This window comes from Nelusetta ayraudi, unplaced genomic scaffold, assembly GCF_046127955.1.
Source record: "Nelusetta ayraudi isolate G7.1 ecotype Tasmania unplaced genomic scaffold, CSIRO-AGI_Nayr_v1 ptg000089l, whole genome shotgun sequence".
In the NCBI taxonomy this organism is placed as follows: domain Eukaryota; kingdom Metazoa; phylum Chordata; class Actinopteri; order Tetraodontiformes; family Monacanthidae; genus Nelusetta; species Nelusetta ayraudi.
The window spans coordinates 1,470,724-1,538,589 of record NW_027466139.1 but is presented as its reverse complement, the minus strand read 5'-3'; the positions used below and the strand labels follow the sequence as shown (position 1 = coordinate 1,538,589).

General features: G+C 46.0%; 7 protein-coding genes across 9 annotated transcripts in view; 4 read left to right on the top strand and 3 right to left on the bottom strand.

Moving 5' to 3' along the window:
* mrps5 (mitochondrial ribosomal protein S5) overlaps positions 1–8,450 on the top strand; it is a 13,925-nt gene extending 5,475 nt beyond the window's left edge. Inside the window, exons 7-12 of the mRNA XM_076046137.1 lie at positions 3,636–3,726; positions 4,343–4,389; positions 4,724–4,781; positions 6,966–7,028; positions 7,207–7,343; positions 7,961–8,450. Coding sequence (XP_075902252.1) covers positions 3,636–3,726; positions 4,343–4,389; positions 4,724–4,781; positions 6,966–7,028; positions 7,207–7,343; positions 7,961–8,185 — 621 coding nt within the window. The 3' untranslated portion in view covers positions 8,186–8,450. The remainder of the gene's footprint in view (positions 1–3,635; positions 3,727–4,342; positions 4,390–4,723; positions 4,782–6,965; positions 7,029–7,206; positions 7,344–7,960) is intronic.
* Positions 8,451–9,139: 689 nt separating this feature from the next.
* LOC142901596 (myelin and lymphocyte protein-like) lies at positions 9,140–13,724 on the bottom strand. The gene is made up of 4 exons (XM_076046166.1): positions 13,381–13,724; positions 10,135–10,302; positions 9,911–10,036; positions 9,140–9,652 (listed from the first exon to the last, which is right to left on the bottom strand). Exons 1-4 carry the CDS (start codon positions 13,462–13,464, stop codon positions 9,578–9,580), a joined length of 453 nt encoding a protein of 150 aa, XP_075902281.1. The 5' UTR covers positions 13,465–13,724; the 3' UTR covers positions 9,140–9,577.
* A 361-nt stretch (positions 13,725–14,085) lies between these two features.
* LOC142901595 (myelin and lymphocyte protein-like) lies at positions 14,086–18,771 on the bottom strand. Its single transcript, XM_076046165.1, has 5 exons — positions 18,638–18,771; positions 16,388–16,552; positions 16,072–16,242; positions 14,634–15,941; positions 14,086–14,232 (listed from the first exon to the last, which is right to left on the bottom strand). The coding sequence occupies exons 1-4, from the start codon at positions 18,722–18,724 to the stop codon at positions 15,858–15,860; spliced, it is 507 nt and encodes a 168-aa protein (XP_075902280.1). The 5' UTR covers positions 18,725–18,771; the 3' UTR covers positions 14,086–14,232; positions 14,634–15,857.
* Positions 18,772–25,165: 6,394 nt separating this feature from the next.
* nphp1 (nephronophthisis 1) lies at positions 25,166–30,589 on the bottom strand. The gene is made up of 20 exons (XM_076045989.1): positions 30,372–30,589; positions 30,115–30,176; positions 29,841–29,901; positions 29,506–29,639; positions 29,192–29,426; positions 28,979–29,080; positions 28,771–28,883; positions 28,576–28,615; positions 28,219–28,306; positions 28,009–28,103; positions 27,788–27,916; positions 27,610–27,684; positions 27,408–27,518; positions 27,237–27,319; positions 26,910–26,986; positions 26,682–26,781; positions 26,436–26,548; positions 26,275–26,348; positions 26,123–26,167; positions 25,166–25,989 (listed from the first exon to the last, which is right to left on the bottom strand). Exons 1-20 carry the CDS (start codon positions 30,435–30,437, stop codon positions 25,711–25,713), a joined length of 2,082 nt encoding a protein of 693 aa, XP_075902104.1. The 5' UTR covers positions 30,438–30,589; the 3' UTR covers positions 25,166–25,710.
* A 673-nt stretch (positions 30,590–31,262) lies between these two features.
* Positions 31,263–33,107, top strand: LOC142901469 (C-signal). Its single transcript, XM_076045992.1, has 4 exons — positions 31,263–31,745; positions 32,053–32,230; positions 32,346–32,440; positions 32,559–33,107. Exons 1-4 carry the CDS (start codon positions 31,419–31,421, stop codon positions 32,748–32,750), a joined length of 792 nt encoding a protein of 263 aa, XP_075902107.1. The 5' UTR covers positions 31,263–31,418; the 3' UTR covers positions 32,751–33,107.
* Positions 33,108–34,486: 1,379 nt separating this feature from the next.
* On the top strand, positions 34,487–51,409 carry LOC142901468 (pantothenate kinase 1-like). 3 transcript variants are annotated; one of them, XR_012928986.1, is made up of 9 exons: positions 34,487–35,329; positions 41,366–41,512; positions 42,326–42,531; positions 42,655–42,908; positions 43,914–44,090; positions 44,576–44,699; positions 46,311–46,436; positions 46,642–47,627; positions 47,684–51,409. XR_012928986.1 is itself a non-coding variant. In XM_076045990.1 (8 exons), the coding sequence occupies exons 1-8, from the start codon at positions 35,035–35,037 to the stop codon at positions 46,699–46,701; spliced, it is 1,389 nt and encodes a 462-aa protein (XP_075902105.1). In that variant the 5' UTR covers positions 34,487–35,034; the 3' UTR covers positions 46,702–51,409. The 3 variants fall into 3 exon arrangements, 2 of the variants coding, with proteins under 2 accessions (XP_075902105.1, XP_075902106.1); XM_076045990.1 differs by having other exon boundaries at positions 46,642–51,409; XM_076045991.1 differs by lacking the exon at positions 34,487–35,329 and adding an exon at positions 35,897–36,115 and having other exon boundaries at positions 46,642–51,409.
* A 2,358-nt stretch (positions 51,410–53,767) lies between these two features.
* On the top strand, positions 53,768–59,770 carry LOC142901625 (monocarboxylate transporter 12-B-like). Its single transcript, XM_076046203.1, has 8 exons — positions 53,768–54,003; positions 55,505–55,608; positions 56,040–56,183; positions 56,347–56,442; positions 56,582–56,738; positions 56,865–57,491; positions 58,090–58,349; positions 59,248–59,770. Exons 1-8 carry the CDS (start codon positions 53,843–53,845, stop codon positions 59,442–59,444), a joined length of 1,746 nt encoding a protein of 581 aa, XP_075902318.1. The 5' UTR covers positions 53,768–53,842; the 3' UTR covers positions 59,445–59,770.
* Positions 59,771–67,866: the final 8,096 nt, after the last annotated feature.

Below are 67,866 nucleotides of genomic sequence, written 5' to 3'. Positions count from 1 at the left end.
GGACGAGGTCGAGGCTTCCGCCACAAAATGATTTGGTCAGTTCCATTATTTTCAGTGCTGTGTGGTTATGACTTCTTTTTTTTTGGCAAAGTTTGTGTGTGTGTGTGTGTGTGTGTGTGTGTGTGCGGGAGAGAGAGAGAGAGAGACATTAATAGCTGTGCCCGTCCCTCTCCCCTGCATAATTTCAAACGGTGCCACAGACATTAGGCTTCCCCCCTGGAAACTGACAAAGATTTTTATGGTGCCATCACACACTATAAATACATCCCGTGTGTGTGTGTGTGTGTGTGTGTGTGTGTGTGTGTGTGTGTGTGTGTGTGTGTGTGTGTGTGTGTGTGTGTGTGTGTGTGTGGCACACACAAACCCAGATACCTACACACTCAGACTATAAATCCAGGCCTAATGAAATGAAAAAGCCTTACTGGAATAAAAGGCTTGTCTCCCAAGGACGATGACGCCGGCATGCCATTAGTGAGCACATCTGAGGGCGGGGTGGAAGGGGGGGGGGGGTGGTGTGCGAGCAGGAGGAAGAGTGGAGGAGATGGTGAGAGACGCGCGGGAAAAGTTTGAGGCGAGAGTTGCAAAGTTTGGAGGTGAGAGGAAGAGTAGCGGGACGGTGGGAAATCCAAGAGGAGAGCGGCTCTGATCACATCTGTGCTTGTGGTGTCGACTGTGTCGCTTGTTTCATTATCGCAGATGGAGCTTGTCAGTGTCGGGGAAGGGCTGTTGTGTTCTCTTTTTCTTCGCCTCACCCCCCCCACCCCCCCTCTCCGTCTCTCTGAAAGTCAACGTCCTTGAAAGTTTTAACTAAAATGTAAACAGACTTGGAGCCGGATGCAAGAACTTTCAATTGGATTAAATTTTGGACACTGTTAGCAGTGGCCACACACACACACTCACACACACACACACACACACACATACAAAACTTAATATCTAAAGTGAAATTGAGATAAAAAGACATTAGCTGAATTTGTTTGGTGAGGTAACGCAGGTCCTGATATTAGATCTTGAGTGGATGAGAAACGTTTTGGTTTTTCATTTCGGGTTTTTACAATTTCAGTGGCCTGAAACCTGAAATAAAAGACGTCCAACTGCCCTGTAAACGTTACAACCTCCAACTTATCCAAGTATTGCATTTTGGGTTCAAAAGAAAATCCAAATTGAAAAATTTGTAAACAAGTCCTGAATGATTGTGCTCGCCTGTCAAACCAACCCACGATGGTGAAGAAGTACTATTTTGCTAATTGAAGATACGCGTGTACACATAGCCGATTAATAAAGACGTCTGATACATTCATAATGATAGTAAAGTGTCTACTAACTAGAAACTAACGGCACAGTGCTGTGGTTAAAGCATCACGGTGGGTTCAGACAAAGTGGATCTCTTGTGTGCACTCAGAGGAGAAATTCCACAACTTTTGATCCTCCGTCGCAACTTGCAGGCTGAAATAATGAATAAATTCCTCTTAACACCATTTCGGTGCCAACAGTGAGCGCGCGGAGACAAGATGTCGACTTAAATCAGAGCCAGAGTCGGGAAAAATGTAGCGCTGGAGAAGGTTTGTGCTCTCCCTCCCTCGCCGTCTGCTTCCACACGGCCAAAAACTCCGCCCCTCGACGGCGGCACGCGAACGCAGAACGGCGGCGCGGCGGCGACCACTCGGCAACAGATTGAGAAAATAAGATACGACGCAGACGAGAGAGAGAGAGAGAGAGAGAGAGAGAGAGAGAGAGAGAGAGAGAGAGAGAGAGAGAGAGAGAGAGAGAGAGAGAGAGAGAGAGAGAGAGAGAGAGAGAGAGAGAGAGAGAGAGAGAGAGAGAGAGAGAGAGAGAGAGAGAGAGAGAGAGAGAGAGAGAGCTCAGATCGTCGTCCTCCCACCGCCATGCTGTCGTTCATCCGGCGCAGGAAAAAAATATCTGGCCCATCTGTTGGGGCGGCAAGTGGCTGGCTGGCGACAACGACACTGCTGCTGCTGCTGCTGCTGCTGCATGTTTCACCTAAAATGGAAACTTCACTGATCGACAGACATGAACTGAACTGCGGCGCAGCGCGAGAATTGAAAACTTGTTGAATCTTGAGTTGCAAAAAAAAAAAAAGCCCAGTGTGTGAGATCCCATCTGGTGCGGCTCCCTTCATCCTACACACAGCAGGAACCTCAGCTGAATGCTGCCCTCCTGCACAGTGGACTGGAATTTAGAAACGTTGACCGTTGTGCCGGTCTTTCAAGTTGAAAATTCACTTTGCTCATTTTTACCAATATTACCAGTTAATTTTCCCGTCAGTGAACAGATAAAAAAAAAAAAAAGAAGTAATTTTCTTGTTGAAAATCCACCCTTTGTGATGTCACAAACTGCCCCTTCTAGTCGTCTGAATGATGATCGGTGTTGGGCTGCTCCACTGTGACTTCACTGATGAATAAGTCCTGAATCGCTTTGAAACAAATATATTTCATCAGATTATTACAGGGAGTTTGGAACATCATTTGCAGGACTTTTATTTGAAGCGTTTTGTTTCCCCTCTGAAACTAAGAATTCTAAAAATGCCACGACTTAACCTCCGGCAGTGAGCGCCTTGTTCTTGTGTCCTCCAAGACCAAACAGTGTTGAACTTCAGCGGAGTGGAGCTCCGCTGCCTTCAGCCTCCTGCAGCCGTTGCATAACAAACATTTCAGCAACGGATTTCTGATTTGACTGTGGGGCCGCAGCAGAAGGATTGAGGTCAGGGTCGCCTCCAACACCAAAACAGAGGGAACACACAACACAGCTGCGGACACACACACACACACACACACACACACACACACACACACACACACACACAATGGGATCAGCTGAGGGCTCAGAAATCCTTGAAGGAATAAAAAGATGCACTTCCTCATTTTGCAGCGAATCGAAAAGCTGCACTACGCGGTGATCAGGCGAGAACGACGCCTCATCACAAACCCACTGCGCACTTCTGTCCTTTATATCGCCACAAATAAAGCATTGAAGTCCATGCACTACATTTTACACTACAGCAAATTCATTCACTCAAAGTTCACGAGCTGGAGCAGCTCCTGAGGTCCACACACCAGGCCTTTATAATTGATCCTTCAACTACAAATATATATATATTTTTTCATTTTTTTAAATGTAGCTTGCGCCAATGTTAACTCTGCATTCTTATAATGAATTAACCTTTTTCTTTATTTGGAAGATATTAAAGCAAAGAACAGGTAATCAGCGCTTTAATTATCTTAATTAACTCGGTCTAATTGGCTCATCAGTTCATCCGCTGGGTGGCTTATTGATTGCAGTGACATTTCGCAGCTGCAGAGGCTGATTCACCCTCTGCCACCATCCATTTCTCTTCCTCTCTTCTCCCTTCTTCTCCCTTCTTCTCCTCCTTCACTTCCGTCCTGGAACTTCTTCTCTGACTGAGCTGGCCTCGTGTTGCCGCTGTCGGCGTCCTTTATTTGCAGTGTGTCACTGCTGCCCCCTGGAGTTTTGGCAACGTTATTGCATCCCTCCGTCTCAGCCGCGTCGACCCGGGTTTCGCTGCAGCTTTTCCCCCCTGTAGAATCCTCCAAAGCTGATGGAGGCACTTGCTCGGGGTTGATGGTTGTGTTGATGTCGTTGTTGTTGCTTTGCAGGTGAAGAGTGTGTTCAACATGACGGCCAAAGAGGGCAGGAAGAGGTCCATCAGCTGCCTGGTGGCCGTGGGAAACGGCAACGGAGCCGCAGGTCTGCCACTTGTCTGCACGCATCCAAGTTTAACATTTGGCCAAAGACGTTCTTGGCTGCCTGGCTTGCATCACTTGGAGTTGAACATTTTAAATGTGCTGCTCTAACCAGAGGACACACACACACACACACACACACACACACACACACACGCACACACACACACTTCATCATCACACACCTCTATATGACGATGGCTGTCTCTTTAAGTTTGGACAAACTGCCCGTTGCACAACTGCAGTGTATGTTATATAAATATATTCTGGAAGCATCAGATTTGATTTTTTTTTATGTTATTTTTATTTTATACTAACTTTTATCTCCCTTCATTCTGTTTAGTAGTTTAGCACTGCATGCCTTTCATTACTTTAGTTCCCTTGTCAAGCTGCTGGAAAGACAAGTTTCTCCTGGAGATCAGTAACTTATCTCCTTCCCCCTCTCTCTCTCTCTCTCTCGCTCTCTCTCTCTCTCTCTCTCTCTCTCTCCCTCTCTCTCTCTCTCTCTCTCCCTCCCTCCCTCCCTCCCTCTCTCTCTCTCTCTCTCCCTCCCTCCCTCTCTCTCTCTTTCTCTCTCTCTCTCTCTCTCTCTCTCTCTCTCCCTCTCTCTCCATGGCCAGGCTTCGCGCTGGGTAAAGCAGCAGACAGAAACACGGCTCTGAGGAAGGCGAGTTCTCTTTTGTCCTTCAGCCTCCTTAACAATCACTTCTGGTGTCCAGGTGGTCTGGCCACGCCCCCTCCCTGTTATTGGTGCAGAGGGTTTGTGTTTATTGATGTCTGGAGGCTTTTACACGACTATTTACCGTGATGTTTACGGTCCATTTGCGACGCTAAAACGACTTAATGAGTTTGCAGCAAGTGCATCAAGTGTGCCAAACTACTTGTGCTACGGACAGACACCTGATATAATAAATATCAAAGGACAAACTGTTTTGAAAAGCATATCTAAAACTTTCAGGATTTAATGCTTCTGTTGTTGTTGTTGTCTTTGTGCCCTGCAGGCCAAGAACAGAGCCATGCACTACCTCTACTGCATAGATCGCTACAATGACCACAGCAGTAAGTTATTGCCTCTTTGCTTTTGTATTAAATAGCTTCTTTTTAGCCTTTGAAGGTCCTGCAACAATGTCCTGATTTGAAAAGGCATTTAAAACAGCACAGTTAACCCTCTGTTTGCGGCGTTCTCCAAAAAAAAACAAACAACTGGTTTTCGGGTTTTCCTGCAAAAACTGAAACTTTGTTGGACCTGCCATGCGTTGAAGGTGCAACTGAGTGGAGCCACCACCCAGCTGGGAGAGGAGAGTTGGTACCCTGTGTGACATCACAGAGGAACAATTTCCACAAAGTGTAGCAAGAGAAAGGCGAACATTTTGTTCACGTGTGAAAGTTCTGGATAATAAAAAAAAATATGAGCGGCTTCCGTCCTGAATTAATTTACCTTTTTAATAAATCTCCTCCTTCCGTTCGGCATTTTTACAGCTTTGACTCGCCGGCAGCTTTAGAAGCGCCTCCGTCCAGATTCAACTCACAACTGGGCAGTGAACCAGCAGCGGCGCCAACCCAATTCATTTTGTAACGGCTTTGAAAGTGTATATTGAATGTTTCCTTGGCAGGGGAGGCGGGTGGGATAAACCCAATAGTGGAAGTCCGACGCTGCGTCCCATCTTTTCCTCCTCCCTGTTTATGAAAGAACAACGTGTTTTTGTCAGACAGCTGGTTAGTGTCGATTCAGCCTGAGGACTTTTTTTTTTTTTTCTTCTTCTGCTGATCCGATGTGTTGCAGAACTCCCAGCTGAGTCTGATAAATGGGCTTTTACTTTGAGGAGCAGATGCGCCCACCAAAAAAACAAAAAACAAAGCAAAAAGCCCAAATCCTCTCCTACCTCCACTTCTCTCCTCCTCCTCCTCCTCCTCCTCCTCCTCCACCTTCATCGCCTCGACCCTTGGACGCCTCTGTTCCTGTCACAGGTGCTGCTTAATGTTGCAAATGGACCAGTGACAAAAGGTGTCGCAGTTAAAATGCACCACTTGTTCTTCCTTTTTTCGGATAAAATGCTGCTTGGCTGCTTCGGCCTTTTGAAGAGTTTGGAAGATTAATGTGTGTGTGAGTCATCGGCTCCTGTCGCTGCCACAGGTGGACAAACTTATCATCTGCCAGGAGTGTGTGTGCATACGTTTGTGCGTGTTTGTTTGTGTGTGTGTGTGAGGGATTCTGTATTTTTTCACGTTTTTAAGGTTACAACTAAAGCAGGAAACCAGTTGAATCCATCCACGCGTGTAAAAGACCGTGCATCATCTAGTAACACTATAGCTTTGTTATTTATTATACACATTATTACACTAAATATTACACATCTACTTTCTTACTTTAGTATTTCTTTGGCTTCCCATGTGTGAGCTGTGGATTTTTACACTTTGCTTTTGCTTTGTTTTTGTTTGTTTTTGTTTGTCACTCCTCTGACCTTTGACCTGTTGTTGGCACTGATGCTTTCGACCAGGAGGGGTTTGTGTTGCTGGGCTTCGATTCGGGCGAAACAAATGGCAAAAAGTGCAGCGGCGAAGTGGATTTGAATACATTTGAACGTTGCCAGCAGAGATTTTAGTTGGAGCTTTGCCACTTGTGATGGAAGAGCCTGAAGCCCTGTGGAATGAAAAATGACATTTTTAGCCCTGTGTGTGTGTGTGTGTGTGTGTGTGTGTGTGTGTGTGTGTGTGTGTGTGTGTGTGTGTGTGTGTGTGTGTGTGTGTGTGTGTGTGTGTGTGTGTGTGTAAGCGAGCGTGAGAACAGTCTGACACACTCACACGCTTCCAAATGAACCTGGACCTCCTGCAGCCTCAGCAAATGTTCCGTCATTGTGTGTCTGTGTGTTGTGTGCGTACGTGTGCATGTTTGACATTTAGTTGAGCAGATTAGTTTTTTTCACGCAGCAGGAGGCGTCCTGTGAGAAGCGAATGTTCCACCGGAACTCCTCCATCATCCCGACACTCGACGCCGCTCACCAAGTGGGTCCGAGTCCAACTGGAAAGTGGAAGAGCGAAGTGACGCCGCCACAAACTTTATTTATTCACTTCCTCTCCCCGTGGAGTTGTACACTTGCCACACTGCCTCCCACACTGCAGGCCACTGCCGTGTGTCTGTAGGGGAAGGGAGGGGCGGGGACACCTGGTGGACAGGTGGAGAAACAACACCTGTAGGAGAGCAACACAAAACACAATGATCTGTTTGTTTCTTTCTCCCAACAGTTTACCACAACATCGAGTCCAAGTTTAAAAGGACAACGCTCCGCATGAAGAAACAAAGCGAAGGTGCAAATGAATTTCTAAACTGTTCCGTCTACTTACTTCCTTGTTGCAGCGAATTCAGCACTTTCATTTCAATATGCCAGCCAGTGTGTTGTATTCAAACCGCAGCTTCCTTCTGATTAATCGGTCGGTTGACACTGACTGACTCGATTGCTGTGACGCCAACGCGCTGCTCTTCCAGGTTACGGCCTCCACTGCCACCGAGCTGTCATCACACTGTGCAAGCTGATCGGCGTCCGCGACATGTACTGCAAAGTGGAAGGATCTGTCAACCTGCTCAACATCACCCGGGCCCTCTTCAACGGATTAGCCAATCAGGTGAGGGCTTACAGGTGACGCGTGTGATATTTGGAGATTTTGAAAAGAAACGGCGACATCAAGTGGTTACATTTTAGATTGCAGCGTCTTTCACGCTCCCTCTCCCTCTCCTGAGTTTGCCAGCGAGCTACGGTGGCGGTTTGTTTACTTGAGGACGCGAGCAGTCACCCCAAATACGAAACGCACTGTCAACTGGCAGCCGGACTGGCCACACCAGGCTTCCTTAGACGTGTTGTTGTGCAAGATGGGAGCTAACTGGGAGCAAGACCCTTGTTTGATGTATATTCTTATATATACCAAATTAAACCAAATTACTTGTATTGTACTGCAAGTATATACTTTTATGAATGTATACATGGGCAGTATGTTAAGCTTTTACCAATATTAAAATTGTAAATCAGGTCAAATTTTACACACTATAGCTTTAAAACCTTTAAATCACATGACTTTTGTTTTTATCATTTTATTGTAGGTCCTATATTTAGGACTATGAAAACAACCAGATGAAAATCCATCCAAGAAAGCTGGAGATTTTAGAAAGTTGAGAATCAGTTGCATTGCATGCGAGTCTCTGGTTGGGTTTATAATTAGACCTCCTTCCTCCCTCCGTCCTTCAGGAGACCAACCAGATGCTGGCTGACAAGAAGCAGCTCCACGTGGTGGAGTTCCAGTCGCACCGGGGCCCCCTGCCCATGGTGGTGGCCAGTCCTAAGAGCGGGGTGCGTCCAGAGCCGGAGCCGGAGGACGAGATTCCCAACACGCGGCTGCACTGGGACGACGTGCGGGCCACGCAGGGACTGAAGCGGTCCATCTGGGCTGGCGTGAAGCGCACCGTCTGGTAGCGTCCAGGTGGCCTCGAGGACCATGGACCGACTCCAGCTGGAGGGTGTGGCTTGGTGTGTGGGACTGTCTGACAAGATAACTTTTTATTTTATTTTATCATCATCATTATCATTATTATTTTGCAGTTATTAAATGCTGTTCAACTGGAGATACATTATTCCAAATAGTAGAGAAAAGAAAGTACTGCAAACAGACGTCATCCGTTGTCAGATGTTCCTAAACATTGTGTGTTCTAATGAAATAAAGTATGAATCTGGAAAAGCATCTTGCCTCTTTGGTCTTTACACTTTTTGTTTTTCACAGACTGAGCACCTTTGTCTGTATGGTCCAGTTCATTTTGGCCACTGAGTCAACACCTCCTCTTTTACTTTTTATTCATTTTCTTTTGGGTCGGCTGACTGCTATATTGAGGCAGGAAACCTAAATGACAAAAATGTTAGCACGACTAGCACGACTCCCAGGCAACCTTAACATGGACCTTTTAGAGGCTTTGTGTTCTAAAGTAATTCGAAGCGGAAGTTCAACTCTGTCGTTTATCCACGCCGTCTTTTCAGCAGCGATCTCTCTTCCTGTTCGCAGTGGTGCTAATGCTAATGCTGTTACCGAACTAGCTTCTATGAACACGGCGTGCTGCAGGTGTTCTTCTTCTTCCGCCTTCAGGAAGTAAACTTGCGGCGCCACACCAGGCCTGGCATAGGTACTACATCATTTTGGGTCGTTTACAGTGTTCCTGTGTAAACGGGAACTTTTTTGAAGACAACTTCATTTTCGAAAGTGTGTGGGTGGTTCACACACCTGTTAGCTCAGAGGGTTTGAACTGGAGAGGTTGAATGAGAAGGTTGATCATGTGCCATGTACACAGCTGTGTTTCATGCTAGCGTCCTGCAATAAAACCTGCTTTCACTGCACTGAAACTCGGCAGGAAGTGGCAGAAATGAAACACAAAATCATACTTGTGTTTATATTCTCTTTTAATGTTGATTATAAAAAAAAACAACAAAAACAACAAAAAATGTCAGCCAGAGACCTCATGCCATTAAAATAAAAAAAACAGGATTCTGTAGAGTAGGAACACAGAACATTGTTGTTGCCTGTCGTGCCCAGTGTCGCCGCCACGCTAAGCTAAACCTGCTGCTTCTTGGAGCTCCTAAAGATGAACTTAAAGGACCAGTGTGTAACATTGAAATGATCTACTGGAATAATTTGGAAGTGAATATAGATTTTATTTCTTACTCATGTAAAATCCTTATTTTCTGTCTTACCCTGAAATTATTTTTGGTACTCGTGCTAGAGCATAACTAGAGGCTAACACTTTTTTTTTTTTTCTTCAGTACTCATTATTTGATCCCTTCTTCTCCTTATTTTTGCTTGGTGCACATGAGCGCTGCTCCTCAGAAATGTTTCCACCGGATGGCGGAGAGGATGGTGTGGATGAAGTAGAGGACAGTGGCGACGTGGGCAAACACCTGACAGAGATGCAAAAAAAAAAAAAAAACATTCTTTAATCAGAAGGATATTAAGATGTAATTTACTTTGATTCTGCAAAAAATATGAGGACCTGTGTGCATTTGTCGTATATTTTGGTGCATTTTCGGTAATTCAGGAATATATTTATGGTAAGTTGGAAAAACAAAACAAACTTTAGCACTACTTTCATTGTACATAACCACAATTTTAGGTTTTGTTGGTGATTTTTTTTTTTTTAACCTGAAACGAGTTCTTACCGTAGCAGAAACGTAGGTCTTGTAGATTTGGGATGTTGGGCTGAAGCTGATAATGATGGTGATGTAAGACAATATCACAGCTGCACTGAGGTAGAAGAACGCTGCCAGCCCATGATAAGCAAAATCCTGGGCACACACACACACACACACATACATGCAGATCAGGAAACATATCAAAACTCTGGTGTGTGGTGACTCGACTGCGTCCTCCTGTGAGCTCTCACCGCGGCAGCCCAGCTGGACCTGTCCCTGTGACAGCCGAACCCAAAGATGATCATCCACACCAGGGTCATGACGAAGCAGAAGAGGGAGACGAACATCACCCAGGCCATTGGGTTATTTGGAAGAATGTATTGGGAAGCCACCAGGACCCACACCAGGCCACCAAACACCTGCAGGGGGCAGAGTGGAAGGAGTCATTTGTCACGCGGAGGAAACACCGTCATAGAAATACAAAACTAAAGTGTATGTAAATCTAGTCACCCATTAATTTTCATTCTTTCATTAAAAAAAAAAAACTCTTTAGATCTCCAGAGAACAGCGTACTTAGCCCTGTGTTTACAGCCTCCTGCCAAAACCCCAGGTTTTTAGTTTTTAGTCTTTTTTTTTTTTTTTTTTTTTGTACTTGTTTAGAACCCGATTCTGCTCCTCGGGTTCCTCTGCAAAATCTGACAGTTTGGCCTAATATGGCACGATTAATATACTCTTGAAACGCGTCTCAATCCAGAACTCAGGCTCGGAGTGTGTGCTCCACATCCACTCGATGTGGACCAGCTCCCTGAAGCCATGAAATCCGAGCAGCGGCTGACAGTTGTGGTGATGTTCCTGCTTTCTGCACCTCAGGTCACGTTTTCCTGCCAAATAATGACCCATTACTTCCTCTCGGGCTGCATTTTTCCTGCTTTGATAGACACACACAACACACAACACACATATATACTACCAGTCTAAAGTTTGGACACACCTTCTCATGCATTGCTTTTTATCTGTCCAACTTTCTACACTGCAGATTGTGATCTGAGGACGTCAATATATATATATGTGCAGGATACATTTGATTATGCAGCAAAGAAAAACAAATTTGTACGTAGTTTTGATTGTCAATAATCATGAGAATGAAAGAAAAGACTTAGGGTGAGTCCGAACTGTTGACTGCTGGTGTATGTGGCGCAGCAGAATAGTGTGCCATCTTATTTTGCTGCACACGTTTCATCCACTACCACTATTTCGACTGGCGCTCCCTGTGGTTGGCTGCCTCTGTCATTGATTAAACATCGTCTTAACGCCTGTTTACAAAACCGCTGATCAGCCTCTGCCAAAAATAATTGTAAACAAAGTTTGGCCAACATGATTTGAACAACAACAACAACAACAACAACAACAACAACAACAACAACAACAACAACCACTACAACCTGTTGAAAGTGTGGATCTAAAGAGGCTTCAAAAGGCGTCTCAGAGCTGGTGAGGTGTCGTGCTTGCTTTACAAAGTGGTGAACCTCGCCCAGCAGTGTTTTGTGAAAGTCTGAAGCTGGGTAATCACAGCGGGTCATGAGAGTGGAATCAACTCGCCGCTTCACCTGTGGAGAGTTCTGCAAAAGCACAGCCTCTTGTACAGGTGGTGTTTGCCCACTGCCCCTCCCCGTCTCCCTCCTCCAAACTCATAACTCATGTGGACAATTCAGTGCAAACGCAATAAAAAATTCGGTGAGTGAAAAGCAAACATGCTGTTTGAACTTTATAAAGAACACGTTGAAACAGTTCTGACGTCCATGTCATTGTTACGTACGTATCATTGTGAAGCTAGAACTTATGAGTCAACGCATGCCTTTTTCAAAATGCATATACATTCCCCATGGAAATTCAGATTGTAGTCATCAGGAACTGAGAAGACTTTTAAAGAAGGAGTGGCATCAAACTCTTCGTATATATATTTCTTTTCACTAATGTATAATAAGCGCAGTAGTCCAATCTTGTATCAATAAATGATTGACAACCAAAATCATATCGAAAACCGATAAAAACATAAATCATTAAAAGCAGATAACATATCGCCGGCCGCGCCCTTTTTACTTTTACAGGAAATGACATGACATGTGTTGGAAGTTCCTCCTCAGCCACAAGCCTTGCCTAATATTACAACCCAGTTTTAGTATTGATGGAAACCTAGTTTCTGTTTTAAGTTTGTTTAACGCACCCAAAGCCTAGTAAAGCAACTTTTATTGCACCGGCGAGCGATGACATTCTTCAGGGAAACACCCTTCTGTCTGTTCTTGCGAGGTAACCATTGACACTATAAAGCCGTCCCCGCCCTGAACACCAGTAGCCGTAGAGGACGAACCCCACCGACGAATCGCTGTGTCCCAACATTTATGACAAGTATGAATTTGCACAGAGTCCTGATGAGTCATAACCTGTTGCAACTGTCCTCCTCAAAAAGCCAGGCAGCTCCGAGTCAACTCATTCTCTGCCATTGAGAGCCTTGAACTCTGACCAACATCACTGTTGACGTTGGAAACACTCCAATAAAACGTTTAATTGCGTATAATGAAACTTCCTTTGTTGGCTTAAAGCTGCGCAATCACCAGGCAGCACAAGAAGACAAAAGACAAAAGACAAAAGTCAAGCCACTGCTTAGATCATCCAGTCACACAGCGTCAAATAAATACACACAAAGAAATGTTCAGTTTTTCCCAGAGGAGAGGATTATGTTGATTTACATTGCGAAATATTCAGTGGATAAAAGCTAAGTCCACCTGACAGATTAAGGTGAGAAGTCCGAGTGGCAGGAGGGCAAGTTTGAATCTGAATTTTGGCTTCAATTGACCAAATATTTTCACCAAAATTGCCGATAACCAATTTTGAAGTTTGATCATTTCCACAAAGAACTACAAAAGCCACACACTGGACCACATATGCAACATTTTCTTTTGCCACTTTGTCTTTGGCCTTGTAGGTTTTGAAAGTCACGTGCAGGGAGGAAACCGGATTTTCCGTGTCGCAGGGCAGGGCAACTCTCGCCCGGATCAATATTAGCTCAAAGAAAACTCAGCAAAAACAAATGCCAACATCGCTCATAACAAAAAACCATGACACCTCAAAGCAGTTCCCCCCTCCCTCTCCCCCTTTGTCCAGTGTTGGCTGCATTCTTCCATCTCGCACACGTACAATATGAGTGAAACGTGACACGTGAGAAGATGCAAGTGCTCCTGTTTCATCTTCTCCCCTTTCACTATAAAACGCTCATTTTTGCCTCGCGCCTTTGTCGTTGCGTGTGTTGAAAAATCACACCTCTTTTCCAGCGACCTTGAAATGAGTTCAATTTAAATGATAAAACTCACTTTTTAAATTAAAAAAAAAAAAGGCCTAAAGTCGTAGCAAAAGAAAGAAAGAAACGGTAACTTTCTGTTCCCCTGCTGATGCACCTCAAGGTCGGCTGCTTGGCCCTCTGCACGTGTCCCACCACTCACCAGCTCTGGCAGGTAAAGTATATCCGGCGCCGTGGTGCAGATCCCAAAGCCGCTGGGCATCGACGAAGTTGTAGTTGCAGCCATCTCTGCCAATTGCCTGGTTCTGCTCTGCTCACTCTGCTCACTCTGCTCGCGCTGCTCTGGAGTGTCAGCGCAGCAGCAGGTGTCAGTGACTTTTATATGGAGCCTAGATAGCAGAAAAACCCGTTCCGCTATTGTGGGCGAGAGATGCGCCGCCCTTCGTCATGCAGCAAACAGGGCCACCCTGGATTACTTAACTTGGGCCTTTGGCTCCAGTCTGACCCAACCCAAAGAGGAATTTAGTGCCTCTCGCTCCGGTCAGTATGTGCATTGCTGCTGCGGCTGACTAACTTTTGCTGTTTGAACGCTGTGATCTTTACATTTAGCCTGCAGCCCTGTATTTGTCCTGTGTACAGGGGCTATAAAGAGAGTTGATTTTCAAAATAAAGAAGTGTGTGATTGACTTGAACGATAACATAACAGATAGCGCATAACCTTTGTGCTGTTACCAGTAAAATGTGCTGTGACTATTCAGGAGTGATGTACGGTTTATGAGGAGAGGAGAAAATTCCCTCTGCTCTCAGAGTTTCTGTCATGGCTTTGTGGGTGCGATGGAAAACTGGGGTGGAAAACAGGGCTTCGCTTGTCCAATAGTGTAGAAATGTTGAAAAAGAAGGAAAGCAAAAGTGTGCAATTGTTTTGTATATTGTTTATTATTTTATATTTATACAGTTTGAATTATAAAAAAAAACAACAACACAAAAACATAATTTTGTGTAATTTGAATTGTTCTTATTTCTTCTCTGTGATGAGCTCTCCAGCATCTCTCCACTAGAGGGTGTAGTATCTGAACTTATGTATATGGCCTGATGTGAACTCAGCAGTGACCCTGCTGCTCTTCTTCCCTAAGGGCGTCTCAGTATCCATATATGGCCTTGTTGTTGCTCACTGCCATCAAATTATAACCAGATGGCCATTGGGGGTGCAACTAGGGAATGTACATTCTCCCCCACTCCTAGTATCTTCCTCCCTGGTTGCTGGGGGTATAAGAGGTGATGTGAACAAAGGATCATTGGAGTTGCTCACATCTGGCCAAGAGACATCCCCAGGCTTCCATGGTGCCTGTTTGATTTCTCACTTCTTTGCAATAAACCAGTTTTTATACAACTAAGTCTGTGTCAGCGAAGACTCCTTCAACATCTACACCACTCGAAGCCACCTGAAGAATTCACCACAAGGGCAATCAAATGTGTTGGCATCACTTGACAGCAAGACTCAACACGTGCGAGGAGCTTCATGAGTTTCGCACTTGGAAAAAAAAAAGAATGATATTGAAGTCAATTATATGTTTGTACTTTGGATATGATGATGTTTGATGTGTTTTCATTCGTTCTTTTAGATTCAGATCTTTGTTTTTACAGTTTCAAATCTTACTTTTTTACAGTTTCAGATCTTTTTTTGATCTTTTTGAACTTACTTTTTCAGTTCAGTTTTTTTTCTCCTCAGCAGATACAAACTCCTGGCAGAACGTTGAACGTTAATATGTGACTTTTTGCTGCAATGTTGGTTGGAAACACAGTTTAATGCAATCATGGCCTGAGGGAATGAAGGATTGTGCAAGAGAACACAGAGACAAGCATCGCGAACGTGGCTGCCTTGTTGAAGTTCCACACGACTGACCTGTAATGAGCAGCTTTGGTATTGTAATGCCGGCGTCAGTAGACTGCATCTCTGGGACAACCTGGTAATAACTTTATTTCACATCATAGATTCACAAAATGGCTGTCAAGTACAAGATTGTCTATAGTTTCTAGTCTCTAGTTGTCTTTATATGTGCATAACAACAAATTCAGTGAAAAAAAATCTGGTATATAAAATCACATCTTAAAAAAAACAAAACAAAAGCAAAACAAAGACGGAAAAATTGCAAATTTCAAAATTATTTTTGAAACTTAATGAATTTAGATTGTATCAGCGAAAATTTTAGTTATTTTCTTTAAATATGGAGCCAATTGGTTCAATGCAGTTAAAAGGTTACACAGCTGAAATTTACTTAGATGTGCTTGACTCCTAGCACAGTTCATTGCTAGCTAGGTTTTTGTTATTCATTTCATCATTTTACTCAAAAAAAAAAAGTTCTTAAGGCGTTTTCTGTTAAAATGATCCTAAAATCACCGTCATTATGTGGTTACATGTCTAAATGTTCAATCATATCTGTGCTCTAATTACGTCTTGTACATTTAATTGCTCTCCTCATTTCATTTGTATTTGCTAAATCACATTCTGCACCTGTTCCGCCCCATCCAGTCCTTTCACAAACTCTCAGGACAAACAAAGGAAAAATACACTTGAAGAAAAATGAAAAATGGTCCACTGAACGAGTCGACTGTAGTTTGACTCTCATGTTGGTCTTGTTCATGTTTTTGCTTTTGTTTTCCCGTTGGATTGGCTGCCTCTCAGTTGACTTTGGACCTGGACCATCGGTAGGCAGAGAAGATGGCGTGCAGGAAGTAGAGAAGAGTGGCGGTGTAGGACATCACCTGGTGGAAACCACGGGCAGAACCACAGGACGTCACAAAACCTGGAGACCAAAATTCAACTCCAGCAGAACAGGTGTGTGTGTGTGTGTGTGTGTGTGTGTGTGTGTGCGTGTGTGTGTGTGTGACATACCACTGCAGCAATGTCCAGACGGTAGACTTTGAGGAGCTCAGAGTTGAGCAGCGTCACAACCAGGTTCCCTGATGCGACCGTCACCCCCCATCCTTTCAGAATGGTGATGTAGGCCAAAATCACAGACGCGCTGAGGTAGAAAACTACGGCCAAGAAGTGGTAGGCCACGTCCTGCAGGGGCGAAGGAAGACGAGGTGAGCAGCAGCAGCAGCAAAGTGTGAAATCAATCATGATGATTGCCTACGTTGGTTTTTTTTCACAGTTTCCTTTCAAAAAAGGGGGCGGGGGGGTCTGAACCAATCATCAGTAGTCCTACCAGGGCGGGCCAGACTTTGCTCCTGTTGCCGCCGCAGAGGAAGATGAAGAACCAGAGCGTGGTCCCCACGAAGCAGAAGACGGACACGAACATGACCCAGCCCAGCGGGTTGTCTGGGAAAATCAGCGTGGAGGCCACCAGGATCCACACCAGACCTCCGAATACCTGCAGGGCCACCAGGAGACCAGGCACAGTCACACGCAGCAGCAGCAGCAGCAGCAGCAGCAGCAGCACAGGTAACATTTGTCATCACCATTCCTTCCATTCATTCATTCAGCCATTGATTATCATATAATTACATGTCTAAATAACTCTGAATGTTTTTGTGAACAAAATACTGAGACACTTTGACCTGAAATACTTGCAATGATTCTAAAAACACTTTTCTCTCTTTTTTTTCTCAATCGGTTTCGCTCAACTCAACCCCCATCTGAGGCTTATGAGGCTCTTTTGACGTGAAATTTGTGCAGCGCCTCTTTCAATTGAGGACTGTGCAGAAGTTCTCCCTTCCCAGGAACACACGTGGACATCCTTGGTGTATTTTTGGCTCCACTTCTCTCTCCTCCTCCTCACCTGGAACCGCAAACCTCCAGCTGTTGTTCCCTCTGACCACAACCACCTCAGCAGTTCGGAGGAAGTCCTCACGATGCCCAGTGTGTTCTTCTCTTCCTTTTTGCTCACTTCCTGACTGCAGGCAGAATAATTAGTTGCGTTTCTCCAGCGAGAGACACCGCAGGCCCCCGGCTGTCACGCTCGTCAAAGCTCAAACATAAGAATTAAGATTATTTGCTGCGCAGCTCCTGCTCGTTTTCACGCTTCTCGGCGACGTCGTCCCGCGCCGCCTGTGGCAACCTCGCAACGCTGCAGCGTGTGCGCGCACCGCTGAAAGCCTGCAGCCTCCTGTGTGCCGTTTTGTTGTTGTTTCCTTGCTTCTCCTGCCGCTGAAGAGCCCAGAAATAGAGGAGCAGAGCTCAGATTCCGTGTTATCAATTCCATGCAAGTTCCATGCAAGAAGCGGCTCTGACGGGCAACACAGCCTGATACAAACACATACATTGGCTTCTGTTCACTGTTTCCGCAGCACATCGGCGGTTGGCAACAATTGTGCGGTAAACATCAAGCCAGGACAACACCTGCCTAAACACTCCATAGCCGTCAACCCACTGCAAACAACGACGGCGCCTGAGGCCCCTCAAGGCAGAGCCGAAGCAACTCAGACAGGACCGCTAAACTGTAACGCCACACAACATTCACGATAAACCCCACATTTCCATCATTTCAGTGTCGTTCCCAGTGATTCCCCCTCCTGATAGAGGATCAGAATTAACTTCCCACTGTCATGAGTCGACTGGGTGGTATCACGTGTCGGCCGGCGCCCAGCAACACGGGCCCCCTGGTTACCAACAAACAGCCAACAGCTCCTTAAATTCGCTCTCGAATTCACGCTGGCACTTTGACCCCTGTGCTTGTTTGAAGGTCAAACAATTCCACATTTACACGTATTGTCCCGGTATTTACCGTCCAGCCCATCGCCATGATTCTTCTGTCTGTGACGCCGTGAAGAGAGAAAACTGTCCCTGATTTGCGTTGAAAGCCTCGTTGAGACCTGAACTCATTTCTATTGGAAATAAATACTCTATCTATCTATCTATCATTGTTATTAACCACGGTCATTATTTACAGACTTTCATCATTTTTGATTGATTATGGCGCCATAAAAAGTCATTTTCCCATCATCTCTTAAAATGGATTCAGTCAACGTTGGGTGTTTGCCGGTCGTCGGTTCTTGCTGAAGGCTGCGTTTCTTCACCAACCTTAGCAACCGATGCTTCCCCACCAGGATCAAGAACTTTAGAAACTGTCACCTCAGATTCAAAACAGGTTTCCAATGTTTCAAGATTCAGTTCCTGCATTCGTGGAGGACTAGGCACAGCTGGCAGGGCTGCAAAGCCACACTTTGACCAATCGTCTAGTCTCATTTCTTTATTTTTTATTTCATTTTATTTTATTTTTTGGGGGGGGAGGGGCGTGGGGGGTTGTTGTCATACGATTTAAAAATACTCTGTCTGCCAAGTACAAGAACAAATAGAAAGCAGGAAAGGCAGAAAAAGAGACAAGTGAGAAACACGGGTTTGGTTCTGATCACTGATGGACATGAAGGGAATAAATCACATTCATCAAAACCAGAAAGGAAAAGCAGGAGCGCAGGGTTTTGCAAAAAGAGGCGAGAAAACGTAAAATCAAACTCACAAACTCTGGTATGAAGAAGAGCTCAGGGACGGTGGTGAAGATCCGGTGGCCTGTAGGAAGGATGTCGGCCGACGTTGTCGAAGCCATAGTCCCAAAACCCTGAGTGTGTGTGTGTGTGTGTGTGTGTGTGTGTGTGTGTGTGTTTGTCAGATTTCAGCCCCTCGACTGACGAGTGTTACCTTTAAAAGGTGCTTTTTAAAGGCCTTTCTCTCCACCTCATCCTCTCCCCCCTCCACTCCTCCTCCTCCTCCTCCTCCTCCCCCTCCTTCTCCTCGTCCTCTTCCTCCTCCTCCTCCTCCTCCAGCCAGTCCTCTGGCCTCAGCAACCTGTCTAGCAGGTGCTCTTCACCTCTGTTTGTACAGCAAGAAGATGCATCTGCATGTGTGTGTGTGTGTGTGTGTGTGTGTGTGTGTGTGCGTTCCCTTCTTTTTTAATCCACTTTCCTCTTGTTCTCACACATGCGCCCACGGTGTCTGTTGTCTACGGAGCCGCCGCCGCCTGCTTGTTGACATGCACACACTAAAAAGTGATTGTGCTGCGACTTTTGCTGTTTGCCATGCAGGCTCGGCAGAAGCAGTAAACACACCAGCGAGTCTGGCTGCTGACCCGGACCAGGTCTTTATTCATAGCTGGAATCCAAAACGTTTGGATGTTTGGAGCTCCGCAAAGAATCTCATTGTTCAGTCAGTCTAGTGGCACCGTAGCTGCGTTCCCGTGACCCCGAGAAATGCGCAAAACCCTTAATAAAAAGGTACACAATGTAAAGTTCCTTTTGTTCCCATAGCTTTTTATCTTTTTAACCCAAGTCCAAAAAATGGTGAAAATGACCCGTTTCCATGCATGAGGCGACGGGGCTCGGAAGCAGGACAGGGAGAAGTCACGGTGGGAAGCCAGCGGACCGAAAACCTTCATCGAGTGCCGTGAACGAGACAAACCAGTCACCGAAACATGACGACGTTGTCTTTGTGTAAATTTGTTTAACTTCATTTCGTGGCTGATTAGAGAAATGCAATATTTACACCCTTTAATCATCGTACACATGCAAAGAGCAGCAAGAGAGACGCTTGTTTTTCACCCAGCAAACTGGGCACATGTGAGGTGCGGGCGGAGAGTGAAAAGATGGAAACCAATCTCTTCAGGTTGGTGTGAAGTTCACATCTCAGATCAGTTCAGAAGCTCAGATGGCAGCGATGAATAGAATAGAATAGAATAGAATAGAATAGAATAGGTGTACTTTATTGTTCGCGAAATTAGGAATCTACGCTGTAGCAACACTAAAAACAACACAAAAAAATAAACTACACAGCAATTACTGTCATTCCAAGACACATTCAAGTCAATCGGGATACAACAGACAATAGAGCAGACGTGGGAAAGCCAGTTGGTTGTGCAGAGGCAGGAACAGGCAAAGTTTCATAAACCATTAGTGCAATTATTTGCCACTGAGTCCAGAATAAAGCTGAACTGGTGGCGAACCGACGCAAAAAAGGCTCCGCAGTTCGGAGCTCCGCAGGCTTTTAGTTTGGAGCAGGAGTCTGTTTGCTGAGCTGAAGCACTAAGGTGAAGTCCTGCTGCCATGAAGTGCATCCGTTGGCTTATTTTGTTGTTTGTCTGTCTTTTGTCTTTTGAAGGCAACGGGTGGGGGTGGGGGGGAGCGAGATCGGGAGGAACAAACAAGGAAGAAGGCGTGAGGGAGGTAGTTTGGACCGAAGCTGGAGAGCAGGCAGTGGGAGAGGCCAGGGAGCGGCCACGGTCTCCTCTTTATCACTCATTCCAGGAAACCCGTCGAGCTGAGAGAAACAGGCGAGGGGGAGAAATGACAACCGCAAATCAAAGCAAAGTATAAAGTTAGTCGATAATTAACATTTGTAAAAAGGAGACTCTGACTTGCTGTTGAAGACAGTTGGTGTAGTTTTTCCACCCATTGAAACAATAATGATGTTAAGCAAATGACACCATATCATCTCATCATTATGTTTGATATGAACTTGGATGGAAAGACACTATCTGTTCTTTCTTTGTACACCTTAAAGCAACATTGTTGCCATGACTCACTGACCTGTAACAGGCAGATTGAAACAGCACCCCCCAGCTGGCCAGGCATGGGACTATTTGATTCTGGCTGCCTGCCCAGCACCTTCTCATGAGGTCAGGCACTGGTTATACAGACCAGCAACAGACTGGTCTGATGTGCACTGTGTCAAATGCAGGCGTTACATTTTTTTTTTTAATGAGAATTGATTTTGAAATTTGCCATTTCAATGTCGAAACGCCGGAAGATTTTTTTTTTTTTTTTTTTCAGTCAGGAAAAGAGCTCAAGTTTAATTTCAGAACAAAAGCTCGTAGTTCATTGTGTGCAGGCCGGGTTCTGTTGTGTTACACGTCGTTCAGCTGCCAACGGTGTAATTTAAGCTGCGCATTATGAGTCGGCGTTTCCCCCGATTGAACTGTCAAACCCGGTGTGAGCAGGCGTCCGTCTCCAGGCTCGGGGATTAGAAGCTGACCCGAGGACACAGAGTGCGTTGTCTTAACGTCGCATCTTTGCTTTTTTATATCTGCCATAAAACATGTTGGCATATCCATCTGATCCTATCAAACAGTTTTTGAGAAGAACTTTGAATTGCTTGTGCACCGTTAACATTCAGGAAGATGATCTTGTGTGTAAATGACAAAAATCTAGCCAAGAACAATAATAATAATAGTAATAATAATAATAATAATAATAATAATAATAATAATAATGATAATAATAATGATAATAATAATGTCTTAAATTTTCTCTGACTGTACTGACCTCTTAAAATCTGCCATGTTTTGCTGTTCAGTGCACATGGGTACATTTATTTTAATGCGGCTCCCCTCAGACAGTGTGCACAACATGTCCTATAATAAAAACCAGGGTTGGTTTGTGATAAAATGCTTTGAATCGTACCAGCTGCCCCACCTGTCTTTCTGGAAATAGTCCCATAAACTGAGCATGCAGTGCAGTGAGTCATCCTGCCGGAGCAGCTTTCATGTGTCACGCCCTCACTCACCTTGACAATTTCTCCAGATACTGGAAGATGGGAGGGTGAATTAAAGCGTTAGCGTTAGTCAGCAGGGTTAGAGAGGATCACCAGGGCCTGGGGCCTTTCTGTGTGGAGTTTGCATGTTCTCCCTGTGTCTGCTGGGTTCTCTCCTGGTTCTCTCCTTGTCTGCTGGGTTCTCTCTTGGTTCTCCCCTTGTCTGCTGGGTTCTCTCCTGGTTCTCTCCTTGTCTGCTGGGTTCTCTCCTGGTTCTCTCCTGGTTCTCCCTGTGTCTGCTGGGTTCTCTCCTGGTTCTCCCCTTGTCTGCTGGGTTCTCTCCTGGTTCGCTCCATGTCTGCTGGGTTCTCTCCAGGTTCTCCCCTTGTCTGCTGGGTTCTCTCCAGGTTCTCTCCTTGTCTGCTGGGTTCTCTCCAGGTTCTCCAGCTTCCGCCAAAAACATGCATGTGAAGTGAATTGGAAACTCTGGATTGACCATTGGTGTGTGTGTGAGTGTGAATGGTTGTTTCTCTCTTTGTGGCTGTGTGATGACTTGTCCTGGTTGCCACCCTGCCTTCACTCAATGACAGCTGGAAGAGGCTCCAGCAGACCCCCCAAGACAGGGTCTTGAAAATGGATGGATGGAAGCTGTGCAATTCAGTTCCAATTCATGATTCCAACTGTTTATTGACTTAACATGACAGAAGGTGGGATAGCATTTTTATTTTTGTGGAATAAAGTTGGGTCTCTCGTCTTCATGATGATGAAATAAATGTGGGTCCTGAGACCACCAGCTGAGAACCACTGCTCCAGAGAATTCCACTTTTTTTTCCAGTGAAACCCGCGGCAGCGTTGCCAAGAATCATTGGGCCGAGTTCAGTTCCCCTCTGAGTCAACAGGCCTTGTTTGGCCAGTGTGAGAGAGACACACCTTCAACCAACCAACTCCCTGCTGTGGATCTGGTTACAGGCCTGAACTCTCTCTCTCTCTCTCTCTCTCTCTCTCTCTCTCTCTCTCTCCCTCTCTCTCTCTCTCTCTCTCCCTCTGTCTCTCTCTCTCACACACACACACACACACACTTCAAAGAACAAATAAAAGAAACACTTTCCTGGACAAGCAGGTACACAGACTCCTAATTCTTTTTTCTTATTGTTGTTGTGTTTTGGGTTTTTGTGGGTTTTCGTCCCCATTCAAAATGAATGAGAAAAGACGGAGAGTGCGAGTGTCTCAGGACCTCATCAAACAGCCTCCTGAACTCCGACCACAGGTTAGCCGACGTGCACTTAGACTTGACAGGGCAGCCATGTGTTTGTTTGCCCTCCCTGGGAGATGTGCTTTGTAGCTGCGGCTGACCTCTGACCTCTGACCTCAGTAAAAACAAACATCTCAATTGACTTTTAAATCTTGTCACAGAAACAATTTTCTCTCTCTCTCCCTCTCTCTCTCTCTCTCCCTCTCTCTCTCTCTCTCTCTCTCTCTCTCTCTCTCCTCAGTGGTGCACGACTTGGATTCGGGCAAGTTCAGAATTTTACTGGATAATAAAATATCTATGTATCCTCCAAGACATGGCTGATGTGCTGCATGACAGCACAGCAATGCCATGGTGGATGGAGGCATATTTAATGAGCCGTCTGCTCGGTTTCTGATCAGCACAATGTAAGTCGGTGAGACGATGATCACAGCTCGGTATTCATCACTTTGTGTCAGATTTTGTGAAAACCGACCAGATTTGATGGCTAAGTTAGACTGTTCACTGCGTATTTTGCACATCTGGTTCGAATGTACAATCCAAAGTTCATTATTTTCATGCAAATCCAAGCAATCCAACAACCCAAACCCTAAAGTCTGTCAACGACGTTGCAATGGTTTTCCGACGATAGTTTGAAAGTTTGAAACACGGTTGCCTTCTCTGTTTGTCCACCACCCAAAAAGCACCTTGTCATGGTCGTTCACTGAAAGCTCTGCCTGGATTATCTTTCCATCGCCATCCTCACAACCTGGAAACTCCCCCTTTTCCAGCTCGACTGGTCCGTCCTGGCCTCCTCCTTCCGCCCCCCAAAACAATGCTCGTCTCGGAGCACAAAGGAGAGTCGGTGAGAAGGTCTCAGCTTCTCCAGCTTGATAAACAGCAGCAGCAGCAGCGTCATGTTTACATCCTCCACAGTGAAACCAAACACAGTGGTGGTGATTCAATCGGATGAAGAAATATTGACTGGAGTTGAACATTTTATTGATATTGTAGTTATTAAAGAATCTTACATCCTGTAGTTACTTTTGTGTCTATAAAACAATAGACTCAATAATTAAATCAAATCAATAATGTTATAACTTGTGTCCACCACCGTGGATAAAATAGGTTTAGTTTAACCAGTGTGACTAAAGTATCATAAATAAAATGTTGTTGTTGTGAGGCCATTTATTTTAAATAAGAACCTGCCATTAGATTGTCTGGTCTTTGATGTTGACGTTGCATCAGAAATCATTGCAAATATCAATCTTACTCTATATATATACATATATACTGTGCATATATGTGTATATATACATACATACTTACAAGCACACATAATTGTTTTTGGAAATCAGAGTGTTATTCCAGTTGAATTTTGCACTATATTGCCATTTGCGGAACCAACAGTTCCTTGACTTCATCCCGGCCTGCAGTTATTCCCACTCCACTCCTCTGATTACCAACAATAAACAAGGCTCTCCGGTCGCCACAGGCGCCATCGCCATGGCAGCGCACGCTGGAATGTGGAACTACAGGATTGTGATTATTCACGGACAAACAGTGCGACCCAGACTGCACAAACACGCTTGGAACAAGCAGTGGGCATTTCGACGCCGAGGCGTTGAAGTCAGCAGGGTTCTTTTGTCTCAGGTTCACGTGTAAACGTTGATATTATGGAGGATGTGAAAAGTCACTCTTAAAGTTAAAGAGGGAACGCTAGCGTTGACGCTCACGGGCTAGTCTTCTTTACCTTGAACAATCAATGCCTTGGTGTATTTCCATTGAGACTGACACTATTTTATCTCTATGTGGTGAATTGGAACCTTCTGAGAGAGAAGACCTGCGTCTATTTAATTATTTTTTTTAATTAAACATATCCAGAATCTATATTAGCCTCTCGTCACGCTTATTTATTATCATATTAATTAGATTGTCTAATTTTATTTCTGTGAAATTAACTGGCTGAGTTCCTTTAATCTTATGTTCCCACTGCTCAGAATGCCTCCACTCACAACATGCAGCTTGGAGTTTGTCACCTGCAGTGATGCAGCGTCTCAGCACACAGACTGAGTCACAGTCCCGCTGCTCTCCTTTTATAGCCGGCTAAAAAAAAAAAAGAAAGACTGCAGTGGCCTAATTATTAACTCCGCAGTCCTGTAACCTTACACTACACACACACACGGACACACACAGACACACACAGAACCAGTGTTGAACTAACAGGTGGGGACATGTGGGACGGCTCAGTGACCAGTCACATTCAGGAGAGCAAACAAACAACAATAGATGTGAATACATGATAAAAGCATCTTTATTTTTTCATTATTTTGATTTTTTTTTTTTTTTTTTTTTTTTTTCAAAAATACAGCAGAAACATTTGGCAACAGACAGCTAAGCTAACAGCGCTGCTCAAACACCAGAGAGGCCACATGATATCATGATGGTGGATAAATGTTTTTTAAGAGTGAGTTCAGTGATTCCAGTGCTCAACTACACTGGGCATCTACTGCATCTACTGCATTCAGGGTGTTGGTGTTGCGTTGGCATCTCTTTGACTTTAACTTTATTTCCTGTCACATTACTTTCTTCTTCTTTTTTTTCCTTTTTAAACAGCATCTTTGTTTCCAAAACCAGGAGAATGTGTCCCATCGGTGAAGATAAGTGACAGATGCCACAATTTAGCTTTGACTACGATTATTTGTTGTTTTCTAACAATGCAAACTATTACAAGTGTAGATAAATAGATGTGTAGTTTCTTCTCTTTCCTGGAGCCATGTCTCCATCCTTTAAAGTTTACTAAACATTGCACTCGTCCTCCTCCTCTCCCTCCTCTACGCGTGTCACCGTGCCACTCCGAGGAGGTCAAAGGTCAACTCTGAGACGTCGAAGGCGAGATGCTGATGCGTGGGCTCCACGAAGACCTCCGGCCCAGCAGACTGGCCGCCGGCGCTCTGAGCCTGCTTGAGAGAGCTGAGGGTGGCGAAGATGACTCGGCCCCGCTGCTCCTCGGCGGAGGGGTCGGCCCAGCGGTGGCCCGGCAGCGAGGGCGAGTGCAGCAGGAAGTAGACGGACGACATGTAGACTTTGATGAACTCCTGCTTCAGGTGGGTAAAGTCCTTCTGCAGACACACAGGGAGAAGGGAAACACTGATGGAGGTGACCTTCACTGCGCTGAGGAGGGCAGACGGCAGGGTTCACTGGGCCGCCAGCACCCCCTATTGTTCCAATCTCATACTGCACGTGCACGCCCACCTTCTGCGCTTTGCTCATGCTGATCTCTGCATCCAGCCAGGCAGTCTGAAAGAGGGAGGGGATCAAGGGATCATTATTTAGGCTTCAGAGCAACAATGCAGCGTTATCTATATAACGGTCCATTATTGGGAGCTTAAGGCAGCGACGCAGACCCTGAGAGCATCCAGCAGGTCCGGCTGGTCCAGCAGCAGCGGGAAGGTGGAGAGGACGGGGTGACATATCAGATCTGAAATATCAGAGAGACGTCTCATTTACAGTGCCACTGACCAATGAAGGCCCCCAGTTTGTGTGTGTGTGTGTGTGTGTGTGTGACCTGCGCTCTGCATGGTGGGCCTGTCCATCAGCAGTGAGTCTGCCAGCAGCTGCCTGTGCAGCGCCAGCAGGTGGACGCAGCTCAGCGAGTGCAGCAGAGTGTCTGGGAGGAGGCTGAGGAGGAGGAAACAAGCTGAGCCACTGCTGGATTTCTGTGTATTTTCTATCGGCAAAATAATCTCCATCCCGCTGAGTTCCTTTAGCGTTTGAATTACGGGGATGGGATGAATATGAGAAACGCTCCCACCTCAGCTGTGTTCTGGTGCGGTTGCTGGTCGACCTTAATTTGACGACGAGTTTGGGCTGCCGCCTGGCGTGGAGCATCTGCTGGAAAACGCCAGTCGGAGCTGAATAGCAATAAAACAGAAAACCAGGTCACATTCAATTAAATCCATCCCGTAATTGAAAATGTTTCAAAAAATGGTTGAAATAATTTTTTTTCTTGTTTGTTTGTTTGCTACTGTCTGCTTCATACATTCTCTTGTGACTGATGCCTCCACTGCCACGTCCTTCTCATAGGGAGTTCCACCATTGACCAGCAGCTCGTAGGTTCTACACACACACACACACACACACACACACACACACACACACACACACACACACACACACACACACACACACACACACACACACACATTAATTTGACTGCAGTTTGAACTAATTAATGCAGATTTACACAATCCAAATAAATCTTATGATCACCTCTTATAAAATGAGTCTTCACTAGTTTTGGGAATTAAAAAAAAACAAAAATATGGGTGCACATTCTGTTTGTCTGTGTGTGTTTGTGTGCGTGCACCTGTTGGGTAGAGGATTTCCAGAGTCATCAGTCAGCCTGAGGAAAGCCCAGCCGCAGCTCAGGTCTCCTTTCTCACCTGTGGACTAATAAGAACACACTTTGTTTGCTTTTTGACTGTAAATCTCTCACTTCCATCTCTCGCTTTGCCTGCATGCAGGCGTTTGTCATTACATTTCGTATGAACGTGACTCCCAGTTCGAAGAGGATGCCAAGATTGGGAGATGCGGAGTTGCAGCGCAGGAAACAGTCCCCGTCCAGGAGGGCAGGCAGGATGCCCGTCATCTGGAGACAACACACAGAAAAAGACGCTGAGTTCAATATTTTTTCTTCTATTTTTCAGGTTTCAGAGACAACTAGAAATGTGCTGAGATACCTTTGGGGAGAAGCTCCAGGTCTTGGAGTTCTTGGAGTTATAGGTTGCCCTCACTGTGTGGATGTTGCTCAAAACCTGGAATAAAACTACAGCTTATTTAATAAAACAAGACACAAATATAGACCAAAAAAAATCCTCTAAACTGAATAAAAGAAGAAGTGGGAATGAAGGGAATTACCTGCGTTCCATCCGAGGCACAGAGGCGAATGTGTCTGCTGAGGACCTGGACCCCGACACCTGGCGTCGGAATCATTCTGCAGCCCCACAGACTGAAGCAGACGCACGTCCTGACCTCTCGAGCACGGACCTGCAAGACAGAGGAGCCTCCTTCATGAGCTGCTGCTCTGCAGCTTCAGCAGCTTCAGCAGTCTGGGGTTTGGGAGGAACAGCGTGACTCACCCTGCCTGTGTCTGCATCCAGGAAGAGGTCGCTGAAGGAGAGCTGTGATTGGCTGAGCTCCGGCTGAACATAGTGACTCCCTCTGTATGTTACACCTAGAAAAGACACAGGTGAGGTTATCATAATAGCAAATGTTTTAACGTGAAAATTGAGTATTGAGTGGTGTGTGTGTGTGTGTGTGTGTCTGTGTGTGTGTGCTTGTATAATGACCTTCCTCCACAAGCAGTTTATTCAGAGTTGATGGTCTGAATCCAGAAGGTATGGCTCCCATGGCAGACAACACATCTGTCGTATCAATCTGACACACACACACACACACACACACACACACACACGCACGCACACACACACACGCACACACACACACACACGCACACGCACACACACACACGCACACACGCACACGCACACACGCACACACACACACGCACACACACACACGCACACACACACACGCACACACACACACACACACACACACACACACAGTGAATTGTGGTAACATTACAAACAACAGCAGCTGTTTTCAAGCATAGAGCAGTATTTAAGTTGCGTCATATTGTTTACCTCCGTCAGAGCTTTCTTGACAGAATCCCAATTAGAGGTCCTATTATGGACATAAAAAAGTAGAACTAAAATTATTATTTTTTTATTTTTTAAAAAAAGAGAAAAGTAGGACTATCGTGGCCAGAGGCAGCTACAGGGTGAAATCTACAAAAGCTAAAAGACATAGGCTAAAAGACAAAGGTAAACATGTCAAACCTGTTTGTCCCATTCGTCAGTTTTTCACCATCTTGCTCTTCCTCCTCCGAGTCGTCTTGGTCATCCTCATTATCACCTGTATCATCGTCGTCACCATCGACGCCTGAGCCGGCCTGGAAATCAAACACATTGAGCTGAACTGCTTCTGATTCCCTTTTTCATGTGCTTTATTAACATGCATGCGACTAGGTTAAGATTGAATATAAACCTTCAGGTAGGTCTTTGGGACGACTCCTCTGTTGCCTTTACTGTCCTCAGCCAGCCACCATCCGTCTGCAGCCTTCCTGCTGATCCTCACGATGTCCCCTCTCTGAAAGGTAAGAAAAGATGTCACTCATAACAAACTTAAATTAGCACACAGAATACTCAGAGCACAGTTTGCTTGTTGGCCTGTGATCAGACTCCCAGCGGTCCAGTTCACCTGCACGGACAGATCTCCCTCCTGCTCCCCTTTAAATTCACTGAGGACTGTGTAGATGCGCCGGTCCGACTGAGAGGGAGGTTTCTTATCACCAGCAACATGGTCAATGTCACTGTCTTTGCCATCGTCATCCTCATCATCCTCATCATCCTCATCATCGTCGTCATCCTCATCGTCGTCGTCGTCATCATCGTCGTCATCCTCGTCATCCTTACTGTCTTCCTTTGAATGGTCGCTGGGGATTTAAAGCATCATCAGTGCTGTTATTATGATTGCATTTCCCTTTTTTCCAGGTTCACACCTGGTCGACTGACCCTGCAGCAGAACTCGGTCCCGGTGGCGAGAGCTCCAGAAACAGTGTGTTGAGTCGCTCCAGCACATTGTGTAGTCGTCTCTCCTCCTCCTGTTTCCTCAGGTCATAGTTACCGACTGGAGCCGGCTCATCAGCCTTGAAATCAGACATTGAAATGTTTATTAAATATTGTGCTTAATTTTTTTAAGGCACAAAAGTGAGGTTTTGTGAAACATTTACGACTAATTAACAAATTACTTTTTCCCAGAAATTAAAAAAAAATAATAATAATAATAATAATTTGTGCATGATCACAATTCAATAACATGCAGGATGTTTTGACAGCATATCCCAAACCTTGGTAAGTTTCACTAGGGTCTTTTGTGTCTTCTGCGCCAACATCTGTAGCTCTTGACATCTGTTTGCGATGAGAAAGCGTGACCGTAAACTACAATCAAACATAAATGTGTGACTTCAGAAAACAATTGCACACAGTTAAATGCAACTTAACTTAGAAATAAATATATAGAGGGAGGGAATGAAAACCCATGCCCATATATTCACAGGTTTTTCTAAGTTATTCTGGAAATGTTCTAGCAAAACTTGTCGAGGATACACAGCCGTTTCTTACTTCCTAAGTGCCTCCTCAGATGAGCCATCCTGACTTGGTACGTCCTTCTTCAAACTGTCAACCTGAATCAGGGAAGGCAGATCAACACAGTCCAGTGGCTAAATCGTCTGAATTCTATCAGATTGCAGCAGCACTAGTATACTTGACACCATTTACATTAACATCTATACATATAATAACAGCTAACTTGGCGAATCTGAAAAGCAGTCATTTCAACACCACCGGAAGATGTGTTACATTATAATTCGTTAGCAGACCTGTTTATTAATTTCGTTGACTTCAGCGTGAACAAGTTGGAGGGGTCCTTTTCTTTTTGGTGGCATCTAAACTCCGATGGAGCAGAAATACATTCATACACAAGACTAAACTAGCTCATCTTCCACACCGCCGGCTAGCGGCAGCTATGAGCTAGCTGACGCTACTCTTCCTCTGGTCGCTAGGCAACATTTCGACGTCCAGATTTTTGACTTGAATTTTTTTTATTATTATTATTATTATTTAGTTATTTTTTTTAGTAATTTTCTTTTCAATGAGAAATTTCTAGGATGTACGTTGTTTTTTCAGTTTAATTCTAATACGAAATGTAAACATTTAAGTATTTTTGTGATTTGTCTCCGCTCTACGTAAATCTGGAAACATACTTCCTTCCTGTATCATTGTTTCTCAAATCACATGTTGCCATCTACTGGACAGGAGGACGATGCTGTAGTTTTTTTTTTTTTTTTTTTTTTTTCTTTGTAGAAAAACAAATATTTACAGGAATAAACCTTACGACAAGGTACAAATAGCATATGTTTCATTGCATACTCGCAATGACAACTGCAAATGTTTATTTATTGAAAAATTCTAGATACTAATTTACGATCATTTGTCTAAATAAATGATTAGATGATGAGGCATCTCTTTCGAAAGCAGATCGACAGCCACCTCGATAAGGAACTGGCTGACGATAGAAAGACGAAAGAACAACTTTACTGATTTGCCGGGTTGTGTAAGCGCCACCAAAAATGACCTACAGAGGCCATACTGGACTTGTTTTGAAACATGGTGCGTTCACGATACGTCGTTATGTATGTCTTCCCCTTCCTCAAACATCTATTTTGTTACTTTGAAACTCTCTTTGGCAGAAGTAAATTTAAAATAATTTGGACACATACATCTGAATGGCCGCCTAACGTAATTTATGTTCACAGCTGTTTGCCACATCAGCCTCAATTGTCAACTTTACGACGGGTCTAGTGTGTACGTCAAGGTATCAAACGCTCTCCGCCACAGTCCCATGCTATACGTAAGAGTTGACGGTCATGGCGGCCCCCATCGCACTCATTCAAGGAGCCAGCAGAGGACTGGGGCTGGAATTCTGCAAACACATCCTGAGAAATAAGAACCCAGCAGCGGTGATAGCGACATGCCGGAGCCCGGATGGTGCGACCGAGCTGCGGCGTGTGGCCGAGCAACACCCGGGCAGAGTGACTGTTCTCCGGCTGGATGTGGACCGAGAGGAGGACGTCCGATCGGCTGCGGCTCGAGTTAAGGAGAGCTTCGGTCGGCTGGACCTGCTCGTCAACTCCTCGGCGATGCTTCATCCATCTGGGAAAGGCGAGACGAGCCTGAGAGATGTGTCTGCTCAGGTAAAGCACACTGTTACTGTGGCATTGACATGTGGAGGGTTATGAAATACATTTTACACATTGGGCTTGTTCCCCTAATCATGTTTAAACTATACATTTATTTTTTTTTATAACCACTGAGTGTTTCTTAAACTCAGATTGAGCAAAGTCTGTGTTCAGACCTCAGTCAGTTTCTTCAAATGAGTGAGGAAATGAATTACGTGTACTCTCAATGCCGTTTTAACGGTCTACTATTACATTCAAACATCCAGCACCATCAACAAAAACATAGATTATGAACTGATCTTCTGTGATTGTTTCATTTCAGGGCATCATATCCACGCTGACTACCAACACAGTGGGTCCGCTGATTATGGCGAAACACTTTGCCCCCCTCCTGCAGAAAGGTGGTGGCGGCTTTGGTCAGCAGCCTGCAGAGAAGGCCAAGCAGCACAGTGGCGTCGTCGTCAACATCACAGCCAAAGTGGGATCCATCGGCGACAACGGTTGGTGTTTGATTTATTTACAGATTGCTATCATCAAAGAAAATATAAGTATTGGTGTTTATGTAATTAATATAATTAACTTGTGGTTCATTCTGCCCTTTTCTCTTCCTGTCAGGTCTTGGTGGCTGGTACAGCTACAGAATGTCTAAAGCAGCTCTTAACATGGCTACCAGGAACTTGTCCATCGAACTGGGCCGCAGTCGACCCAAAGTTGGTTTAAGCGTCGCCGTCACATAACCATTCATACTGTATTTCCTTCTGCATGTCTATAAGCTCATGGTTCCAATCTGTGCACGTTTTACTGACAATGTGTGTCAAATGTTTGCAGGTGGTGTGCGTCTCCCTGCATCCAGGAACAGTCAATACAGACCTCTCCCGGCCGTATCACAAGAACGTTCCCCAAGACAAGCTGTTTGACGCACAGCTATCTGTGAACTATCTGATGAGCATCATTGATAGACTGAGTATCGATAAGACTGGCAAGGCATATAGCTGGGATGGGAATGAACTTCCTTGGTAGAAATGAAAAAGAAAAAAATCTCCGGTCTGAGTTTTTTTTTTGCAAAATGTCTCTGTAACATTCAGACTGAGCAAAAAAAACAAAAAATAATAATAATCTTGAATAACGTGGCCTTATGATTTACAGCAATAATCAGCCAGGGGCTGTACATGTGCTGGTGGTGCTGCCATTTTTAATTTATCATACTCAATTTTAAAAGTATGCCTTTCTCATGGAGTTCGTTTAACACGTTTATTTGCTTGTTATTTATTGAACAAGAGATAAAAATGTCCACGAGTGTCTTTTCTGAAACACAAACACTGTTTTGTTTTTCATATGCCGATGCTGGATTAAGATCTGACATTAAATGAATTTTCCCAGAGCAAGGTTATAAGAGGACCACTTGGAGTTGATTCCACAACTTAAACTGCACTGCAAAGTGTTACAAACAACTGGCTGCTAATCAGTGACTGCGTGAACTCAATCCAGTCAAGGCATGTTTTATGCAACGCTGACCTGCTTCTTAAGAGGTTCACATTTTTGTTTTTGACAACTGAGCAGTCTCACTGTGCAAACACATCAGCACGCAATCATGACGCAGCCTGCTAATCTCTTTGACGACAAATAATAAGAATAAAACTCCACCAGATTAATCATTCACCACAAGAACTTAGTGCTGCTGTTTTATTTACCAGATTAAGAGGTTCACACTGTTTTTTTTATGACAATGGATGAATTAGATTTCACAAATACACTTAAGTCAACTCCACTTTCTGATCCAACATGTTTTCCCTCATTTATTGTGTTGTTCAAATGCATATTTTGGTTCTAGTAACATTTCTACTATGTTTAATCCAATGTTAGGCCCACACATTTCTTAAAAGAAAATATACTACACAAAACTACGACAGGCACGTTCCCGCCCTTTCACCAGAAGATGGCAGCATTTCAAACTATAAGATGCACAATCGCCACACTAGAGAATTGCCCTCAAATGAGCTGCTCACGCGGAATTTGTGGTATTTATTTGCTCATCTGCCGTGGCGTGCAAGTCTTCATTTTAGATTTAAGAGTAAGCAGGGAGGCTCTTGTCAAACGGCAATTTTGATGCCACAGTACAAAGGAAGACGTCCCCAAGTGGTGTAATCTTTTCAATGACTCCACTTGTGGCTTCAGACAAACGGAAAAGAAAGAAATTAAATCTCAGTGGCATCTCTCCTCCTTTTCATGATACCTTTTCGTACGGTACAGGTTGTGCCTGTTTCAATACTATTGGCAAAGCCTCGTCCTTAGCTTCAATTTTTTTTGGTTTGTTTGTTGACATTTTAGTCACATTATTTGCACATGGCATTCATTTACTTCTTATATCTTGAAGCACACATCCTCCTTTAGCATCATTTGCATTAATAATATAATACGACCTCTTCCACCCCCCCCCCCCCCCCCCCCCCCATTATAAACCCTCAGATGGTTGTTTACAATCAATCGCAATCTATGCTCGGTCATGCCAATTTGCTATTGCGTTTCTTTTTCCAATGGTGTCAGAGTTCTCTCGAATTGATTGCTGGCGTTCCAAGCATCGGCGTGTTATCCGGGGGGGCTTTTTATGAGGCTGTGGGGGAAGAACACGGCGGACCGATGACAGTGAGCTGCTCGACGGGGGGGCGGGAGGGAGAACGGTGCATACAAATTGCAGTCTTCAGGCCGTGAAATCGCGTCGAATGTAAAGTGCCTGTGTGCCGTTTGTCGTTCTCGACTGTAAACCGAACATGGCGCTGCACGAACGTCTTGGCGGTGGAGTGACAGTGTAATATTTGCCGCAGAGAAGAGAGGGGGAAAACCGGTTGGAGGAGGTAAACGGGTTCGTCCTTCTGCCGGAGGGGCTGCTGTGACGTAGCCGTCAAGCAGCATATACACACACACACACACCGCCGGCTGCTGCTGCTGCTGCCGCTGCGCCTGACACAATCTCAATGTGGGTAAATGACCGCGAGTGACCTCAAAGCGAAGGCAGCGCTTTACAGGCGAGGAATTTTTATATTTTTATGCGGCTTTTTATAGTTTTTAGCACTACGCTTTTCCTCACAGTATTCCACAGTAGAGACGTTGAAATACGGAACGGCTGAAGTTAACCGTTGGCCGCTTCGCTTCGCACGACTCACTAGCTCAGCTGTGGCTAACACTAGCCGGCTAGGCTAAGTCTCCGTACGCTCGCTGGGCTTCTCGCTGCTCAGCAGCCGGGCTCTTGCGCTCGCCTCGCCCCCCGCAGATGCTAGGCTAGGCTAGGCTAGGCTAGCCGCTGCCAATGGATAAAGCCAAGTCTCTCATGGACAAGAAAGGGGCGTCGGGACCCTTTCATCTCAACAACGGCCAGAGCCAGCGAGGTTTCCACGTCGCGGTCACCGCCAACGGCAGCAGCAGCGGCGGCGGCGGCGGCGGCAGTAACGCGTTCGGTCTGAGCAGCGGCGGACCCAACAGCGGCACATTTGAGAGCGTGCAGCATCATATGCACCGGGGGGACGATGTGGAGTGCAACGGCTCCCCGGCCAAGAGGTGCAGGATGCGGCGGAGGACCGAGTCCGTGCGACGAAGCAGACCGCGTAAGTACCAACCGGTTTTGTAGGGGGGAGAAAACACATTTATTGGCTGCAGTCACAAAATTGTGCTTGTGTTTGTTTTTGTTTTTCTTGAGTCGCTATATTTGATTTATCTCTGTTTGAGTGTATTGATTGCTATCATCTACTGCACAGCACCGATTAGCCGTGTTTCGGAGGGTAAAAAAAAATAAATAATGCCGTGTCTCGATGAAATGACAGCAATCTCTGTCAACACAGACGTTCACTTCTCCACGGCAGATGTATGTATCACCTACTCTACTGCTACGACTGTCAATAAATGTTCCCCATTGTGCCATTTCCCTCCTTATTGATTAGCTCAGTCTGTCTCTGGCACATTTCTGCTCTCCTGTCGTCGTCAGGGAGACCCCCTCTTGTTTATATGAACCCTGTGGTTGCGTTTGCTACGCTGTGATTGGTCTGGTACCAGTGGTGAAAGAAGCTCCTGATAAGTGGGCTTGGCTTGATTCAGCCAATCAGCGGCCGACTCCTGTCTCGAAGAGGCAGGTTGAATGAGCCGGGTCACCGCCCAGTTATTTACCGATAATGTGAGTAAAGATCGTCCAGGAAACTTCTCAGATTTACTGCTGTGTACTAAACTTGAAGCGTTCTTTTCCTCCCTGGCTTTCTTAAAACACATTCAGGTCTTTGAGTCTTCTTCTGTAGTTGCGCCTCAGCTGGCTTATTTATTTTTTATTTGTTTGTTGAGTGTGTTCACTGGTAAATTCGCACTTTACCAAAGTATGAGGCTTATCGCTGAAAAGAAACCTGGTAAGTGATGTTTTGTCTTTATATATCTAATAGGAAATGTGCTTGAAACATATTAATCGTATACCTTAATATCTTGGTGACTGACAGTATGAACACGTATATGTAGTGTTCAGCTTTGTTACGACCACTTAATTAAATGCTGTAAATATGTGAAAATCGAACTTCTGCATTCTGCAGTTTGGTCATTCATGGAAAAGGACTTTCAGTGCAACTCTCAGTGAAAGCTTCCCTGGGGGGGGAGCCTAAGCCCAGGGATTTGTTGTGACTGTCACGGTATGTTTTCATAGTCGCACATGTTTGACGGCAAGACATGCCGCAGTTAAGGGCCTTGTTTAGTTTTCAATTGGTGGCATTCATGCGACTATCAGTGATTGTGCAAGTGAGAAACAGAGCAGGGTAGGGTTTTGGGTATCGGCTGTGTCTTGCTTTCAATGGAAACTACTTAAAAGAGCCTTGTGAGAATTGCTATTGGTGCAGCATCAATCAGCAGCACTACTGTCAGTAGTGTAGTAGTAGTAGTAGTAGTAGTAGTAGTATCAGAAGTCTGGTGTTCTCTCTCACAATGGCAACGATGACAAAATGTAGTCTGTGTGGGAAAAGGAGAATTAAAAAAAAAAAAAATGTTGCCAAAAATAATTTTGATGTCCTGTTCTTCCAGTATCTGTTCCTGTCTTTACTTTTCAGTTGCAGTGCGTCTCTAGCTACAGACCGCTAATATTGTCTATTGTCACTTCCAGTGTATTAATTCTTCTTTGAAATAATTAATCTCGAAGATTACTGTTTGATAGGAACGACCTTTGTTAAACCATTCAACCATAACATTTGCTGTCACACCACTTAACCTAATCACTTGTTGTCTTCACAGACCGTAAATACAGGAACGTAGGCATGCTAATATAATACATTTCCTTAAACCAACAGTTTAAGCCGTTTACCAAATTAGTCTAATATTCATTTAAATACAAAAAAAACAAAAAAACTTTGAGGAAGGTTTCGCAGCAGTGTCCTGCAACCATCTGAAGTGTATGAGTGACATGTCACGATGTTGTGTCATGAAGCATTTCCAACATTTGTTAGTGTAATGGTTCCATTCTGGAATATATATGTGACTACCTGGCAATGAGCTTAGTCATGACATTTAAAATATTTAGGTATTGAAAAAGTAATGTCTGCATTTCCCTGAATTATATAAGTAAGTGGTCTGACTTGCTAAAGTCTGGTCATCGGTCTTCTGCTCTGTTATCCTTGGTTGGAGGCCAGCCATCCTGATAATCCCTGGTAACCCTCTGAGCTTTTACCTCCAGTGGGCTGCACCTCACTGTCGCACCCCATAATGGGGCGCAAAAATAAATTATAAAAGTCAAAGTACTGTTTTTCATGCCATGTACTTAGAATGATGAGGAAGTTTTAGTCTTGTCAAACCCTACATGTATACCAAGTACATTGCCAGAGAATGCACAGAGGTTGCAAAACTTTTATATATCTCAGTTATCTTTTACCTTCTGCAACTAATACTTTATTTGCATTTATTTTCTATAGTTTGTATTTTGCTTTAGTCATTTTTTTTGTGCATTTTAAAGTTTTTAAACACTTATTGAAACAATGTTGCTCGAGCTGATGTTTCTGTTAGAAAGCACAGTATCATGGTCTTCCAATGGAATGTTAATAGTCTGAGATTACAACTGTGTGGCAGTATTTGTGTCTATGGCCAGCACAGCGAGGTCTTTGCTCATTTGGTAGAGCTCTGCTAATCAGTTAGCGTTTGTGTCCAGTTTTTGATTTATTTTTTTTTATTTTTTTTTAAAAAGGGGGAAAGTGAGGGGAAAGTTCATTGAGCTCGGTGCTGTATTGAGTTCAGACAGTGTGAAAGAGCAATTCCCATAAAAAAAAAAAAAAAACTATCCATGTTTGCCAGAGGTCAAGTCAATGTTTCACTATTCTATTGCAAATGAATTGTGCCTCGGGAGGGAGTGAGGATGTGCAAAGGGTCCGACAAAGGTTCACTTGTTTTTGGGAGGGTTTCTCATTTAAATCAAGGGGAGAAATGTTTTTGTATCAATTGGGACCCCCATTGAAACTTCCACCCTGAAACTTAATGGTCTTCTTGTCACTTTACAGTTTCACTTTATTCGCCATAAGAAGAAACAAACCCTCTCAATCCATTTCTCTTCTTTCAAGTTTCACTACTTGAAGGCCAGTAAACGCATCTGTTTGCCTTTCTAGTAGCGCAGCAACTAGTCGCTGCCAGGGCTTAACCAGTCGTCGCTATTGTTGCAGCTCATGGCTGCAATATACTTGCAATCAATGTGGTATTTGTACCAGCCGTCAAACAGAGGTAACCCTTGTGAGCCCGAGTTGTTGCATAAGCCACAGTTTTCTGGTTAACTCTCTGTCTTTGTCAGTCAGTCAGTCAGGCAGGCAGGCAGTGAGCCTGTCGCTGAGACACCCAATATTTCCCAGCTTCTGTCTTTTGCCGACCAGAGCAGATAACGTACACTGTGTCTTTGGAGTTGAAATGTAGTTGCGCAAATTTGTTGTGTCACCCTGAGCACATTTTAAACTTGGTGTTTTTATTTGTTTGTTTTTTTTTAAAAAAAGGGAACATTGTCATCTGTTGGAAACCCCCAACGCGTGTGTAGCCAGCCAGCGTGTGTCCCCGGTCATCAGACTGACGCTCACTGTTAAACTGCAGAGTCTCCGAGGAGCCGAACCATTTGATTGTTTAGGGTTTTTAATCTGATTTAATAAAAGCAAAAAAAACCTTGTGCAACCACACTAAGCGTGGTAATACCACTGTATTTTTTATAGTGACAAGATAGAGCGCTAGTAATAGTGATAAGAACGACAGAGCATGAAACCTTCTGTCCTCCTCAGTGCGTGTCAGGATCGCAGGCAGCCAGCGTGTTAGCACACCGTCCTGCAGCTCACATGGATGTTGTCTTGTCTTATCGTGCAAGCATGCTGCACCCGTGTTCTTGTTCTTGTCCTGTGCTCTCTGGCTAAAGAGGCAACGCACACACACACGCGCGCACACACACGCACAAAGCCCCTGACTGAAACCTGAGATTAAAGGTTAAGCAATAGGAAATTTAACAGAAATGGGTTCTGTTTTTAATCCCCGGGGTCGGTCCATAAATCACAACACCTAGCAAAAAAAATCTCATGCACCCTTTTGTACTTGTAACTCAAGACGGCCCACACGCACACACACACACACACACACACACACGCACGCACACGCACACACACACACACTTGCACACACTCGCGTGGGATTCAAAGGTAGAGGTTAGAACAGAGACCGTTCACCTATATAGACAACACTCTGCACCCCCGTGACACACACACACACACACACACACCGTGTCTTCCTGACCTTTGCGTGGACACCGTGTGTGTGTGTGTTTGTGCCTGAGTGTCAGGACAACTTATTCTCTTCATTTCTCATGAGATTTTTGCGGCTAATAGTTTGAGAGGTGAGGCAGAACAATCGTGTTGGCCATGGCCATGTGACACCTGGTGAAGATTTATTTGTCTTTCAGGTTGGATAAACGGCCACTGGAAACCTTTGTAACCGTCTGTTAGGTGCAATGTCATATTAACCAGTGCTTGAAGTCAAAGGAAGCGTTCAAATCTGTGAGAGCAACACTATGTAATGTAAGTCAAGTGGCTTCGGTCAATGAAGGCCGACGGCTTCTGCTCACCACTTCCATTTTTCTTTAATTGCCAAAAAAGAAAATTTTTGCAGTCATATTTTTTTGCTCACTGCTCGCACAAACATAAATAAACTAACAAATATCAAATCTTTTTTAACATTGACCTCGAGCAGCTGTGCTTCAAATATAAAAGAAACGATTGTACGCGTGTGGTCGTTCTCCGACAGAGACGTTCCAGAAAAATGATTAAAGATTGAATTAAAATAAACTCTCCCTGAATGTACACAGAAATCAACTGGGAGCATCAGTACGCATCTGACTGACTACAAATGTTTCACGAGTGGGGCCCAGCTGAATACTTGTCCCTCGTGTTTACTGACATTAGAGTAGGTCAGTAGGTGAGAAGGCACGGCACCATCCGGTGGGCCAAACAATAAGGGAGGCGATGGGCGGCTGGCGCTGGACGTAACCACGCAGCCAGCAGGACAGATAGCAGCTGCAGGGTGACCGCTGGTGAGTCGCTGGTGAGTCGCTGGTGAGTCGCTGGTGAGTCGCTGGTGGCGTCACCACCACCAGCCGCCCTCATCTTCACCTGCCAAAGAAAAAATATTCAAAACATTATTAGTCAAACTGGGAGCCAGTGGTAGGAGGGGAGATACAACTGCAGGCAGGCGGTCGACCCCTGAGCTGATTTTCCAAATTTAGCCTCCGTTGTTTGCAAACACTGAGGTTTGCATTGGAGCTGTGGTCAGTGATCCAACACCTGATCTGATCTTCCTCTGCTGTGTTTGATCCACGTCTCCGTGGTGGGAAACAGCCAACAGTTGGTTGGTTTGGCTGACGCATGTAGATGAATACGCCGCTCATCCGACAACAAAGCCACGTAAACCGAAGACGGACGCCTCTCATCTCCTCTCCTCTCCTGTCCTCCCCTCTCCACTCCTTTCCTCTCCTCTCCTCTCCTCTCCTGTCCTCCCCTCTCCACTCCTCTCCTCTCCTCTCCTCTCCTCTCCTCTCCTGTCCTCTCCTCCCCTCTCCTCCCCTCTCATCTCCTCTCCTCTCCTCTCCTGTCCTCTCCTGTCCTCTCCTCGTCTCCTCCCCTCTCCTCTCCTCTCCTCTCCTGTCCTCTCCTGTCCTCTCCTCTCCTCTCCTCTCCTCTCCTCTCCTCTTCTCCTCTCCACCCCTCCCCTCTCCTCTCCTCTCCTCTCCTCTCCGATGTGGCGCAATAAAAAAAACAACCTTCTCTCAGTATCGGTTCTCTCCCGCTAGTAACAGTAAATCTCAGCCACACTGGGCTGAACTGATCAAGTGACAAAGTGTAAAGAGAAGCAGAAACAGGAGTGAAAAGGAAGAAGGAATGATGCAAGAGGTGAAAGACAGTGAAGTGAAGTGTTTCATATTCATACATGGTGCTTAAATAGCAGCTGCTAAGAGGTTGAGGGATCATTTGCTTATTTATTTATTTATTTATTTATTATTATTCTATTATTTTATTATTACTTCTATACTAGTCTGTGCACACAAACGCAGCATTTTTCTTCTGCTCATAATTCCTCCATTGTTCTTTCCTCTCCTCCCTGGCTGTGCTCTGCAGCCTTCCCCTGGTTCGGGATGGACATCGGCGGCACGCTGGTCAAGCTGGTGTACTTTGAGCCGGTGGACATCACGGCAGAGGAAGAGCAGGAGGAAGTGGAGAACCTCAAGTCCATCCGCCGCTACCTCACCTCCAACGTGGCCTACGGTAGGTCACACCTGCTGCCACTCGCACCCTGTGTCACACGTGCAGCTCTGAGGCAAGGAGGTGTCGTCAGAGCTGCCAGTAACTGGAACATTCACTGACAGCACTGTGTCTTGCACTAAACTCTATATAGTCCCTGATCTTTTTACATATATAAAATGTAATACTGTAGATCAGTGGTTCTCAACTGGTGGAGTCTCAGGACCCACATTTCTTTTCCTTGTTGTGACCCAAATTTATTCCACAAAAATAAAAATGCTAGACCTCTTTCTATTATGTCGAGTCAATAAATGATTGAAATTTTTGCTTTGAATTGTATGTCCGGCAAAATAAACCCCCGGCATTTTATATATATATATGTACAGGCACTACCCAGGAAAATTAGAATATCCTGAAAAGGTTGTAGTATTTCTGCAATTGAACTTAAAAGGTGAATTAGACATATTATATAAACAAATAATATGCAAATCAATATATTTCAAGTTTTTATTTCTTTGGATTTTGCTGATCAGGTCTTGCAGCTTAAAAAAAAAAAAAATCAAATTCAAAAACTCAGAAAATTTGAATATTACATAAAGTCAAATCTTTTTGAAAATCTTAATCAGCAAAGGTACAACAAGGAACTGAGATGTCAATTGACGTGTAATGGCTCAATAAAATTTGTTGGTTTCATCTTTTATTTGCCAAAATAAAACAACTTTTACTTGATATTCTAATTTTTCGGGTAGTTCCTGTAGGAAATGCAACCCCTTTTTTTAATAAAACAAAAACAAAAACGCAAACTGCCCATGAAGCTGGGTTTTTCTGTCCCCTCAGGTAAAACGGGCGTCCGCGACGTCCACCTGGAGCTGAGGAACCTCACCATGTGCGGCCGGACGGGCAACCTGCACTTCATCCGCTTCCCGACGCAGGCCATGCCCCGCTTCATCCAGATGGGCCACGACAAGAACTTCTCCAGCCTGCACACCACGCTGTGCGCCACCGGGGGCGGCGCCTACAAGTTCGAGAACGAGTTCAGGACGGTGAGTGACGGGAGGAAGAGGTCCCGACCGACTCTCTTGAGTTTTCCGTGCTCTTGTTGAGTTTTTGCCGCACTGAACTTTGGAATTGGCCCGGACGCTGAAGCTCTGCTGGCACCGCCGCAGGTGGCCGACCTGGAGCTGCTGAAGCTGGACGAGCTGGACTGCCTGATCCGCGGCCTGCTCTACGCCGACCGGGTGGGCTTCAACGGACACCCCGAGTGCTACTACTTCCAGAACCCGTCGGACACGCAGAGCTGCGTGAAGAAGCCCTGCACCCTGGACAACCCCTTCCCCATGCTGCTGGTCAACATCGGCTCCGGGGTCTCCATACTGGCCGTGTACTCTGAGAACGACTACAAGCGCGTGACAGGGACCAGGTCCGTCTTGTTCTCTTGTTTTCTGCCGCGGGAGCCTCGTTCAAACAAATAAAGCGCTCTGAGGCTTCGCACGCTGTGAAACTGAACAAAACACTCCCATGAATCATCCTAAGTCCACCTTGTCAAGGCCTCGCTTGATAATTATGCACATCTAGGCAGACGTACTCGTTGGAAGACAAATAAGTGCAGTTTGCTGTGTTGAAGAAGGTTTTAACTGCAGTCCAGTATGTTGCGACTTGTAGCAGGTTGGGAGCAGAATTGAAAATTTAATTCCATTTTTTTTTTTTTTTTACTGTCAACAACAGTACTGTCAACAACAGTAGCCGCGTTTCTCGCAAAACCTAAATATGGAAATAAAAAAAAAAAACTGGTGATGGAAACAGAAGGACTTGGAAAAACCTCTCAAATATGGCTAAAAGCTTTTGAGGCTCTCATGAGGAGGTTTTTCAGACGTATCCACGTAGAGGAATATCGCAAAAGTGACATGTTTCGCAGTTACACCTCAGCGGACGTGACGACGTACGAGATTAAAAATATTGCTTTTATTTTGCGGGAAACCGTCACGGAAACGCAGCTACTGTTGCAAAACATATCGCAAGGCCGTCCGACTTCCGACAGCTTCTTATCTCGGCGGGCAAAAATCAAAACGGCAGATTCTGTTGTGAGGTTTTACAAGCCGAGGTCGCGATCAAGAGAACCTGCCGCCTAATTCCTTTATGGCCTTTTATCAATGGCATTCACCTTTCCCAGCTGAGCGCTTATGTAACCCCAGGATCAGGCAACAACAGTGTGACGCAAAGTCAATTAAAAGTCCATCAGAGAGATTGTTCACAATTTTACAACTGTTGCATAACGACCATCAAGCTACACTGTGTGTGAGTGTTCAATGATTAACTCACTCTCACCGCCTGTTGTTGTCTGTTAGGAGAGCAAGTGACCATGGTGTTGCAGTTTTGCAGTTGTTTTTCACGTCCACTGAGCAGCGTCAACGTGGCTCTCTTGCAGTCTGGGCGGCGGGACGTTCCTGGGCCTCTGCTGCCTGCTGACGGGCTGCGAGACCTTCGAGGAGGCGCTGGAGATGGCCAGCAAGGGCGACTCCACCAACGTGGACAAGCTGGTCAAAGACATTTACGGAGGAGACTACGAGCGCTTCGGCCTGCAGGGATCAGCTGTGGCGTCGAGGTGTGTGTGTGTGTGTGTGTGTGTGTGTGTGTGTGTGTGTGTGTGTGTGTGTGTGTGTGTGTGTGTGTGTGTGTGTGTGTGTGTGTGCACTCCTGCACAGGTCCTGAAAACACACACATCTCCAGGGATGTTGTATGCATTGGCTTCCCAACTGAGAAAATAAATGTTTTATGAACACATTTATCACCGCTGGCGAGTTCATAATGGCCAGATGGGAACACACACACACATACTTTCACTCAAGACCTTGTATGAAGTAATCTGCTTTTGGCATGTATACAGTAAACCTGCTGCTCCGCGTTCAAAGGTTGAGCGATAAAGGAAAGTGTCAGATTCCTAGATTGTAATCACCGACTGCAGTCGTGCGTCCGCTTTTCTCTCTGTTCTCAAGGTTATGCTGCGTTTTTTTTTTTACACATATCTGCTGCCAATTAGTGAAGTTCCAACAAAAACCTTCCCCCGATCTGTTTGTCTCTTCTTGACAGCTTTGGTCACATGATGAGCAAAGAGAAGCGAGACAGCATCAGCAAGGAGGACCTGGCCAGAGCCACGCTGGTCACCATCACCAACAACATCGGCTCCATCGCACGCATGTGTGCGGTCAACGAGGTACGCAACCAGCAGAGGGCTCAGTGAAGGCGGTGGCAGACCGCAGCAGGCCAAAAGACACAAGCTGCAGTATCCCAACGGTGTCAGGTGACCGCTGTTTACAAAGCTGGTCAATAAAGCAGCGATTGGAAACGTGGAGACGCGTGTCGAGGCCACTCGCGGTCGCAGTGGGGGGGGAGAAGCACAATAAGGAATCGCGCTGGTCGGTCGCACACACACACACACACTGTGTGGGTAACAATGAGAGTCAAAGGTATTGTGGAGTTTTCTTTGATTGAGCTTCTACTGGAGGAGGATCGAGACGGTTACTCAGTAACCAGATGGAGGATTTTTTTTTCTTCCTTTATTTTCACAACCAACCATTTCAGCGGTAGCTTAGCATTTCATAGCAGGTCCAAAACCTCCAACAAAAATAATATAATGTCAACAATTAATCATTAAGTTAATCATTCAAATAAATTCAATAATAAGCCAATTTTCTGTTATTTATTTTTTTTAATATACAAACAAAGGAAGTTACATTTCTAATTTAAACCAAAGTTTTTGCTACTGGCTTTTAGATTTTAATCTCTTTTCAAACAATTTGATTTTAAGTTTATAAAAGTATAAATTAATTAAATTGCTTCTAATTTAACAATGTATAATAATTCATTTCTGATCAATATTTATACAACGAAAGAAAAATATATTTCTAAAGAAAATTCATGAATTGACAGATTTTTCACCACCATGTGAGATCAGCTTTATTTCCCCATGCTATTCGATTCTGCATCACGTTGGTGTCAACACAGCAGCGAGAGAGAGAAAGAGGCTTTTGCTCTGCAGTGAGGGCCGAGCCAGGAGTTCTTCTGTCTGCCGTGAGCTTCTTTACAGTGTTGCCTTGTGGCATGGCGATCAAGCAGCATTGTACAGGGCTATCACTGCAAACAGAGCCGCCGCTAACTAGCAGCCGCCTCCGGATCCACTCAGCCAGTCCCGTTGAGCCTCAGACTTTGAACCTTCCCTCAGTCGCTGCTTCCAGTTCCTTTCGCTGCGGCCAAACCTTTAGCACCGCCCTGAGGTTAGAAGAAGAATTGCAGTGCTGGACTGATTTCCATGTGACGTGCTCGTAGTAACGGGTGGTGTTGTTGCACTCGACATTGGTCTTGCTCTCCAATTATTAAAAGGTACCTTGCTGGGAAGAGATGTTGCTGTTTGATTTAGAAGCAAAGATTCCGGTCATTTTTTTTTTCTGTTTTAGTTGTTGTTTTCCTTTCAGATATAAAGTCTTGGTCTTGGTCTGGATACTCTCTCGTCTTTATAATGTTTGGGTCTCGGTTGGCGCCGTCTTGACTACAACACTAGTAACGAGGGAAGAGGGGAAGGGATGAATGTTCCAGCCACTTGCTTATCTGTGAATAAATAATAAACTGAACTGTACTCTTTACTTATTGTAATCATTTAGGAGTAGTTGTATTAGAGGTTTCCTCTCAGCACCTGCTAAAAACCTTTTTGCTCAAAGGCTCCTGGTGGGGTTTATTTTATTATTATTATATTTTTTTTAATCTTTTTTGTCTTCTTCTTTTTTTTTTCACATTGAACGTTTACGATTTCTCTTTGTCTCCACATCAGAAAATCGAGCGCGTGGTGTTTGTCGGCAACTTCCTTCGCATCAACACGGTTTCCACCAAACTGCTGGCCTACGCCATGGACTTCTGGTCAAAGGGGCAACTGAGGGCTCTGTTCCTGGAGCACGAGGTAACTTCTGCTGGTCAATCAACCACAGGATGGAGACCCCGCCATGCCTGTCCACTCAGGCACTCCTTGTGACATGGTGTGTGTGTGTGTGTGTGTGTGTGTGTGTGTGTGTGTGTGTGTGTGTGTGTGTGTGTGTGTGTGTGTGTGTGTGTGTGTGTGTGTGTGTGTGTGTGTGTGCTCTCTCTCTCTCCTCCTCCTCCTCCAGGGTTATTTTGGAGCGGTCGGGGCGCTGCTGGAGCTGCTCAAGGGCACCGAGGACCCCTGAGAGGAGGAGCCTGTCACGGTGGCATCATCAAGCCCCTCCCCTTCCCTCCCTCCCCCCCTCCCCACCCCCCCACCCCGGTGGATGTGATGTCCGTACGAGCTGTGATGCCATCGAGTCAATGCTGTGACATCGTGGACCTTTGACGCTGCTAAGTGGTCCCTCTGGCGGAGCGGAGGGCGCCGCATCATTACTGACAGACAGAGAAACTACAAAAGAAAGAAGCCATTTTAAAGAATGAATTCCTGTAAATAGGTCTAACCTCTTAACAGTTATCTCCCCAGATTTCCCACAATCCCCCCCGCCCCCCCTTCCCTCCCCGTCACAGAGGTTTTAATATCTGAAGAAAAAGAAAAAATCCTTAATTTATGGGCTCCTGTAATCACTGGTGTGAACTCCTGCGCCGTGTCGGGAAGCACCGAGTGCTGTCGTCTTTATGTTACTGTGTGAGTTTGTATGAATAGCTGCTGTAGCACGGACCCCCCCCACCCCCACCCCCCTCCCGGAGGCTGTGGTGGCGCCCCCCCCGCACCAGGACCACTGTCTCCACCACAGTCCTTCACCATAGGATGTTTGCACATGGACAAAGTGTCTCTCAGACGAGTGACTTGAATTGACAAGAACTCACCAGTTCCTCTTCTGCTTTGTGTTTGTTTTTGTTTTGTTTGTTTCTGTTTTTCTTCCCTGCAAATTCTGAACCCCCCTCTGGGCAAACAGTGCCTCCTGCTGGCCTCCTGCTGGCCTCACGGCCTCCCGGCTCAGACTGGCTGTAGCAGAGCCTCTGCAGTTTTGCAGTCGGGGTGCAGGTGTTGTCCTGACGTCTTGTCTGCGTCTCCAGTCTCCTGCACCAACGCCAAATCCTGTGTGAGATTCCCACCACACCTGCCTCCTGTCCAGTCAGACTCCAGTCCGGCTCCAGTCCGGCTCCAGTCCGGCTCCAGTCCGACTCCAGTCCGGCTCCAGTCCGGCTGCAGTCCGGCTGCAGTCCGGCTCCAGTCCGGCTCCAGTCCGGTTTCAGTCCGACTGGACTCCAGTCTGCCTCCAGTCTTCAGTCCTTCTATCTCCAGCTCTCTGCACATGGCCTTCTGTTCTCTTTGTTTGTTTGTTTATTTGTTTGTTTGTTGTTTTTTTCTCTGTCTCCCTTCCGCCTGCCTGTATATTAGCGACACCGTATTGCCATGCATACTGTTTTTTGTTTGTTTGTTTGTTTTCAAATGCAGTTTTGGATGATGGGACCAAGTGGTTACTGTGTGGGTGTGAAGAGCGCCCCTAGAGTTCAGTCTAGATCGTGCAGCTTGTGAGAAAACTGGCCTTTTTGCCCAGCGAGTTGCCCAATCCGAGGAGCCTGGAGTGAGTTGTCATTTTTTTAATTTTTTTTTGAGCCTTCGGACCGTCATAACGAGCGCCTGGTCCCAAGGTGCCAGTGGTTTATCGAGGCATTCGGTTCTTGAATGAAGAACTTGAATTGTGGCGAGCGGAAGCAGAGTTTCCTCGTGGCTGATGTTGCCGGAAGTGTTTTGCTCTGGAACCGAGGCTCTCTCTCTATGAATCTGTTTTACAGTGATGGGGGACGGGGGGGCTGGAGGTTTAGCGGTACCCCCCCACAGCAGTGGCAACAGTCCCCTTTTATTTCACTCGCCATTATTCTCCCGTCGAACTAATAATTGCAACTGACCGTGGCACCGAGCTTGACGTGTCGATGGCGCATCAGCAGAAACCCTCTGGATGAACTCTGGTGGCACTCGAGGGAAAACCAAACGCTCTCAGTTGCCTGATTTGCCCGTGGTGGCGTTTCCCTGCTGCCACTCAACAACGCATCACCTCGCATCATCTGGGAGACCTTGTGACGTGACTTTGGGGTGCGCGTGTGCATGAAATAACCGGTTTACCTCCATGTCTCAGTTGTGACTGGGATGTCGCTCGTGGTTACTGTTCTGTGTTCCTGAGCCGGAAGCGTCTTTCAGTCCTGCGGTGCTTTCTCTCCTCTTCAGCCAGTGTGATCTTTATGCAACTTATGATGGCGGCCTCTTATTGACAGCTTTGCTCATTTATTTATTTATTTTTCCTTTTCTACACTTAGCCCCTTGATTTAAAAAAAAAAAAAAAAAAAAAAAAAGCAGCTGCTGCTTGCAGGGAGAAGAAGCCCTGCTGTCTGCTAGATGGTATTATTCACGCCCTCGGCGGCCACTAAAAATACGGACGTTGCCTGAAATTGAACATTGTGCAGTGATGCTGAATATTTATTCCTTTGGGTGCTGAAATGCAAGTCGAACCTTTTGCCCGTCGCGATTACATAATGTTTTCCCCTCTGACAGAGGCGAACCTCCTGTAGTTAAAGCTTAACTAAGGTGGATGATAGGGAGCGGCCCCGTCGTCAACCCGTTGACCTCTGTCATGCAGATATCAGCACTACTGTGGCAATGCTCCTTTAGAGGCGAGATGTTTTTCAGAGTTTTGCAAGCGCTTCCCCTGGAGAGAGAGAAACCACCACCCGGCGATCAGCGGCTTTGATTTTCATTTCCGTTTCTATTTGCTGAATCTGTTTGCGTCTTTTCTTTGCTCTCCTCCACTCTGCCTTCTTTGAACAGACGTTTGGATCTGAAGAACTGTGGCCTCCCAACGTGTCGGCGACGTCGCGTCGTAAAGAACGAGCCTGTCTTTCGGCCGCCTTCGCTGAGTCTCGTGCCCTTTTGCCCTCTTCATTTTTCAACACTGTGCTTTGGCGTCGTGCGCACAGCTTCATCCTGGCGCTTGCAGCCTCGACGTCGACGTTTTCTTGCCATTTTCACCTTTTGTGAGCAAACGCATGCAGCGCTGTTGATGGTCCAGGAACCGCTCACCCCTTCCTGAAAGCAGAACTAACTGTTTATCATGAGAACTGGAATTTTTTTTTTTTTTTTTTTTTTTTGTCATGATTTTAATTTACACTACACTTTCTTTCCTTGATGTGTTTGGCCAGCGGTCTGGTTTGGGAACATTTGTGAACAGCTTGTCCTTTTATTCTTATCATCATGTTTCGGTTGCCAGTAGCGAGATGTAATTTAACAATTTATCTTTTTTAGTGTTTTAAAGCGAGTTTTGATGTTTGCTGAAGTTGTTGTGAACAGTTTGTCTGAAGCCTGAAGATGCTGGACCGCTCACCTGAGATGCTCTGCGGAGCGAATGGCAGCGTTTTTATAGGAAAAGAAAGACGAGATTTCCCAGCCAGCGCGTCGAACTGACCTCGCGCGTGTCTGCTAACGGTACTTTAAAGCTCAGCTGTATGCAAGTTAACTCTGACAAGTCCAAAGTGAACCACAGATGCAGCGCGAAGCCTGATTCCAGTCATGACAGTGAAACGAAAACTCTGCGTGACGATTCGTCGACCGCTGGCGAGTCAAAAGACCAGCGTGCCGCTTGTCTTGTGTGGTTAGAAGCTCCACTCAGCTCTGTCGACGGTGTGGAAGTGTAACCGAGGTACTGTGCAGTAACTCTGTTGTTGCCTCTTCAAAAACTGCCACAGTTGTGTTGTGTTTGTTGCCCTTCATGGGCAAAATATGCAACTTTGTGACAAGAGAGGGGGGGAGGAAAAAAAACTCCTGCTCGTTCCTCGCGAGGCCTGCTGATTGGTGTGTGTGTGCGTGTGTGTCATTAGACAGGAGGAACACTGGCGACAGCAGGTGCCGATGAGAGTTATGCACTGAAGTGAGCCCCTAAACGCACCGTGGCAGAACTCGTGGCGTCACTCCTGAAAACTCCGGGCTGCGTGTCAGTCGGCATGTTTTGTTTTTGTTGCGTTAGTTTTATCTCGAGCTGAACAGGTTCCAACTGTAAACACTACAACTGTCAGAGTTCAAGCTGCAACAACCTGAAGTGAGATAATGTTCCCGGTGACCTTTGTTTGTTTGCACCTTCTGCAAGGGATTGATTTTGGTTTGTTTGCCCTACATTTCTGTGGTCTTCCTCCGAAGCCGTCGATCCGCTCAAACATCCTGTTTGATGGTGTCGCCCCCTGGGTGCTGGACTGACCTCCGGCCAGCGACCTCCTTTTCACCCCGACTCCCCCCGCCCCTCCCTCCAATCCCCCCACCCTCCCACACACCCCTCCCACCCTTTGTGTATTTTGAGTGTACAAAGTTTTTATTGTAAATAATATTAATATGATATATTCTACACCAGCAATCTGTCTGTTGATTTACAGAGTCGGTTCAACTGTTCAGGAGTCTTGCTTCCCAAGCGTCTTTGTCGCTGCCCCGCATGGCCAGAAAACACCTGAAGGCAGCAGAGCATTTCCTCCCACCTGCTACTCAAATGCTTTTCTATCTAAACAAAAACAAACAAAAAAAAATCCAAACTCCCTCTTTGATCATCTAGACAACAAAAAACAAAACCAACAACCTTGCAGCACCTCAGAATGATCTTGACAGGAGTCGTTCCTCCTTGCTGCTGGCTCACCAGAGTTTGAACTGTTAACAGGTGGGGAAGGAAAAGTCGCCTTGGGAAGAAGCCTCGTGCTGGTTGTTGGCGTCAGTTCTGCTGCTGCTGCTGCTTTTAACTCTTGGTTGCTAACGTAGAGGGTTAAAAAAATAAATAAAAAATTGGGGAAAAAATGCGAATGATGAAACTAAAATGTCTCCCTGCCTTGTGCAATGTGTATGTACTGAAGTGAAGAGATTTTGTTTGTTTGTTTTTTCTTTTCTAAAAATTAATTAAACTGAAACTGGATGATGGATCTTTGCTTTTTCGTGTTTGCCGTTTTTTTTTTTTTTTCTTCCTCCCTGGAATAAGCGTGGGGCTATTTAAGTGCGATTAGATGAGATGTGAGACGGCAGCAGATAAGCAGCAGAGGGGCCTCGCTGATTGTATTTTTCAGACTCAGTGCGCCGCCCTGTAGTATCGCAAGATTGCAACACGAGGCAGTAAAAAAAGAAAAACGCATAAAAGAGTTTGAGTTTGTAAGCTCCTCCCCTCTGCTGTGTCTGAGCTGAGTGGAGTGGCAGCGAACCCTCAAGCAGGAGAGTCGGCAGCTCTTGGACCATGAAGAAGCGTTGAGGTGACACGGCAGCAGCCACCTTGGAAGCCGCCGTAAGTTCACCGGAAAGCTGAAATCTTTCACAATGACTTTTTCCTTTTCAAATGCTTCACCTCGTCTTCTTTCGTCTGTCTTTTCAAACTCAAAACTTCTTTTGTGTGTTGACCTCATTGACTTCAGTGTTTCACTAATTACTCCCATTGTGTCTTATATGATATCAGTGAGTTCATGGGGGAAGAGCTGTAGCATATCCAGTTAGAATTTCCTTCCTTCATCCGTTCGTTCATTCATTCATTCATTCATTTTCTACACCTGCTTCTCCTGCACCAGTGGAGCCTGTGCCTGAAGCCTCATGACACCCTGGACAAGTTGCCAGTTTACTGCAGGGCCACGTAGGAAGACTATCCACTGATGATTTGTAAATCATGACTTGTTTTTTTTCACATCCAAACACTTGTTTGGAAGCTGATTCTGCAGAACAAGTCACTGGTTTCAGAGCAATCTGAAAGTCATTGAGCGTTGACTGGAGATTCCCTTCCAACATTTTATACACCAGTGGTCAAAGGTTTGGACACATCCTCTGAATTGAATGTCTTTCGCATGACTGTTGACAGTGCAGTTTCTCACTAAAGGCATCAAAACTACGTATGAACACACATGGAATTATGGAGGAAACAATAAAAGTGTAAAAGAACTCAAACACCTTTTATATGTAAATTTTTCCAAATAGCCTCCTTTCATGAAAAGTAAATATTTAGAGAATGTGTTTTTCTTTGCTGCATAATTACGTGTATGTTGCTCATACATTTGATATCTTCAGTATCTATCTGCAGTGGAGAAAGTTGTGAAGATTAAAAAAAAAAAAAAGAATTGCATGAGAAGGTGTGTCCAAACTTTTGACTGGTAGTGAACATGTTTTCTAAAAGTATAATAAATAAAAAAAATACAAAATGTAGTTCAGCACTTTCATTTTATCTCATGGAATTAGGCTTATTTACTTTAGTCGCTGTGTCTGCGTGGCAGGTAAGTTTCCAAAAGAAACACAATCAGACAAAGCTCTCTCTCCGTTCAGCCCATTCAGACACTATTGACTGACAAGTTCCACAAATAGCACAACCCGCCAACCAGCCCAGAGCTTTTCACTGGGAACCAGATTGGGTGTGACTGGAACCGCACCAACATGCACCATTGTTACTTTTCTCCCCGGAGGAGATCCACAATTAAGAAGCCAAGAACTGAATCCTCATTGGACGAGCACTGATATTCTCTTTGCTCCCTGGTTATGTTTTAGTTTGTCAGTGCTAACGGGTTCCTGCCTAATCTAATTCATGTTGTGGGGCCTCGCATCACTTCGAATATTTTCTGGTTTCTGTGACCAAATTTGAATCATTTCTCGCACGCGTGATTTGGCCACGGTCACTGTGTCCATTCTGGCTGTCAGGAACAAGGTCGGCACACGAGGAGAACACAGTGATACTAAATAGACAATGTTTCTCCCCTCACTTTCTGGACTCAGTTTGTTAAAAATCCATCAGCAAAACTGTCAAATGGATGATTTGATTGAGGCAACTTGTCCAGTTCAGGGTCTTTAACTTCTGTGGCCCATCTGGGAACAAACAGAGACCTGATTTTCAGTTCTCGCTGCCATTTGCTGATCAGTTTCTGCTGGCTCTCTGTTGTCTGGAGCTGGCAGTAGTGTCAGAATTTGCTGCTGCTGCTGCTGATGATGATGATGATGATGATGATGATGATGACGATGATGATTGAATTTGATTCATGTTTTTAAAACACAAAACCTTTCAAAGAAGCTTTTGTTCTTTCTGCTTGTTGCACTTTTACACTTCAACTTGATAAAGGGGGAAAATGGCGCAGGACGCAGAGATAATAGAGGTGATTAGAAGGCGACTTGTGTTTATCTCAAAAGAAGGAAGGTGAGCTAAAGAAAATAGGTCACTGAATGTTGCTAAACAAGTGTAACAGACTGAACAGAGCACCTGCAGCTGATTACGTATTCTGTCTTTCTAAAAAAAAACAACAACAACAACAACAGACTATTAAGGGGGCGGAGTTGTGAGCACAACACTGCAAACAGACGGCGGCGGCCTGCACCTGCACCTGCGACTGGCCGGAGTCATGCTGACCATCAGGGAGGAAGAGGAGGAGGAGGAGGAGAAGAAGAAGCTGAAGGAGGGCGGAGACAACTCCCTGGCCCCGCCCCCACCAGAGGGGGGCTGGGGTTGGATGATCGTCGCCGGCTGTTTCCTTGCAACCATCTGCATCCGTGCCGTGACCAGGTGTGTGTGTGTGTGTGTGTGTGTGTGTGTTTTATCAAGCTAAATAGTCACACTTAGTTTCAATGTTTTTATTTTATGCCTTAAGATCCCTTTAAATGTTGCATTTAAAAACAAAGACTTGCATCATCCACTAGAGCAACACTGGCTGAGTTTCCATGACAGTTTTTTGCAAAACTTTAAAAAAAAAACTAAACAATATTTCTGAAATTTATACAAAGTACTATTGCGATTTGCGTCAAATCTCATCCTGCGAGACGCCACTTTGAGGAGGATGGAGGCACAAAACTCCTGGTATAAATCTGAATTTCCAAGTTGTCCAGACTGCTTGTTATATTTTCCTCTTTGATTACTTGTAACTCCTTATAACGCGCCATTTTCACTGGCCAGTGAACCGGTCACATGACGCTGTACGTCACGTCCGCTGGCGTGTAAATGCCAAAAAAGTGTTTCCATGACACTTTAGTGATGTTCCTCTATATGGATACGTGTGAAAAACCACCTCACGAGAGCGTCAAAACCTTGCAGCCATATTTGAGAGGTTTAGTTTAGTTTCCATCACCAGTTTTTTATTGCCATATTTAGGTTTTGTGCAATTCTAGAGGTCATGCAAACGCAGCTGCTGACATGGGTTTTGTATGATCAATTTTAATATCTTTCTGTCAGGGGAAGATCTGTTCAATTAAACTTAAAAAAAAACAAAAAAAAAACAACAACAACCCTCTGACCCCTTCACACATAAAACCGAGTTGTGTTATTACTTGGCCGGCGGCCATGTCCACGCGGCCCTCGCTGATTACCAGGCCTCTCACCTGGCTCAGCTGTACAGCAGTGTTTCCTTCCCTCTTTATTCCCTCCACCGCAACCAAAGTCTTTGGGTTCCCGCTGCGCTGTTTCCACTGTCAAACCTCGACGTCAGCACAATTCCTCCACACCTCTTGGCTCGCAGCCATGCAGCCTCCGCTCCCAGGCAGCACACGGTGTACTGTGACAGCGGAGGAGCTGCAGGTGGAGTCGAGGTGGATGTGCCGTGGTGGGAGAGGTGGACGGGTGGGGACACGCACATTCTGTCACCAGAAATGACTTGTAAAACAAGCTGGAGCGGCGGAAACACCTCTGGTCACACTGCACAAAGTCTGATGTGCCAACCGCACAGAGAGATAACAATAGATAATACGTTTTCTGAAGATAAATGTGCTATTGTAGTGCACACATAAAATGATGGGCGAGGTTGGAAAAAAAAATGCCAATACATACATTTTTTATTTCATTTTGCTTTCGTTTTTTTTTTTGCTGTGAAGGTGTTAATACAAGTGCTGCATAACTCCAGTGGTGTTGCATAACATGTGTCAGACAGACAGGAGTTTGTTTATCCAGGTAAATTGGGTTAATGAGTGTTTAACAAGCAAATATGGACTGAATGCACCTGTTGTCTCCCCTTTCTTTCTCTCTCTCTCTCTCTCTCTCTCTCTCTCTCTCCCTCTCTCTCCCTCTCTCTGCCCAGATGTCTATCCATTTTCTTCGTGGAGTTCCAGCTGCACTTTCAGAGGGATTACTCCACCACCGCCTGGATCCACAGCATGGTCGACTGCATGACGATGCTCTGCGGTAAGAGTCAGAGCAGTGCTGCCGTTCATCAGTCACTGAACTGGCAGGAGAACATCAGGAGATTCCAGGTCTAAGAAAGATCTGGCTGCAAGATGAACAACCCTGCTGCAGAGGGAAAAGTTCGCCCTCCTGTGGTTAAAATTAATATTACAATATCTAATGACTTTTTTTTTTTTATCAGAGAAATAACTGTACACAACATCTTTCTCCACATCTCCACAAAGATTCTGACCGAGAATTATCTTTAATAAATAGAGACCATAATATAACATAATATCCATATTGTTCACAATTAAACCATTAAAAACTGTCAAACTGCAAACTGTAGAATGGGCTAAAGTCATGCATCTGCCTTCATCAGCATCAGCCATCTGCTCTGATATTATTTTGGCTATGTGGGGAAAAGATATATGTGGCCATTGTGCTTCCAGCACCTCTTGGCAGTTTCCTTGCCAACCGATTGACCTGCCGAGTGACGGTGGTCCTGGGAGGCCTGCTGTCCTCCACCGGCCTCATCCTCAGCTCCTTTGCCACCAGCCTGGAGCACCTCTACATCTGCATGGGCTTCCTCTCAGGTCTCCTCACTGTCATGCTGAACGTTTCAAGTTTTAATTCCACATTCCGTCAATGTGGAAAGAACACATGTATCTAGAAGAAATAAAAACCATAATGACTGCTGATGAGATCAGAGTGAAATGTAATGAAATTGATGAAAATCTCCATACTGTCATACTGTAGGTCTCGGCTTTGCTCTGTGCTACACTCCGGCCCTCGCAATGGTTGGAAAATACTTCAGTGAGAGGAAAGCCTTGGCGTATGGCATCGCCCAGTCTGGTACCTCAAACTCTTCACAATTTTGTTTTCCGCTTTTTCGTTTTCTTTGTTTTCTCTCTTCCTCTGTCAGTCCTCTTCCACTTCTGTCCTCTCTGAGTTGCATGTGCCACCATTTAAATTTCAATTTCCCCGTTTTCAGGTAGTGGAATCGGGACCTTCGTCCTGGCCCCTGCTGTCCAGCTCCTCATAGAGTATTACTCCTGGAGGGGAGCTATGCTGGTGCTGGGAGCCTTTGTTTCCAACCTGTGTGTCTGCGGCGCCCTGATGAGGCCGCGGCAGCCGAGAGGAAGCGTCAAGTAAGTCGAGATTAGAATGACTTTGGCAAAAAGCAGATAAGCAGTTGAGACTTGAGTGCCACAGGCTAGCCGGCTATGTCTTATTCTGCTTCTGACACACCCCAACGTGTTCCCTCTTATTTAAAGGGTTTTGTCCAACTACGTGGCAAACTACGAGGCAGACTCCTTAAAGACCACAAAGGATTCTAAAGACACAGACGGTTCCACGCACTGCATCCAGGTGGCGCCACAGAAGCTGAGTGTGAACCTGTTGGAGGAAATCCAAAGAAAACCCACAGCCAATGGAACAGCCAAAAACTTCACACCTGGAAAGGACAAACTGACCCCTGTGAATATCCTTCTGCTGTCGGAGCCCAGTTTAACAGGCCAAAAGGTGGCGGACTGCATTTTATTTAGCAACAAGCTCACAGAGACGCCCTCACGGTCCAACGGGTTCCACAGTGAACACCTGACACTGATGAACACTCATCACACGGGGGAAAGTCTCCACCCTCCTCCGGCGAGCGCACGGCCAACTTCCTGTCCTCTCCTCACATCCAGGGGACACTTTGGATTCCTCGTCCTGCCCAACTTCCTGGTGCTGTCTCTGTCCATTTTGTTCATGGCCTACGGCTGCAGTGCTGTGGCTGTTCACTTTATTCCCTACGCCCTCAATGTTGGGCTGGGACACCAGCAGGCCGCCTTTCTCATGTCCATCTTTGGAGTCAGCAGCATTGTGGGCAACATCACTTTTGGATGGCTCATGGACAGAAAGTAAGTTGACGACAGTGTGGTATTGTGTCGAAACATTTGTATAAAGTCAAGAGGGTTTTCTATTTTATTTTTTTTTGGTTCCTTTGTTAGGTAAAAAAAGTTTTTTTTTTTGTATACCTCTTCTGCCTTCTTCAGAACTGTCACCAGGTGTCAAGCTATGTAGTGCCTTATCAGCTGACACCTGTCAAGGTCTAGTCAGCGAGGTAAAGAAACCCCTCTCCCTCCCACCCCCTTTGGTAGACACAATGGACTTTTATAAGAGAGACAAGAGAGTTTATGTTGGACTCCAGCAAGGGTGCCCTCTGTCGCAAATCTCTAAGCTAGGAGTGAGTCCTACTCAAGAGAACCTCAAGATTAAGTTTCTGCTGTTCAGCTTATCAGAAGGGTTTGGAACTGAGTGTGGGTGGCACAGTCTGAGCCCATGCTTCTCTGCAAAAAGGAGCCACTGATTTCAAGTCTGTCGGGGCCTACATGCGGCCTATGCGGTCCAATAGAGTGGCTGTAGTTGTTGTAGTTGTTCTAAAAGATGAGCCACTTAAGGTGGATGGATGGTTGGATGGATGGATGGATGGACTGACCCACGCTCCCTCTCCCCCAGGTGCCTGCGGGCTTACCGGCTGCACGGCTATGTCTTGGCCCTGGGGATGGAGGGCCTCTGCTGCATGTTCCTGCCCTCCCTGGACTCCTTCCAGCTCCTGCTGCCCTTCTCTCTCGTCTACGGCTACTTTGACGGTGCCTACGTGGGGCTCCTGCCGGTGGTGATGTCCAGCGCCGTGGAGACCTCCCGACTGACCTCGGCTCTCGGCGCAACCTACTTCCTACATGCCGTCCCGTACCTGGTCAGCCCACCAATTGGAGGTATGGCGGTCAGGCTCTGGCAGGAGTAACTGCAATGGCCTTCTTGCAGCTGTAGCATCTGAAAGTGATTTTGTAATGAGTGTCGCATCAATTAAAATCACACACAGTTACAAGTACAAAGTCCCACTGGCCCAGAAAAAACTGGCCCCCACACAAATCTTTCATTACACCTGCCATAACTATCCAGAGCACCATGAAATAAACACTGCACTTTTGAACGCCCCCTTATCAGCTGCTGTCTTTAACACCAGCCATCCAACCCTAACCCTAACTCCAACCCTAACCCTAACTCTAATTTAAACTCTAACCCTAATCCTAACCCTGAACCTGACCTAAACCTAACCCTAACATGAATCCCGACCCTAACTCCAAACCCAACTCTAACCCCAGCCCTAGCTCTTACTCCAACCTCAACCCTAACCCTAACTCCAACCCTAACCCTAACTCCAATTTAAACTCTAACCCTAATCCTAACCCTGAACCTGACCTAAACCCAACCCTAACATGAATCCCAACCCTAACTCCAAACACAACTCTAACCCCAACCCTAACTCTTACTCCAACCTCAACCCTAACCCCAGCCCAAGCTACAACCCTAACCATGACACCAACCACAACCCTAACCCCAACCCCAGCCGCCCCCCCCCCCCCCCCACCCTTAATGCTCACTCCAGCCCTATCGCTCCAACCCTAAGTCTAAACCCAACTCTAACCCTAAACCTAACACAAACCTCAACCCTAACCCCAGCCCTAACTCTCACTGCAACCCCAACTCTTACCCCAACCACAATCCTAACCCTAACTCCAACTTCAGCCCTAACCCCAACCACAACTATTTGGGATGGACAATAAAGCAAATGTATCTATATATCCAAATTCTGCCACTCTGTTACCATAGGTTGGCTGGTGGACGCGACAGGTAGCTACGAGGCCACCTTCCTCCTCAGCGGCGTGTGCTTCAAGCTCAGCGCCTTCATCCTGGCCACTGCCATCTTCATCAGACGCTGCCGAGGGTCCAGGTTGAGCTCCCACTCCTCCACCGCTTTGGACCTGATTGCCAGCAACGCTGCCGAGGCCGAGCACGGCGCCAGCTGATTGTCAACCTGCCGGGCCGTTCCGCCACTCTCCTCGACTGCTACTAGCCTGCCTGAGTTTAATGTACTGACCCTGCATTTCAAATGTAGCTGTTTATTTTTACATTGAAGAGTTTTATTACGAATATTTAAAAAAAAGAATTTATGTGTAACTACAGACCGGCTGGGTCACTGTGTCTGAGAGCTCTGGGAGCTGATGATAGGTGCCAGTGAACCGCTGTGACCCTGAGTGCAGGAGAACGGAGGTTCAGAAGATGGATTTAATTTGTATGTGTTAAAGAAATTAGAACATACAATAAATTGTTCTGGTTGGTTAAATAAGTCCAAGTCTGTGATCATTCAGCGTTTGTACGAATCGAGAGCACAAACCAAGTTTGGACCTCTTGGTTTGCAGCAGCGGGAGGCACACTGGAAAGGCCGAACACAAGCCGCGCAGCTCTCACTGGTTTGCAGCTCAGCTCTCACTGGTTTACAGCTCAGCTGTCACTGGTTTGCAGCTCAGCTCTCACTGGTTTGCAGCTCAGCTCTCACTGGTTTGCAGCTCAGCTCTCACTGGTTTGCAGCTCAGCTCTCACTGGTTTACAGCTCAGCTCTCACTGGTTTGCAGCTCAGCTCTCACTGGTTTGCAGCTCAGCTCCAACTGGTTTGCAGCTCAGCTCTCACTGGTTTGCAGCTCAGCTCTCACTGGTTTGCAGCTCAGCTCTCACTGGTTTACAGCTCAGCTCTCACTGGTTTACAGCTCAGCTCTCACTGGTTTGCAGCTCAGCTCCAACTGGTTTGCAGCTCAGCTCTCACTGGTTTGCAGCTCAGCTCTCACTGGTTTGCAGCTCAGCTCTCACTGGTTTGCAGCTCAGCTCTCACTGGTTTGCAGCTCAGCTCTCACTGGTTTGCGGCTCACTGCACCCAGTTCGGCCACCGGCCAGTGAAAGTGATGCTGCTGCTTTGCGCTGAAGAATGGGAAGTGACCCCAGGACGAATCCTGCAAAGTCACCCCTCCTCAGTTCTCGCTCGCACTTTGTTTGTGCGTGTGTGTGTGTGCGTGTGTGTGTGTGTGTGTGTGTGTGTGTGTGTGTGTGTGCATTCCCCAGAGAGAACATCCGCTTCTCTGTGTGGCCCTGCTGTGTTCCGCTAGAGCGCAACCGCTGCTGCTGCTGCACACACACACACACACACACACACACACACACACACACACACACACACACACACAAACAAAGTCTGGAACATTGAAGAACTTTGAAAGTCTTGTGGTTTTGTGTGTTTGCTGCTCTTTGTCAGTTGTTTTTTTGTAGGGCGTCTGTGATCAACAGAGGATCGCCGAGCTCGGAAATAACAGTGGCGTTAAATTGCACAGTGCTGTCATATATTTGTTTGTGCAGGAAACCATCTAAATATGTTTACGAATGCACCATTCCTGACGAATGCACGATCCATAACTGCGGAGCGGCCAAGGTGGAGCTTCCACCTGTTACTTCCTCCGAGCTCTCGGGTTCACATCGCCTCAGCCGCCGGTGAGATCAAATGTCACGCACCGCGCACGGAGGCGTGTTTGTGTGCGATTTTTGTTCTCGGAATGTTTCCACCGCGTAGGTGGATGCGTGGGAGGCAGTCGGGGAGGAGGGGTTTCCTCTGAGGTTGGCATCCCCGAACAGAAAAACACGCAGCAAAAAAAGGGACTTCCCCCGTTTCATCAGTCACACGCAAACACCAGCGTGCACGCAGGTTACATGATGTGCGTGTTTTTTTTACTGGATTTCTCGATTTAAGAGACAAGGCTGTGGACAGAGTTGGGCCTCGGGTTTGCTGGTGTGAGAGCGCAATAGAGTTAGCAGTATTTTTTTTTTTTTTTATTTATGCCTGACTTTTATAGATAATTCCATGGGAAGATAGAATTGAATGTTTTTCCTTTCTTTCTTTCTTTCGTTCTTTCTCTGCCTGCTGACATTATTGGCTGCCAGGCCACATGGGGGAGGCAGAGGCAACTTGACTGAACACAGCCACCACGTTCAGGCATGTGCTCGGTCTTTTCCTTCAATCTTGGGAAAAAAAAAAAACTTTTGGGTTTGCTTGGGGGTTTCACGGAGGGGGTCTAGATTTCCTAAATCTCTCTGAGTTTTTACTTCCAAGTCATCAAGGCGTTTAAGTTACAATAGAAAGTTTAAAAACCTTTTTCCTACCCTGGACTCCAGTGCAGCAGCCTCGCATTATTAATCGCCCAGAGATATTCTATAGATTGCCGCAGTAAGCACATGTAGCCACTGCATTTTAACATATTCAAAATGTGCTTTTACCAACGTGTTCATGTATTTGTGAACAGCATCACGAGCTTCACATTTAACGCTTCATCTTAAAAGAAGAAAACTCACTGCTGTTTGAAAAACACACGTTTGATTGACAGAACAACCCTGCTGATGTCAGCCCGGAAACACACACACACACACACACACACACACACACACACACACACGCACACAGGACACCTGCATTGTTGGTTTACACTAGATGCACTCACAGATAAACATTTGTCATGTTGCAGCCAGGTGCATGTTCCACTGTGTGTGTGTGTGTGTGTGTGTGTGTGTGTGTGTGTGTGTGTGTGTGTGTGTGTGTGTGTGTGTGTGTGTGTGTGTGTAAGAGAGAAACAAATGTGACCACATTACTCATGAACAATGACATACACGACACAGCCGCTTGTCTGCGCAAACGTGCGGTTCTCCAACCAGAGAGGGATGAAGCCTCTCACATCTCGACACCTGCACCAGGTGCCCCCCACGCCCCCACCCCACACACACACACACACAACCTCCACAACAGCCTCCTCTCTGTGTATTTACATATGCAACTGTGGAACACAGATCCAGAACAGTTGAAATCTCGGCAGTACAAAAAAAAAAAGTTTTAGGTCTTGAAGCGTTTTGAGACGCCTCTGGATGTGATTTAGCGCTGTACAAATAAAGAGAAGAGAGCTGACTGATTGATTGATTGATTGATTGATCGATTGATTGATTGAGGCCACAGCTGATGGTATCGCCTCCGATCCCAAACTCATCCAGAACTGCTGTGTCCATCTGTTGGTCAACATGCTGTCACGAGCCACTCTGCTGGTATTTAGTGGAACCTTGGTGACCTCAGTCAAACCACAATGCAGTTGGTGAGTGGCTCAGGCAGAACAAATGACATTTTTCTTCCATTGAAGATGTGCAGGATGTAGCCAGTTTATTATTCTGCTGCTGCTGCTGCTGCTGCTGCTGCTGCTGCTGCAGCTGCTGGTTTTTACTACTGTATGTGCAAAATTTTGACGTCAACCACTTAGCTTAATTGAGCTACTGGAATCACAAGGAAAGAAAAAAAATCAGTCTTGGGAGACTTGTAAATCCAATTCTTCGTGTTGAGTCAAGGCAGCAGGTTATGAGGTTCATGTTTGGTTTGGAAAAACGAACACGTCTCCAAACAAAGGGAAAATGTGCATTTCTTCAATGAACGTATTCATCAAGTTCCCGGAACTGGCTCCTGTGGAGAATCATAAATATCCATCAATAATTCAGTTGCCATATATAAAGCCATGAGAACAAGCTGAGCTACCCCAATAGCCTGACGGCTGTCTCAAACAAGCTGAAAATCTGCAATATTTCTTGTGGAACTGAAATATTGCAGATCGCACTGTTGCTGTTCCTCTCATCTCACTGGCAGCAGCAGCAGCAACAGCAGCAGAAGCAGCAGCAGCAGCAACAGAAGCAGCAGAAGCAGCAGCCACAGTGGCAGCAGCAACAGAAGCAGCAGCAACAACAGAAGCAGCAGCAGCAGCAGCAACAGAAGCAGCAACAACAACAGAAGCAGCAGCCACAGTGGCAGCAGCAACAGAAGCAGCAGCAGCAACAGAAGCAGCAGCAGCAGCAGCAGCAACAGAAGCAGCAGCAACAACAGAAGCAGCAGCCACAGTGGCAGCAGCAGCAACAGAAGCAGCAGCAGCAACAGCAGCAGCAGCAACAGAAGCAGCAGCAACAGAAGCAGCAGCCACAGTGGCAGCAGCAGCAGCAGCAGCAGCAGCAGCAACAACAGAAGCATCAGCCACAGTGGCAGCAACAGAGGCAGCAGCAGCAGCAGCAGCAGCAGCAGCTCCTTCCCTTTTTCTGGAAATGAAAGAAGAAAAATGTTTTTCTGAATGGTCTCTCTTCCTCATTTAACCGTAAGTCGTCAGCAGGTGGCGCTGGAGAAGAACTTCCCAGAGGAAGGGCAGGTGAGGTTTGGATGTGAGGTCATGTGATTCGCTGCTCTTTCAGATGAGTCACTCCCTGATAAAAATGTGTCATTATGATACCGGGCAGGCTCTGACTCCCACTTGATAGGATGTGGTTCAGGTTTTTTTTTTTTTTTAAAGTTAGTTCAGTTGAAAATATCTTGAATAAAGTGCCTTTTCACTCCTGCTTGATGTCTTTTATACATCATGTTGAATTGTGCTATATTTCTTTGAAGGTGGGGGAGCTTGTGTTGGCTGACAGTCTGTCAGTCTGTCACTGCGGCCCTCACGCAGCGCAGCGACTCTTCCTTCAATGTCGCTTCTCCGCAGTGCCTCTCGCCATCCTGGAAAGGCTTTCAAAAGTGGATTCATTCTGGTTTTACTGGATGAAGCACATTCACATCTGGACAGTCCGTCCCGGTGCGTCGGTCTTTGCTGTCTGGCTGCTGGGCTTTGGACATAGCAGCGAAGCGTGTGCAGCAAGCGCTGTTGGTGAAGGAGCGTCACACGTCATAAAGTTTCATGAGATCATTTAAAGCAAAGCCTTTTGAATGTAAAACTTAATGTAAATGAAAGTCTGTGAACGTTAACGACGAGCTTGGCGTGTGTGTGTGTGTGTGTGTGTGTGTGTGTGTGTGTGTGTGTGTGTGTGTGTGTGTGTGTGTGTGTGTGCACGCTTGTGATTTATGGTTCTCGAGTTCCTTCGAGTTACTGAAGCTTCTTTTTTTTTTCTTCCTCTTTCCATCAAGGTGAAGAAAACCACAGAGTTTTTTTTTTTTTTTTTTTTTTTTTTTTTTGCACCTTTAAGAGCAATACTTTCCTATCTCCCTTTTTCACCCTCCCACACACGTGCGCTTCACGACCATGCAAAACATACAACGTTGCACGACATGCGAGCGCGAACAATGAGAGTGAAAAACGCATTAAAAAAAAAAAGGAAACAAAGACCGAAGGTGTCGGCGCGACGTCTACAAAGTGGCGCTGCAGCAGGGTTTTTTGGATTTTTGAGATCTTCTGCAGTGTTTTCATATGAAAAGTTGCAGGATGCACGACAGAAAGACAGAAAGAGGTTAAACACAGATTACAACACACAAACTCAAAGCGCTTTGCTGCGGCAGCTGCGTTTTATTCAAGCTTTGAACATCACAGGAATTATCTTGGCTTGAAAAGTTCTTCATGTACGTTTCTTTACGTGATGCACCGTTTTCTTGATTGATTGATTGATTTTTTTTTTTAGAATGAAGTTAAAATGAGCAACAAGGTTGCCAGTCAGTGGACTGTTTATAATGTAAACAAGGCCACATGGTGTCCTTCTGTGATTTGGGTCGAGATGCACAGCATCTTCACGCCGTCTCAGTCTTATTTCTGTTCTGATAGAATGCAATGATATGATGAAGGAACCCGCCATCTGTCAAAGGTTTTACAGGAGATTCATCAGAAATAAGAATGTCTTCTTGTGCTTGCTTGCAGATTCTGACCTTTGACCTTTGTCAAGCCTTCCGCTTGTTTGTTTTGCCCCTCTGAGTGTTTCAGTTACCCTGGAGCAGGTTTGCCTTCCACACCCAGTGCAGCAAAGGCACGTGGGTGCAATGTAATGTTGCAATATGTACCTGTGTGTCTCTCTCTCTCTGTGTATGTATGTGCACGTGTGTCTGCGTGTGTGTGTGCGCTGTATGTTGGTGGATGCAGTATTGTGAGTTACTCTGCAAAGTGCTGGTTTGTTTTCTGTGCGTGTGTGTGTGTGTGTGTGTGTGTGTGTGTGTGTGTGTGTGTGTGTGTGCGTGTGTGTGTGTGTGTGTGCATGTGCACATGTTTTCCACTCATCTTCAGCTTGTCAGGGTCGCAAAGGAAACTGTGTTTGTATTTTAAGTCAGATCTCTACATGGAAACTTCACACACACACACACACACACACACACACACACACACACACACACACACACACACACACACACACACACAGGACACCTGCATTGTTGCATCAGCGCTAGCGGTAAAACTTGACCATTTCCTTGGGGAAAGTTTCGCTGTGCCTCCTTCACTCATGAGAACAAAACCACCCAAAACTCTGCAGCATTTACAAGAGGATGGATCACATGACCCCACGTGACCTCACACGACCTCTCATGCACAGAGCTGGGAAAACGTGAGCTGGATTTAGCGTCAGTTGTCAGGTGTTCAGACCAATTTTTAAAAATTTTTGTTTGGGTTTGGGTAATTGCACAAAGCAAACCTGTAGAAATGTCCAGAAAATGACCTATTTAGCCCTCTGTTTGCACCCTCTATTCAAAAAGGGCTTTTACTTTCTTCTCAAGAGGTGAGGATTTGACATCTTTTTCACTTTCGAGTCTCCTGCATTTGAGTGGCTTGGTATCCCCGAGCATAACCGAGATGCTCAACGTGTCTGCATCCCAAAAGCGGCTAAAGATGCGACTTCAACATCCTGCGGACAGACGTTGTCATGAATCAGCCTGGGGCGCATTGAATTTGCTGGGGGGGTGGGGTGGGGGGGTTTGCCGTCTCTGCTGCACAAACACAACACACATGGCTGAAAGTCCCGGCACTGTGTCTTAGCACAAGTGTGGGGCGACATTTGTGTTGTTCACTGTGAGGTCTGGTGTGTGGTAAACAGAGCGCTGAATAGACTCAGAGCGAGCACTGTTTAATGAGCACACAGTGTGTCTGCAATTACAGACTGATCGCGGCTATATGGGAACAACTGTACTACCAGACTGCTGGAACTGATCAGCAGGGAGCCCGTGCACACACACGCACACACACACACACACACATACACACAGACTCACTCACACGTACTGCATAAACACATGCAGTGTTTTCCAGGCGGCGTAACTCATCCTGTTTTACACTGGAGGAGCAGATGGAGACGTTTTATACTGGCGTTGTCGACTTTGAGACCGAAGGGGAAATATTCTTCAAGAGAAGGAGACAAAGACGGCAGGATTTATCAACGCCGATAATGTCTTCCTGCAATTGGCTCCTGGGGTCACGGGAGAAACATAACGACGTTACTGTACACGTCCAGCTTCCAGCCCTGAGGGCGCCGAGCGCGCGTCTCTACTTTCCTTTCAAAAATATGAAGTGATTTGAAGTGAATTATTTTTATTATTATTTTTTTTTTGCTCCAGTGTGCATGTGACGCCCCGGCCACGGGGAAATGCGGCCCTCACAAGAGGCCACACAAACCAAATAATTGAGTGTGTTGGGTGTCCATAATCGTCTTGAAACCATGAAAAATGGAGGCGATGGGAGAAACGTCTGAGGAGGAGGAGGGGGAGGAGGGGGAGAAGGAGGAGGGGGAGAAGGAGGGGAGAAGGAGGAGGAGGAGGAGGGGGAGAAGGAGGAGGAGGAGGGGAGAAGGAGGGGGAGAAGGAGGAGGAGAAGGAGGAGGAGGGGGGGGAGAAGGAGGAGGAGGAGGAGGGGGAGAAGGAGGGGAGAAGGAGGGGGAGAAGGAGGAGAAGGAGGGGGAGAAGGAGGAGGAGAAGGAGGAGGAGGGGGGGAGAAGGAGGAGGAGGAGGAGGAGGAGGGGGAGAAGGAGGAGGAGGAGGAGGGGGAGTAGGAGGGGGAGAAGGAGGAGGAGGAGGAGGAGGGGGAGAAGGGGGAGAAGGAGGAGGAGGAGGAGGGGGAGAAGGAGGAGGAGGAGGGGAGAAGGAGGGGGAGAAGGAGGAGGGGGAGAAGGAGGGGAGAAGGAGGAGGAGGAGGAGGGGGAGAAGGAGGAGGAGGAGGGGAGAAGGAGGGGGAGAAGGAGGAGGAGAAGGAGGAGGAGGGGGGGGAGAAGGAGGAGGAGGAGGAGGGGGAGAAGGAGGGGAGAAGGAGGGGGAGAAGGAGGAGGAGGAGGAGGAGAAGGAGGGGAGAAGGAGGGGGAGAAGGAGGAGGAGGAGGAGGGGGAGAAGGAGGAGGAGGAGGGGAGAAGGAGGGGGAGAAGGAGGAGGGGGAGAAGGAGGGGAGAAGGAGGAGGAGGAGGAGGGGGAGAAGGAGGAGGAGGAGGGGAGAAGGAGGGGGAGAAGGAGGAGGAGAAGGAGGAGGAGGGGGGGAGAAGGAGGAGGAGGAGGAGGGGGAGAAGGAGGGGAGAAGGAGGGGGAGAAGGAGGAGGAGGAGGAGGAGAAGGAGGGGAGAAGGAGGGGGAGAAGGAGGAGGAGAAGGAGGAGGAGGGGGGGGAGAAGGA

Excerpts from the sequence above, each read along its gene's own strand:
- LOC142901625 (XM_076046203.1), top strand. The coding sequence starts at position 53,843 with ATGCTGACCATCAGGGAGGAAGAGGAGGAGGAGGAGGAGAAGAAGAAG. Across the intron at positions 55,609-56,039 it reads CTGCATGACGATGCTCTGCG|CACCTCTTGGCAGTTTCCTT; the intron begins GTAAGAGTCAGA and ends TTGTGCTTCCAG. Across the intron at positions 57,492-58,089 it reads GGATGGCTCATGGACAGAAA|GTGCCTGCGGGCTTACCGGC; the intron begins GTAAGTTGACGA and ends CCTCTCCCCCAG.
- LOC142901596 (XM_076046166.1), bottom strand. The coding sequence starts at position 13,464 with ATGGCTGCAACTACAACTTCGTCGATGCCCAGCGGCTTTGGGATCTGC. Across the intron at positions 10,303-13,380 it reads TACTTTACCTGCCAGAGCTG|GTGTTTGGTGGCCTGGTGTG; the intron begins GTGAGTGGTGGG and ends TGCCCCCTGCAG. Across the intron at positions 10,037-10,134 it reads GGTCCAGCTGGGCTGCCGCG|GATTTTGCTTATCATGGGCT; the intron begins GTGAGAGCTCAC and ends GTGTGTGCCCAG.
- LOC142901469 (XM_076045992.1), top strand. The coding sequence starts at position 31,419 with ATGGCGGCCCCCATCGCACTCATTCAAGGAGCCAGCAGAGGACTGGGG. Across the intron at positions 31,746-32,052 it reads TGAGAGATGTGTCTGCTCAG|GGCATCATATCCACGCTGAC; the intron begins GTAAAGCACACT and ends GTTTCATTTCAG. Across the intron at positions 32,231-32,345 it reads GGGATCCATCGGCGACAACG|GTCTTGGTGGCTGGTACAGC; the intron begins GTTGGTGTTTGA and ends TCTTCCTGTCAG.
- LOC142901468 (XM_076045990.1), top strand. The coding sequence starts at position 35,035 with ATGGATAAAGCCAAGTCTCTCATGGACAAGAAAGGGGCGTCGGGACCC. Across the intron at positions 35,330-41,365 it reads CGTGCGACGAAGCAGACCGC|CCTTCCCCTGGTTCGGGATG; the intron begins GTAAGTACCAAC and ends TGTGCTCTGCAG. Across the intron at positions 44,091-44,575 it reads GGATCAGCTGTGGCGTCGAG|CTTTGGTCACATGATGAGCA; the intron begins GTGTGTGTGTGT and ends TCTTCTTGACAG.
- nphp1 (XM_076045989.1), bottom strand. The coding sequence starts at position 30,437 with ATGCCACCAAAAAGAAAAGGACCCCTCCAACTTGTTCACGCTGAAGTC. Across the intron at positions 29,902-30,114 it reads TCTGAGGAGGCACTTAGGAA|ATGTCAAGAGCTACAGATGT; the intron begins GTAAGAAACGGC and ends CATCGCAAACAG. Across the intron at positions 28,616-28,770 it reads CTGACGAATGGGACAAACAG|GACCTCTAATTGGGATTCTG; the intron begins GTTTGACATGTT and ends TGTCCATAATAG.
- LOC142901595 (XM_076046165.1), bottom strand. The coding sequence starts at position 18,724 with ATGGCTTCGACAACGTCGGCCGACATCCTTCCTACAGGCCACCGGATC. Across the intron at positions 16,553-18,637 it reads TCTTCTTCATACCAGAGTTT|GTATTCGGAGGTCTGGTGTG; the intron begins GTGAGTTTGATT and ends GTGGCCCTGCAG. Across the intron at positions 16,243-16,387 it reads GCAAAGTCTGGCCCGCCCTG|GACGTGGCCTACCACTTCTT; the intron begins GTAGGACTACTG and ends TCGCCCCTGCAG.